General features: G+C 45.2%; 1 protein-coding gene across 1 annotated transcript; it reads right to left on the reverse strand.

Annotated features, from left to right (window-relative positions):
- Window positions 1-24,624: 24,624 nt before the first annotated feature.
- LOC134586302 (uncharacterized) lies at window positions 24,625-47,857 on the reverse strand. Its single transcript, XM_063441783.1, has 8 exons — window positions 47,611-47,857; window positions 45,044-45,317; window positions 44,620-44,757; window positions 42,317-42,574; window positions 41,771-41,862; window positions 30,590-30,771; window positions 29,793-29,962; window positions 24,625-24,815 (listed from the first exon to the last, which is right to left on the reverse strand). The coding sequence occupies exons 1-8, from the start codon at window positions 47,842-47,844 to the stop codon at window positions 24,625-24,627; spliced, it is 1,539 nt and encodes a 512-aa protein (XP_063297853.1). The 5' UTR covers window positions 47,845-47,857.
- Window positions 47,858-72,089: the final 24,232 nt, after the last annotated feature.

Raw genomic sequence — 72,089 nt, forward strand, 5'->3', positions numbered from 1 at the left:
CCCCATTTGCACAAGGTTGGATGCCGAGCTACTCATTTCCCATTCCTCCTCCTCACACAGAGCAGAATAGGGACTGTTCCCCCTACATAGGGTCACTTGGCAGATATGGATTGACACCTGTCCTCAAAGCCCCTGATACACACTGACACAGAGCAGAATAAGGACTGTTCCCCCTAAACAGAGTCACTTGGCAGGTATGGATTGACACCTGTCCTCAGAGACCATGATACACACTGACACAGAGCAGAATAGGGACTGTTCCCCCTACATAGGGTCACTTGGCAGGTATGGATTGACACCTGTCCTCAGAGACCACGATACACACTGACACAGAGCAGAATAGAGACGGTTACCCCTACATAGGGTCAATTGCCAGATATTGATTGACACCTGTCCTCAGGGACCCTGATACACACTGACACAGAGCAGAATAGGGACTGTCCCCCCTACATAGGGTCACTTGGCAGATATGGCGTGGTCGTGGGAGGAGGAGGATGACTTTCACCTCTTCCCCTGTTAGATTCCCTTTGTGCTGTGACATCACCCTTATACGCTGTGTAAAGCATACTTTTTAATTTATTTTGCAAATGCTGCATCCTTTCCGACTTGTAATTCGGTAACATTTCCGCCACTGTCTGCTTATACCGGGGGTCTGGTAGCGTGGACATCCAGCACAGGTCATTCTCCTTCAGCCTTTTTATACGAGGGTCCCTCAACAGGCACGACAGCATGAAAGACCCCATTTGCACAAGGTTGGATGCCGAGCTACTCATTTCCCGTTCCTCTTCCTCACACAGAGCAGAATAGGGACTGTTCCCCCTACATAGGGTCACTTGGCAGATATGGATTGCCACTTGTCCTCAAAGCCCCTGATACACACTGACACAGAGCAGAATAGGGACTGTTCCCCCTACATAGGGTCACTTGGCAGATATGGATTGACACCTGTCCTCAAAGCCCCTGATACACACTGACACAGAGCAGAATAGCAAGTCAACCGGCATTCAGAGCTAAAATACAGCAGCGTGTGGACCATTTTTAGCCCAAGGCAGCTCATCTCATCAGGCCTTTTTTAGTCGAATGTATCGCCCAGTGTCAGTCCCTTTGGGATCCATCCCTCATTCATCTTAATAAAGGTGAGGTAATCTGGACTTTTTTGACCTAGGCGACTTCTCTTCTCAGTGACAATACCTCCTGCTGCTGCACTGAAGGTCCTTTCTGACAGGACACTTGAAGCGGGGCAGGCCAGAAGTTCAATCGCAAATTGGGATAGCTCAGGCCACAGGTCAAGCCTGCACACCCAGTAGTCAAGGGGTTCATCGCTCCTCAGAGTGTCGATATCTGCAGTTAAGGCGAGGTAGTCTGCTACCTGTCAGTCGAGTCGTTCTCTGAGGGTGGATCCCGAAGGGCTGTGGCGATGCGTAGGACTTAAAAAGCTCCGCATGTCCTCCATCAACAACACGTCTTTAAAGCGTCCTGTCCTTGCTGGCGTGGTCGTGGATGGAGGAGGAGGATGACTTCCACCTCTTCCCCTGTTAGATTCCCGTTGTGCTGTGACATCACCCTTATACGCTTTGTAAAGCATACTTTTTAATTTATTTTGCAAATGCTGCATCCTTTCCGACTTGTTGTAATTCGGTAACATTTCCGCCACTTTCTGCTTATACCGGGGGTCTAGTAGGTGACAACGAGCACCCTGGGATGCCTGTTGTGGTTGGTCTTCCTCCTCCTCCTCAAAGCCACATTCCTCCTCTGACTCCTCTTCCTCACAATCCTCTTCCAGCGTTGCCGCAGGTCCAGCAAGCGATGCTGATAAGGCTGTTTCTGGTGGTGATGGTGACCACAACTCTTCCTCTTCCTCTTCACGCTCATCTATGGCCTGATCCAGCACTCTTCGCAGGGCACGCTCCAGGAAGAAAACAAATGGTATGATGTCGCTGATGGTGCCTTCCGTGCGACTGACTAGGTTTGTCACCTCCTCAAAAGGACGCATGAGCCTACAGGCATTGCGCATGAGCGTCCAGTAACGTGGCAAAAAAATTCCCAGCTCCCCAGAGGCTGTACTAGCACCCCGGTCATACAAATATTCATTAACGGCTTTTTCTTGTTGGAGCAGGCGGTCGAACATTAGGAGTGTTGAATTCCAACGTGTCGGGCTGTCGCAAATCAAGCGCCTCACTGGCATGTTGTTTCGCCACTGGATATCGGCAAAGTGCGCCATGGCCATGTAGGAATGCCTGAATTGGCCACACACCTTCCTGGCCTGCTTCAGGACATCCTGTAAGCCTGTGTACTTATGCACAAAGCGTTGTACGATCAGATTACACACATGTGCCATGCACGGCACATGTGTCAACTTGCCCACCTTCAATGCCGCTAACAAATTTTTTCCGTTGTCACAAACCACTTTGACGATATCCAGTTGCTGCGGAGTCAGCCACTTTTCCACCTGTGCGTTCAGGGTGGACAGGAGTGCTTGTCCGGTGTGACTCTCTGCTTTCAAGCAAGTCAAACCCAAGACGGCGTGACACTGCCATATCGGGGATGTGGAATAGTACCTGGGGAGCTGGGGGGGTGCCGTTGATGTGGAGCAAGACGCAGCAGCAGAAGAGGACTCAGCTGAGGAGGTTATGGAAGAGGATGGAGTAGGAGGAGTAGAGGAGGTGGCAGCAGGCCTGCCTGCAAGTCGTGGCGGTGTCACCAACTCCTCTGCAGAGCCAAGCATTCCATGCTTGGCAGCCGTAAGCAGGTTTACCCAATGCGCAGTGTAGGTGATATACATGCCCTGACTATGCTTTGCAGACCAGGTATCAGTGGTCAGATGGACCCTTGCCCCAACACTGTGTGCCAGACATGCCATTACTTATTTTGCACAATCGAGTACAGGTTGGGGATTGCCTTTTGTGAAAAGAAATTTCGGCCAGGTACCTTCCACTGCGGTGTCCCAATAGCTACAAAATTTTTGAACGCCTCAGACTCCACCAGCTTGTATGGTAAAAGCTGGTGGGCTAATAGTTCGGACAAGCCAGCTGTCAGACGCTGGGCAAGGGGGTGACTTTCTGACATTGGCTTCTTACGCTCAAACATGTCCTTGATAGACACATGACTGTGGGCAGATGAGCGGGAACTGCTCAAGGTGGGAGACGGAGTGGCGGATGGTTGAGAGGAGGCAAGGAGGAAAGCAGTGGCATAGGCGTGCGCAGCCTATTGCATTAGGGTGTGCACCCTAAAGCACAAACACACGCCGCATGTGTGCATGCATACATATATACATATACATATATATATACTGGTCTCATATACATATATATATACACACATACATACATACACACACATATATACATATATAAAAACATACATACATGCTGTGTGTGCGGTGTGTGAGTGTGCGGTGTGTGTGCTGTTAGTGCGGTGTGTGTAAGTGTGCGGTGTGTGAGTGTGCGGTGTGTGAGTGTGCTGTGAGTGTGTGGTGTGTGAGTGTGCTGGTGCTGTGAGTTTGCGGTGTGTGCTGGTGCTGTGAGTGTGCGGTGTGTGAGGGTGCTGTTAGTGTGCGGTGTGTGAGGGTGCTGTGAGTGTGCGGTGTGTGAGGGTGCTGTGAGTGTGCGGTGTGTGAGGGTGCTGTGAGTGTCCGGTGTGTGAGGGTGCGTGAGTGTCCGGTGTGTGAGGGTGCTGTGAGTGTCCGGTGTGTGAGGGTGCTGTGAGTGTCCGGTGTGTGAGGGTGCTGAGTGTCCGGTGGGTGAGGGTGCTGTGAGTGTCCGGTGGGTGAGGGTGCTGTGAGTGTCCGGTGGGTGAGGGTGCTGTGAGTGTCTGGTGGGTGAGGGTGCTGTGAGTGTCCGGTGGGTGAGGGTGCTGTGAGTGTCCGGTGTGTGAGGGTGCTGTTAGTGTCCGGTGTGTGAGGGTGCTGTGAGTGTCCGGTGTGTGAGGGTGCTGTGAGTGTCCGGTGTGTGAGGGTGCTGTGAGTGTCCGGTGTGTGAGGGTGCTGTTAGTGTCCGGTGTGTGAGGGTGCTGTTAGTGTCCGGTGTGTGAGGGTGCTGTTAGTGTCCGGTGTGTGAGGGTGCTGTTAGTGTCCGGTGTGTGAGGGTGCTGTATGTGTGGGTGCTGTTTGTGTGAGGGCGCTGTGTATGTGAGGGTGCCGTATGTGCGCGCTGTTTGTGTGTGTGCTGTATGTTTGGAGGGATTGTGAAGGTGGGGGCAGATTAGTAAATAACCCCCTCCCTTCTTACCTTATGTAGGGAGGGGGGATCCTAGCTGTCCAAGGGAGAGTGAACTCAAGCCTGCGGGGCTAGAGTTCACTCTCGCGAGATCTGAGCATTGCCACGGCAACCAGTGGCGTACGTACCGCGGTCGCAGGGGTCGCAGCTGCGACCGGGCCCGGCACTCCAGGGGGCCCGGCCGCCCTGCGGACCCCCGCGACCGGGTAGCAGCTGCCACGCTTTGCGGCCCCGGGCCGTGCGGCAAACCTCCGGGGCTGCATGTTAAGGGGTTCATCGGGTGGCCCATGATGTCAGGGCCACCCGATGGACATGGATTGTAAGGGGGCCCGGTCTGCGCTGTGCACTTCAAGAGCGCGACCGGGCCCCCTGTGATTACATCATCACGGCTGGGAGGAAGTGACCGCACGTCACTCCTCCCAGCATACTGAGAGCCCGCGCGGGAGGAAACCGAAAGGAGGAGGGAGTCAGAGTGGGAACTCTGACTCCCATCAGGCTGAGCCACCACTGGACCCCAGGGAAAGTCACATATGGTAGGAAACATTTTGTGTATTTGTGTCTCTGTATGTCTTTGTGTCTGTGTGTATGTGTGTCTGTGTCTCTGTATGTGTGTGTGTCTGTGTCTCTGTGTCTCTGTGTCTCTGTATGTGTGTATGTCTGTGTCTGTGTCTCTGTATGTGTGTATGTATGTGTGTGTCTCTGTCTCTGTATGTGTGTATGTGTCTGTCTCTGTATGTATGTGTGTCTGTCGCTGTGTGTGTGTATCCGTATGTATGTCTGTGTGTGTGTATCCATATGTATGTCTTTGTATGTGTGTGTCTGTCTGTGTCTCTGTGTGTATGTATGTCTGTGTCTGTGTGTGTGTGTGTGTGTGTGTGTGTGTGTGTGTGTGTGTATCTGTACGTATGTCTGTGTATGTATGTTTGTGTCTCTGTGTGTGTGTATGATTGTGTGTCTGTGTCTCTGTATGTGTGTGCGTGTCTCTGTATGTGTCTGTGTGTGTCTCTGTATGTATGTGTCTGCATGTGTGTATGTATGTATGTGTCTGTCGGGGGTGTGTGTATGTGTTTGTGTCTGTATGTATGTGTCGGGGGGGGCACAGTCAGGGGGGAGTGGGTCTGGGTAGGGGGGGCCCACGGATCAGTTTCGCACCGGGGCCCCATGGAGTGTGTGTACGCCACTGACGGCAACACTCAGATCTCGCAAGAGGAACCTGGTGGAGCTTCTGTCTAGAGCTCCCCGGGTCCTCTCCTGCCTCCCTCCATGCTGCTGTGGGCTGGTGAGGTAGATCTTTGATGTCCCCGCCTGCCCGTGGAGGCTAAGAGCAGAACCGGCACTCAGATAGCGCCAGCTCTGCATGAGCCGACAGGGGAGAACCGGAGATCAAGTCCTTGTGAATAAAGTGTGGGATCTCTCCCAAGATTCCCCCCCCCCCAAAAAATAATATCTAAAATATATATATAAGCATACACACACACACACACATACACTCACACACACTTACAGGTGCACACATACATTCAGACACACATACACAAATTACTGTTTTTAATAAAAAATTGTCCACCCAGCCTCCCTACCTGGAGTGCTGGCGTGGACTTGTCCCTGGGGTCCAGTGGGGTGGGTGCCTCTCTCCATATCAGCCGCAGCGAGGGAGCTGTGTGTTCTGTCTGCTCCCTCTCGCCGCACGGGCTGTCTACAGTAGCTGGGAGCCGGAATATGACGTCATATTTCGGCTCCCGGCATCAGCAAACGGCGCGTGGCGATAGGGAGCAGACAGAACACACAGCTCCCTCGCTGCGGCTGATATGGAGAGAAGCTGATATGGACAGGGGGAACACGGGGAGAGGAAGGGGGACATTTGGGGGCGCTGAGTGCCTGCAGGAATGGCGTTCCTGCTCAAAAAAAAAAAAAAAGTGCAGGAACACTGTTCCGGCAGGACTCAATCCATAGCGCGTGCCGTGTGGATTAGGTTGTGCCCAGGCACACCCGGCACACCCCGTGCGCATGCCTATGAGCAGTGGTTGATGTGGCTGAAGATGCTGGACCAGGAGGAGGATGGCGGCTTAGAGTTTGCGTGCTGCTTGTACTCATGTGTTGATCCCATAGGCGTTTGTGATGTGCGATCATGTGCCTACGCAAAGCAGTTGTACTTAGGTGGCTGTTGGACTTCCCACGACTCAGTTTCTTTTGGCACAGGTTGCAAATGGCATCGCTGTTGTCAGAGGCAGACACACAAAAAAAAATCCACACTGCTGAGCTCTGCAATGATGGCATTCTGTTGGTGGACACAGCATGCGTTGATTGGCGTGCTGTCGGGCTGACCCCGGATGCCGATGCATGCTGTCTGACTGTGCCACTAGCTCCTTGCGACGACCTCCCTCTGCTTCCAACTCGTCTCCTCCTCCTCCTCTCTGTCTCCCCATCTGAACTTTCGCCCTGTTCTTCTTCTTGCCGAGCGGGCACCCACGTGACATCCATGGACGCATCGTCATCATCAACCGCTTCACTTGTATCTGACAACTCAGCAAAGGAAGCAGCAGCGGTACAACATCATCATCATCACACCGTAAGTCCATGTGTGTAATGCTGCCTGCCTGAGACATATCCCTGTTATCTACATCCTCTGGCAATAATGGTTGCGCATCACTCATTTCTTTAAACGGATGTGTGAATAACTCCTCTGACATACCAAGTAAAGCGTCTGTGGTGCTAGTTTTGGTGGTGGCGGCAGGCGGGTGAGTGGTATCTTGAGAGGTGCCTGAAGCTAAGCTGGAGGAGGATGGTGCGTCAATGTTCTGAGCAGAAGCTGTAGAAGATTGGGTGTCCTGTGTTAGCCAGTTAACTATGTCCTCAGAACTTTTCAGGTTCAGGGTACGTGGCGTCTGAAAACTGGGCATTATTCTAGGGCCAAAGGGAATCACAGCACCACGACCACGATGGCCCCTGCGGGATGGCCTGCCTCTGCCTGTCATTTTTTTTTGGATTAGTGGTACTATGCGTGCAAGCTACTGTGAGACCAGATATGAGAGGCAATGTGCACTGGCAGAGGTTGGCAGAGTACACGCTGTAGGCCTGACACACCCGCTTGAAGACAAGTAACTGCTATTCAATCTATAACAGTGAAAAAGGTTTTTGGTTTTAAATGCACGCTATTGTGACACCAGATATGAGTGGCAATGTGCACTGGCAGAGGTCTGCAGAGTACACACTGTAGGCCTGACACCCGCTTTAAGGACACTGACTGCTATTAGCTTACAGTGAAAAACTTTTTTTCTTTGTAAAGGCACGCTATAGAGACACCAGATATGAGTGGCAATGTGCACTTGCAGAGGTTGGCAGAGTACACGCTGTAGGCCTGACACACCCGTTTGAAGACAAGTAACTGCTATTCAATCTATAACAGTGTAAAACGTTTTTTGGTTTTAAATGCACGCTATTGTGACACCAGATATGAGTGGCAATGTGCACTGGCAGAGGTCTGCAGAGTACACGCTGTAGGCCTGACACCCGCTTTAAGGAAACTAACTGCTATTAGCTTACAGTGAAAAACTTTTTTCTTTGTAAAGGCACGCTATAGAGACACCAGATATGAGTGGCAAAGTACACTGGCAGAGGTTGGCAGAGTACACGCTGAAGGCCTGACACCCAGACGCTTGCAGACAACTAACCGCTCTTCAATCTATTACAGTGAAAAAAAATGTTTTCTTTTTAAATGTCAAGCTTAAGCTATTGTGACACCAGATATGAGTGGTGGCACTGGGCAAATGGGCACAGTATCCACTGAGCCTGACACAGAAGCTGGCAGACAACTAACTGCTATTCAATCTGTTACAGTGAAAAACATTTTTTCTTTTTAAATGTCAAGCTTAAGCTATTGTGACACCAGATATGAGTGGTGGCACTGGGCAAATGGGCACAGTATCCACTGAGCCTGACACAGAAGCTGGCAGGCAACTAACTGCTCTTCAATCTATTAGACTGAAAAAAATGTTTTCTTTTTAAATGTCAAGCTTAAGCTATTGTGACACCAGATATGAGTGGTGGCACTGGGCAAATGGGCACAGTATCCACTGAGCCTGACACAGAAGCTGGCAGACAACTAACTGCTATTCAATCTATTACAGTGAAAAAATAATTTTCTTTTTAAATGTCAAGCTTAAGCTATTGTGACACCAGATATGAGTGGTGGCACTGGGCAAATGGGCACAGTATCCACTGAGCCTGACACAGAAGCTGGCAGACAACTAACTGCTATTCAATCTATTACAGTGAACAACATTTTTTTCTTTTTAAATGTCAAGCTTAAGCTATTGTGACACCAGATATGAGTGGTGGCACTGGGCAAATGTGCACAGTAGCCACTGAGCCTGACACAGAAGCTGGCAGACAACTAACTGCTATTCAATCTATTACAGTGAAAAAAAAAATTTCTTTTTAAATGTCAAGCTTAAGCTATTGTGACACCAGATATGAGTGGTGGCACTGGGCAAATGGGCACAGTATCCACTGAGCCTGACACAGAAGCTGGCAGACAACTAACTGCTATTCAATCTATTACAGTGAAAAATATTTTTTTATTTTTAAATGTCAAGCTTAAGCTATTGTGACACCAGATATGAGTGGTGGCACTGGGCAAATGGGCACAGTATCCACTGAGCCTGACACAGAAGTTGGCAGACAACTAACTGCTATTCAATCTAATACAGTGAAAAAAAAATTCTTTTTAAATGTCAAGCTTTAGCTATTGTGACACCAGATATGAGTGGTGGCACTGGGCAAATGGGCACAGTATCCACTGAGCCTGACACAGAAGCTGGCAGACAACTAACTGCTATTCAATCTATTACAGTGAAAAATATTTTTTTATTTTTAAATGTCAAGCTTAAGCTATTGTGACACCAGATATGAGTGGTGGCACTGGGCAAATGGGCACAGTATCCACTGAGCCTGACACAGAAGTTGGCAGACAACTAACTGCTATTCAATCTAATACAGTGAAAAAAAAATTCTTTTTAAATGTCAAGCTTTAGCTATTGTGACACCAGATATGAGTGGTGGCATTGGGCAAATGGGCACAGTATCCACTGAGCCTGACACAGAAGCTGGCAGGCAACTAACTGCTCTTCAATCTATTACAGTGAAAAAATGTTTTCTTTTTAAATGTCAAGCTTAAGCTATTGTGACACCAGATATGAGTGGTGGCACTGGGCAAATGGGCACAGTATCCACTGTGAGCCTGACACAGAAGCTGGCAGGCAGGCAGGCAGGCAACTGCAATTACATTACACAGAAAAAAAAAAAAAAGCAGACTTATGTTCTAGCCCTAAAAAGGGCTTTTTGGGGTGCTGTTCTTACAGCAGAGATCAGATGAGTCCTTCAGGACTGTAGTGGACACTGAATACCCTAGCCTAGCTATCAATTTCCCTATCTAATGAGCAGCAGCTACACTTTCCCTCCTCTCACTAAGAATGCAGCTTCAGAATGAATCTAAAATGGATGCTGGGAGGGAGGTGGGAGGGTCTGGAAGGGAGGGTCTGCTGCTAATTTGCTGGGATGTGTCTGCTGACCGTGAGGCACAGGGTCAAAGTTTGCTCAATGATGACGAATAGGGGGCAGATCGAACTGCGCATGTGTTCGCCCGCGGCGGTGAACGCGAACACGCTATGTTCGCCAGGAACTATTCGCCAGCGAACAGTTCGGTACATCACTACTCACTAGTAATTAAGTGTTCTTGCATAGCAAGACCACTTAATGTTATCTCACATATATATTATTATTATTATTATAGCCAAATTTACCACCCTAACTCCTCCCACAGTTTTTACACTACATAGACAAAAATATACCAAAACGTGCGGATTGTTCCCGATTGGTATGCTATTACTTTGTGGAACGTTTCGCCGAATGGTTCACGGAATATCGTCGTTCTCAAGGCAAAATTGGTCCCATAGGAATGAATGGCAAAATGTTCAAAGCTAGAGTGGGAGCTGGCAAAAGCTGAAAAATCAGGACATGATTTCTAAACTGCCACCACTCCTTCATTTTCAGGCCCACCTACACAAATCTTATATCAAAACGTTCAGCTATCCCTGCTGCCACTAAAAAGCTAAGCCATAGTCCTGATAGTTTTCACAATATGACCATTTGTTTGCAACTCACGCAGTCCTTTGACATTCATTGAAACTCCACTCTGCAAAGCTCACATTTGAAGGGCAATTTCTAAACTGCGACTGTGCCTTCATTGTTAATATCTCAGAGACATACTATACATCAAGGTCTGGGTCTTGTGATTCTCACAATATAAAGCTCTTCACTGTGGGATTTATAGTTTTTAAAATACGACCGTTTGAAGATGGCAACCGCAAAAATACTCTGACCTGTGCCAGGCTGCAGCAGCAAGTGATGTCATAGACAGGGCCTTTTGCACCTGCTAATGTTTTTATAACTGTATGTTTTAATGTAACTGTGAAGCACTTTGGGCAACAACGTTGCAATTAAATGTGCTATATAAAAAAAATAATAACAGTTACTCCGCCCACTCCAGTTGTAGACTACTGGTGGAGGCAAGAACACTTCACACAATTTCCCCAGAAATTGAAGCTTTTCTAGTTATTATTATTATTATTATATCCAAATTTGCCACCCTAACTCCTCCCACAGTTTTTACACTACATAGACAAAAATATACCAAAACGTGCAGATTGTTCCCGATCGGATTGCTATTACTTTGTGGAACGTTTCGCCGAATGGTTCTCGGAATATCGTCGTTCTTGTGGCGAAATTTGTCCCCTAGGAATGAATGGCAAAGCTAGAGTGGGAGCTGGCAAAAGCTGAAAAATCAGGACATGATTTCTAAACTGCCACCACTCCCTCATTTTCAGGCCCACCTACACAAATCTTATATCAAAACGTTCAGCTATCCCTGCTGCCACTAAAAATGTCCACAGCTAAGCCATAGTCCTGATAGTTTTCACAATGTGACCATTTGTTTGCAACTTACACCGTCCAGTGCTCTGGCCTCCTGCTAAACTAGAGCACCTCATTTATTATTTGTCCTTGCTTGTTGTTAGGTCCCCCCCCCCCCCCCTGTCTTTTTCAACAACGCTGAATAAATGATAAGAGATATTGTATTGTCACCATAAGGCTGAAGGTTCAAATTATTGATCACATCTGCCAGAAGGCAAAAGCAAGATAAATTATGACTCAGCATATTTTTGTAATCCTTCACTGCATTTATATCCAGTTTGATTCCTGTTGCTCTTATCAGATGACACAAGCATACTTAGGCATCATACTCATTGTCTGACCTTGAGATGAATGAATCCAATATTATAACACACAAGTGACAGAGAATCGAGGGTCTCAGACAATAAAATATTGTCAAGTAATAGAGATTTTCGGTGTAAAAGAAGACATTAAGAGGGGAGATAAAGCAAAGAGGAAGTTAAGAACCAAGTGAGAGATGGTTGTGGTATTGATAAGAAAAGGCTAAGAGGCAGTTTCGAAGTGTTACGAATTACAAGGACACATGAACAAGAACAATGCTTTGCAATTGAAAGAAAAATTTTGCACTAATTACATATATTCATAAAATGAAAAATACTAAGAAAAAGTCACCCTAATAATCTATGGGTACCATTTACAAAGTTATATTAGTGTTTCTAAAGGATATTTTAACACAGTATTTCCTGTCTATTTCTCTTTGTTTATGGAATAAAAGTTGGGAAAAAAAGGACATTGCCAAAATATATGTTAGATATGGGTGAGGGCAGTTATTTGCCCAGCTTATTGGTTAGGTCGGAGTGTTTGTAAATCCATCTGATGTGATTTTTTACAGGTTACATTTAACGCAAACAGTAAAAAAAATATTTTGAATAGTTAGAAAAAGTTATAGAGTTACTGCTGTTTCAGAAGGAATGTTAGTGTATCCGTTTGGTTCTTTTTGTATTTGCTTATTAAAATTTAAATCGTAGACAGCTAAAACTAATACAAGGAAAAATTACACATATGAAAATTAACATATAGATCAGTTGATGGAGAATATAAAATGAAAGACAATGATCTGATTACATAGTGCAGACTCAAACCATGTACATAATAGTTGAAAATAAATATAAAACTGAAAATACTTCTATTAACCTATTGATGTTTCAGCATCATCAAAAATATATTAAAATTAATAATCCAATTATTATAACCAATCCAGCATGCTTATCTTGGTTCTGCTGGGTGTCAGCTGCCCCCTATGCTGCTGGAAGGAACAGTTAAAGCAGCACTGTCATGCCGAACTTCCCTTTCTCCTATAGTTTCCTCTTCTCTTCTGGTCTCAGAATCTGTTCTTGTCTTCCTTTCTGATCTAGTTTTCTGTAAAAATATAAGACAGAAGGGACCCCATTTCCTGGGGTCAAAGAAATGTTCCCACAATACTCACCTCTCCATGTTGTTGCGATGTTTCATTCACTGTTCGAGCGTTCACAAAATGTTGAAAGTTTGTTCATTCGTGCAAGGATGAAATTCGTGCACTTTGTTTGATTCAGATTCCATTCGAATAAATTAAATTCCGATCCATGCCGCGGCTGCATCTTGCAGCCACTTAAATAGATAGCCCCCTAATTCACAAAGAATAGGTTGCTACATGCTAAAATGCTGAAAGATCAAAATTGGTCTTTCAACCAGGTAAGAATTACTTCATATTCATAAATAAAGGAGACCTCCTGCCCTTACTTGCTATGCTGTGACAAGGAGCATGTGTACTAAACAGTGAGCAGCCTGTGGCATAGTGTCCCCCCTGAACTCCCTTAATGCCCTACGCATGGGGCTATTCAACTAAACTGGGGCGCCAGGCTCCCACCCATTAGCGTCGTGTGGTGGCCCTACTGCCTCCCTGCCCCCAACCCCACCCACTGAGCTAAGCCTGCAGGGTTGCACTCATTGGCTGGGAGCATTACCCAATCAGAGCAGCCCTGCAGGACATGGCTTAGGTCATTGGCAGGACTTTCTGGCTGCAGGGAAGGCAGTGTCAAGGCCAGGCTGGACCCAGGTAAGTAGTCAAACCATTCTTAAAGGAACACTATAGTCACCAAAACAACTTTAGCTTAATGAAGCAGTTTTGGTGCATCTATCTACAGTGTCCCTGCTCAGTTCTCTGCCATTTAGGAGTCAAATCACTTTGTTTATGCAGCCCTAGGCACGCCTCCCTGTGTGTGACTTACAAAGCCTATGAAAGAGGTGAATTACGGTTGAACGGATGTAGCGCAAATTCCAGGTTGTTTATTTTTGTTTTGATCACAGCTTGTACAATTGTCTGTCCTCAAGTGGTTAAGCCAAGGTTGTTTGTGACCATGTCCCTTTAGGCTGTTGCTAGCAAAACTTGTGCACCCCTTCTGTTTTGAGATAAAATATCCTGCTGAAAGTTGAACAACTTCTGCCTAGATTGTCACTTTGAATGCAACTCCCAGAATACGTCCATGGGACCTGATAGAATACACCCAAAGTTATTAAAATAGCTTAGTGGTGTACTAGCAAAACCATTAACAGATTTATTTAACCAATCATTGATAACAGGAGTAGTCGCAGAAGATTGCACGTTAGCGAATGTTGTGCCCATTCACAAGAAAGGTAGTAGGAAGGAGTCGAGCAACTGTAGGCCAGTGAGCCTTACTTCAGGAGTGGGGAAGTAATGGAAACCATGTTAAAGGATCAGATTGTTGAACATCTAAAAACACATGGATTTCAGGGAGATCCAAAAAAAAAAAAAAAAAAAAAATAAGATTAGTTTGGCATGATTGGGTAACTAAATAGATCAGGGTGGTGCAGTAGACATTGCTTACCTAGATTTCAGTAAGGCTTTTGACGCTGTTCCCCATAGAAGGCTTATCAACTGCAATCTTGAAGTTTGAATTCCAATATTGTTGAATGGGTTAGGCAGTGGCTGAATGACAGTCAGAGGGCTGTAGTCAATTGAGTATTTTCAAAGCATGGTCTTGTCACCAGTGGGGTACCTCAGGGATCTGTACTTGGACCCATTCTCTTTAATATTTTTATTAGTGATATTGCACAAGGTCCTGATGGTTAGGTAGGTCTTTTTGCTGATGATATGTAACAGGGTTGATGTTCCAGGAGGGATAAGCCAAATGATTTAGGTAAACTAGAAAAATGGTCAGAGTTGTGACACCTGACATTTTTTTTTAAAAATTCTTTATTTGTAGAATTTTGGCATTCAGGGGGGGGGGATACAGAATGAGAAAAGGGGAGAGGGGTTAGAGGGTCCATACATTACGGCATCGTATATCGGAGTAGCATCCAAAGATTTCCATAGATTAAGTTTCAATGCTGATTTAGCGTTGTTCCGAGTTGTTGTGGCCGTGTAGGGCCCCCTCTGTCACTGTGTCAGGTAGGTCCTCGGGGGTGGGTTTCTCGTCGGTATTGGCGTGTTGTGTCGCGTCACTGTTTTTCCTGTAGTTACAGGGTTAATTTGAGTGGGTCTTTATAGTCGATTGGTGAGTGATGGTCCCGTCTTGAAGTAGATCCGTGTAGTCTAGGTAGACGGGTGAGGGCGAGGGTTGTCCTGGTAGTCTAGGTGGGTTGTTTGCCATCTTTTGCCAGACAGCGCAGGAATGTTGTTGTCCGTGTTTCATGTGGTGGGGGCTGTGAGGTGAAGTTTGTCTAGTGGGGTTTGTCCGTTAGGGGTAGGGTGGGTGGGGGTGTCCTCATCTGGTCTGTGGGGGGAGGGATATTCGTTCTGGTGGGGGTAAGCTGCAGGTGGTGGTTGTGTGTTCTTCTGCAGGGTCCCGCGTTCCCTCCAGGTGGGGGGGGGGAAGGGGCGAAGGGCAGGGTGGGCTGTGGTGTATTGCTTGGGTTGGGCCTAGGGGTGTGTGTTTAAGTTAGTTTAGAGTTGTAGTTTGTGTCCAATTGGTGGAGATTTGTAGTTTGTATTCTGGGATTGCCTTACCAAGGTAGGGATGTGTCATTCATGAGCCAGGGGTCCCATATTTTGTGGAACTGCTTGGAATTTTCATGGATTTGGGCTGTGAGTCTATCCATGTCTATATGGTCTTGGATTTTCCGGAGTATTGTCTGCTGTTTAGGTATTGTGGTGGTGGTCCACACTTCTCCTATTGCTCTGCATGTGGCCAGGGCCACTCTTGCTATTAATTTGTTCTCAGCTCTTGTGAATGTGTCCATTGGTTTGGACAGGAGCATGGTCCATGGGTCTAGGGGGCAGGGATTGGTCAGAACTCTAGTGAGGATTGCTCCTATGGAGTGCCAGAGGGGTCAGAGCTTTGGGCACGACCACCAACAGTGGAGGAAAGTGCCCGCTTCCCCGCATTGCTTCCAGCACCGGTTTGTGGGCAGTTTATGCATGCATGCAAGTCTCTGGGGGGTGAGGTACCAGCGGAAAAGCATTTTATAGGCTTGTTCTTTATATGTCACGCATATCATTAGGGATGCTGTGGCTTCCCAGATATCTGCCCAGTCGCCTGTGTCTGTCGGTGCACCTAAGTCGGTCTCCCATGCTTTGATATATGGGAGGGAAATGTGAGTTGTGTGGGTCGCTATTGTGAGGAATATGTTGGATATTTGGCTTTTCCTGGTTGGGGCTGTGGTGCAGTCTCGTTCGAACTTGGTGGGCTGTGATTTGCCTGCTTGTTGGATGCATGGCATTGCTGCTAGGCTGCGGAGTTGTATATAGCGGAAGTAGTCAAATGTCGTGAGTGTGGTGGCTTCGGGTATGTCCTCATAGGTGATGGTCTGGCTGTTTGTGAATAGGTGGCTTAGTCTGACTATTCCTCTCCTCTCGAATTGGGCAAAGTGTTGGGCTGTGATTCCCAGGGGGAAGAGTTTGTTTCGGAGAATCAGGGTCATTGGGTAGAGTTCAGAGGAAAGGTCATATTTTAGGTGTAATTTGTCCCAGAGATCGAGGGAGTGCGATATGGTGGGTGCAGTTGGAGGGGGCAGGGGTCGATGTTGTCTGGGGGTCCACATGTATTGAGAAGGGTGGTCCTGCCCGAAGATCGAGTGTTCAATGTCCACCCAGCGTTTTTCCATGGGCGGGAGGTGCCACATTTGGATTTGGGATAAGTGGGCTGCGTAGAGGTAGTGCAAGAAGTTGGGTAGTCCGAGGCCGCCTGATCGCTTGGGGACGTATAGTGTGTCTTGTCGGACTCTGGGCCTGCGGTGATTCCATATGAAGTTATTGACCGCGTTTTGTAAGGTTTTTATGTCTGACGTTCGGACTGCTATGGGTAGTGTTTGGAATATGTATAGTAGTCGTGGCAGGAGGTTCATTTTGATTGAGGCCACCCGGCCTAGCCACGAGATCCCTAGTGGGGCCCATGTCTGGAGGTCTGCGTGTGCCCGTTCTAGTATGGGGGTGTAGTTTGTTTGGTATATAGTGGAGATGTCGGCGGTGAGTTTTATGCCTAAGTAGTCGATGGCTGTTGTGCGAATGCACAAGGGGAATTGATCTTTTATGCTTGCGAGTTCGCGGGGGATATGTATCGGCATTAGATCCGATTTTGGGATGTTTAATTTATATCCTGATATGCGGGAATATGAGTGGATCAGTGCCATTAGGTGGGTGATGGATGTGTTGGGGTTTGTCAGAGTTAGGAGGATATCGTCCGCATAGGCGGATACTTTATAGGTCTGGTCCCTGATAGTAATGCCCATTATGTCCGGGTTGGCTCGTATCGCTTCTAGTAGGGGTTCTAGTGACAGGGCGAATAGTATTGGTGAAAGTGGGCATCCCTGTCTCGTTCCATTGGAGATAGTGAATGTGGGAGGGATGATGCTGGGTAGAAGGAGGAATCCCTGCGAGTGTGCGTAGGCCGCTTCTAGGAATGAGATGAGCTGTGTGGGAAAGCCAAAGTGGGTCAGGGTCTGGTAAAGGAAGGGCCAGAGCAGGCGGTCAAATGCCTTTTCGGCGTCCAGGGAGAGTACTGTCGTAGGGATGTGTCTGTGGGTAGCGTACCATATGAGGTCTATGGCCCTTCTAGTGTTGTCTGCTGCTTGTCATGGTGGATGAAGCCCACTTGGTCGGGGTGGATTAGGGTCTTGAGGAGGGGATTTATGCGGTTGGTCATGACTTTTGTGAGGATTTTGAGGTCTACGTTTAAAAGGGATATGGGTCTGAAGGGACCTGGTTCATATAGTGCCTTGCCTGGTTTTGGGAGGAGGCATATATTTGCTGCTACCATGTCTGTCGGCAGCTTCTCACCACGTAACATGGCATTGAATACCGGGCAGAGGTGTTTAAGTAGGAGGTGGCTGAAGGTTTTGTAGTAAATTGCCCTGAATCCATCGGGTCCTGGGCTTTTGTTGGGCTGAAATGAGCGGAGAGCTATGGTCATCTCCTCCACTGTCACCTCCTCTATTAGTGTCTGGCTTGTCTCTTCGGTTAGTGTTGGAAGTTTGAGTGTGTTTAGGAATGTCTGTGTGAGGGCTGGGGTGTCCTGCATGGGGTCTCGTTGTGGTGTCGCGTGATTGTAGAGCTGTTGGTAGTAGGTTTGGAATATGTTGCCTATCTGGTCAGGTCGGATACACTTATTTCCGTCTGGGTCGCGTATGCTTGTTATTTTATTGGCTTCAATGCGGCGTTTTAGGCGCCTTGCTAACATGGTGTCGGCTTTATTGCTCTTTTCATAATATTTTTGTTTGAGCCATTAGAGGGCTTTTGCGGTGTCCTCCATGGTTAGGCGTTTCAGTAGGGCTCGTGCTTCGGTCAGTTGGTCTAAGGTGTCGGGATCCCTGGCCCCCTTGTGGATGGCTTCTAAGCGGTGTATTTCTGCTATAGCGTCCGTGATCTGCTGCGTTCTGTGTCTTTTCCTGGCGGTGGCCAGGCTTATGAGTTTGCCCCGTATGACCGCTTTGTGCGCTGTCCACAGGGTTACAGGGGATGTTTCCCCTGGGTTCGAGTTTAGTTCAAAGTAGTCTGATAGGTCTTTGGAGATGGTGTCCGTGAGGAGGATGTCATGTAATAGTAAGGGATTTCATTTCCACGTCCATGGTCGTGTGATGTTTGTGATGCACAGTGTTAAGTTGATGTCGGCATGGTCCGACCATGAGATCGTACCTATGCTCGTGGATTTTGTCTGGGATAGGACATTAGGGGTGATCAGGAAGTGGTCGATTCGCGAATAGGAGTTGTAGGGGTTGGAGTAAAAGGTGAAGTCTTTGGTGGAGGGGTGTTGGGCACGCCATATGTCTATTACGTTTCGAGAGGAGAGGAACTGCTAGAACAGTGTGTCATTTCTGGCGGGTCGGGTTGGGTCTTGCGCGTGGTGTGATCTATCTAGGTGTGGGGAGTGTACCGCGTTGTAGTCCCCGCCTATGATGAGGCGAGTGTTGGATAGTGTGGCTATGTGTGCAGAGAATTTATTCCAGAAGTTTGGGTCTGGTTGGGCTGGCGCGTATATGGAGCAGAAGGAGTAGTGGTTGGTACCTATTCTCCCCGTGATTGTGAGGAATCGGCCTGATGGGTCAGGGTTTGCGGATATCTCTGTTAGAGGGCATGTGGATCGCAGGATGATGGCTACTTCTTTAGTTTTTGGTAGTGGGGAGTTGGCTAGGAAGCTAGTCTTGTATAGCCGGTTTGTGAGGGGGAAGTTTTTATGTGTGGTGAAGTGGGTCTCCTGAACCAGGAGGATTTCTGTTTGTTGTCTCTGGGCCCATCTAAGCAGCGCGTGTCGTTTTTTGGGTGAGTTAAGGCCCTTTGCATTGATGGAGGTGCATTTGAGGTGGAGTGGCATGTTGATTGCTAGTCTGCGTGGGACTTCTTTGGGTGTGGTGGGTTGGGCAGGTGTTGGTAGGGAGGGGGAGGAGGTGTGGAGGGGCGCGGGGCCCTGCTACCCGGACCAGCTGGGTCTGTGTGTGTGTGTTGCTGCTGGACTTACAGTTTAGGCCAGCAGGCGGTGGGGGGTATCGTCCAACGTCTCCGTAGGAAGCGCAGTTGGGGTTGTCCTCGGCGGTAGAGTGGTGGGGTTAATAGGTGTGTCGTCCAGAGTGGGAGTCTGTCTTTTGTCCATCTGGGTTTTCCCTTTCCTCCCCCTTTATGGGAACAAAAAGTTTTAAACATTAAGAATAACATGCATTTGAGTGGTAGGTTTAGAACACAATGTAGACATAAACATAACTTTTGTACAACAGGTTTAACATTCCATAGCCCGTCGCCTGCCCCCCCGCCTGGATCCCACCCCCCCCCCCCAGGTTTCCTTGTGCGTCTGCTGTTGTCGCCTGACTAGGTGTTGGTGCTATGGGCCCCGGGAGGGGGGGCATCCTGTCCATGGTTCTTGGGCTGTTAGTGAGGGGTGTGAGCTGCGTGAAGTCTGCCTCGTCTCCCCCCTGTAGCAACTGTTGAGTTCGGTCCTTGGTGGGTTACGCTATGGTATGTTAGTTGGTGAGATGTGCGTGGGCCTTTTATTCCCTGAGGGGTTGTCTGGTTGATGGTGTATTATGGGCCTAGGGGTCGGTCAGGCAGGGAGGTCGGTGAGCTGATATCTGCGCTCGGGGGGTTCTCGGGTCGTGGCCCTTGTGATGCCCCCAGGATCGAGTTGGGTTATTCTATGTCCCTGCGTCTTTGTCTCTGGGTCACTTCTGGGTGGGGAGGTCCCTTCACAAGGAGCAGCCCTTCCCAGTGCTAGAGTGTGGTCGGGGTTTGTCGTCGCTCAGGTTTCAGCTAGGGTGGGTGATTTTCTGGTGTGTGGTTGCTTGGTGGTGCCGGTGCCCCCCCCCCCCCTCCTGAAGCTCTATCCAGGGAGGCAGTCTTCCCCTTCGGGGCCGCGGGGTGTACAGGTAGTCGTTGAGCCTGAGACGACCTGGGGCGGTGCCTTTCCCTCCGTGGTCGGGAGGTTGATGAGGCTCTGTCTCAGGTGTATGGTTGCCTGGTGTGTTGGTGGCCTTCCCCTCCCCTTCTGCCTCCCGCATATAGTTATGAGCTTTCCCCGTAAGCAGTAGTTTGGTGGTTTAAAGTCCCGGCTTTATGGTGCTGTTGTGAAAGTGTATGGGGTCTTGATTGTTGTGCAACCCCGAGTTCCAGTCCCCATATTCGTTGCCCCACGGTTGCTGGAGGCCTTATTGGTGGGTGGTAGCATGTGGTTGGTCACTCTGTTTGGTAGGGGTGTGGGTGGTGGGGTGTTGGTGAGGAGGCTTCAGGTGTCGGCGGTGTGTGAGGTGGTTGTGAATGGTGCGGGTCGCTAGTGGGGGGTATGTGTGTTGTGGTAGTTTGTGTGCTTATCTTGTGCTGGTGTCTTCGGGGTCCTTGCTCGGGATGTTGCGATGTCTTGCGGCTTTGGTGCTTTCGTATGGAGCTTGTTCAGGTGCGTGAGGGGCAGTTGCAAGCTGAGGGGTCCCAGGGTGGTCGGCTGGGCGGCTGGGCGGCTGGGCGGCTGGGTAGAGGTCATGCGGCGGTGCTCGGATTTATTGTTGGAGCTGCTCTCGTCAAGAGGGTCTGCGTCTCCTCTGTGGTGATTGCCGGTGCCCTCTCGCGGTGGGTTGTTGTTCTCTCTGATCTCGCTGTCGGTCTGAATCTGGTTCGATGCGTAGGTTCTGTCATATTTGCGGACCATTAGTTTGAAGGGGTGTCCCCATGCGTATCTGATATTGTGTCTCGTTAAGGCTTGAATCCGGGGTCTGAGGGCCTTCCGTTTGAGTAGCGTACTGGGGGCCAGGACTTGGAATAGTTGTACCTGGTGGCCGTCTATGTGGACAGGGGTGTCCCGTGCAGCTCTCATCAATGCCTCTTTCACGTGAAAATAGTGGAGGCGCACTATTAGTCTCTGGGCTGGGTGTTTGTGGGAGGCTGGGCTCTGAGGGCCCGGTGCGCCCTGTCGATAATGAGTTCTGCCGGGGGGGCCTCGGGTAGCATGCTGCTAAATGTTTCTCTGAGGGTGGTGTTTAGCATGTCAGGTGTGGTTGTTTCAGGGAGCCCCCTGATCCTGACGTTTCTGCGTGACCTGTTCAGGTCTTCATGTGCGCTCTCAAGGGCTTGTACCTGTTCATGGAGATCCTGTATGGCTCTGTCATGCCTGCTGGTCGTCCTGGAGACATCCTCCATTTTGTCTTCCACAGCCAGGGCGCGCCTTGTTAAATCTTCTAGGCCTTCCTTGATGGGGGCTAGGTGCTCGGCCAGTTCATCAGCCATGTTAGATTTGATGTCCCTCAGGAGCCCCTTCAGGTCCCCCCCCCCGGTGATAGGGGCAAGTTTTCTTAAGATCGGCACTACCATCGTGTCCGGTCTAGTTTTTCATCCCATGGTGAGGTTGGCGTGTGGTTTGGGGAGGTAGGGAGGTAGGTCCCAGTCGGTTTCGGGTGGTGCGTGCTATATGTTGCTCGTTAAGGGCGCTGTGGTATGGAGCTCTTTCAGTGTGCGGCCATCCGTACTGGAAGTCAGGCGCCGCCCCCCGTGGCACCTGACATTTAATGTTGATAAGTACAAAATAATGCATCTTGGATGTAAAAACCCAAGGGCAGAGTACAGGATAGAGGCCTAACCTCAACATCTGAGGAAAGGGATTTAGGGGTGATTATTTCTGATGACTAAAAGGTAGGAAGACAATGTAATCGAGCAGCAGGAAATGCTAGCAGAATGCTTGTATAGGGAGAGGTATTGGCAGTAGAAAGAGGGAAGTGCTCATGCCATTGTACAGAACACTGGTGAGACCTCACTTGAAGTATTGTATGCAGTACTGGAGACCGTATCTTCAGAAGGATATTGATACCTTAGAGAGAGTTCAAAAAAGGGCTACTAAACTGGTTCATGGATTGCAGGATAAAACTTACCAGGAAAGGTTAAAGGATATCAACATGTATAGCTTCGAGGAAACACGAGACAGGGGGGATATGATAGAAACATAAAGGGAATGACAGTAAAGGAGGAGACTATATTTAATTTAAGACTGTCCTCGTGTTGTGGTTTCTCTTCTTTTAGAGAGGCAAAGGTTTAAAAATCAGGAAGTATTACTTTACTGAGAGGGTAGTGGATGCATGGAATAGCCTTCCAGCTGAAGTGGGAGGCTATTCCATGTGTGGGATAGGTAAAAGGCTATCCTAACTGTAAGATAAGGCCAGGGACTAATGACTTTTTTGAAAATTTGGTAGACTAGATGGGCCAAATGGTTCTAATCTGCCGTCACATTGGTTTTTGTTTCCAATACAACATTAGATATGCAGATCTTTGGATCACTAATTTCCATTTTTATAATGATTTGTTGTAAATCAAATTGAGACATTTCTATACAGTAGTACACAGGGTGACTGGCAAGGAGCTACTGCCACCAGTCTACATATGGTGTGTAACCTCCTACCATACTTCTGATTAATCGCATGTGTGTTAGGATGTCTTTAGCCTAACTACAGCAGCTGGCAAAAAAGGGGCATTGTTTGCAAAGCACTGTCGTTTTGGTGGTTGAGTTGGCAGTTCATGAGGTCTATACTCTGCAAACCTGGACTGGCCCATTAGAACACTTCCTAGGAACAGACAGTCAGTGCCTGGATAAGTTGTCCCCAAATACTGCCCACAGCTATCTGAAAACAGTCTGCATCCCCAAGACTGACATACTGTTAGTGTTCAAATAAATTATGTGAATTGGGCAGCTGCAATATTAACTATCACATGATTAAGATGCCACCTACTCAGCAATATGTTTTGTATTAACCCACACAAAACCCTCCCACAGAAACAACCCATTTGTTCCGAGTACCCCACCCAAACCCTCCCCCACCAGGCCAGATATTCCATGAAAGTACTTAATCAGTAACATTTTAGTAAATCAGGAGTTTCCTTAAAGGACCACTCTAGTGCCAGGAAAGCACTCGTTTTCCTGGCACTAGAGTGCCCTGAGGGTGCCCCCACCCTCAGGGACCCCCTCCCGCCCAGCTCTGGAAAGGGAAAAGTGTTTAAAACTTACCTTTTTCCAGCGCTGGGCGGGGAGCTCTCCTCCTCCTCCTCTCCATTCCTCCCCGTCGGCTGAATGCGCACGCGCGGCAAGAGCTGCGCGCATTCAGCCGGTCACATAGGAAAGCATTCATGATGCTTTCCTATGGCCGCTTGCGTGCTCACTGATTTTCACAGTGAGAATCACGCAAGCGCCTCTAGCGGCTGTCAGTGAGACAGCCACTAGAGGAAATAGGGGAAGGCTTAACTAATTGATAAACATAGTTTCTCTGAAACTGCTATGTTTATAAAAAAAATTAGTTAACCCTAGCTGGACCTGGCACCCAGACCACTTCATTAAGCTGAAGTGGTCTGGGTGCCTAGAGTGGTCCTTTAAGGGTCTGGCACACCGCAAGGACGGTCAAGGAATGTTTGATGACATTTGTAACTTTGGTTAGTTTTACTGGGTTGCCCACAACCTTCATCGTTGGCTGATTAACATCCAGGCATGAACAGATCTGTCAGAAGCTGCAAACACACATGTCCTGCAGACAAGGGTGGAAAGATGCACATGAGCATCCATTAAGCAGTATTATAGAAAGTAGTGAAAGGGTCTATATAGTGAACTTCATAAATGCCATGCCATATTCATGTAAACCAAGATAAAGGAAGCCACATGCTAGATCGTGAGCAAAAGAAGCCAGTTGTAGCTCAACTACAAATTACTAGACAGGAGTAATGGCTGTTTTGCAAAGGTTTTTGTAATATGCACATCATTAGAAGAATGTCAGCATAAGGACTTTATGAAAGATTTAGCCATATCCTGGTCTGTCAAGCTCTCATGCCAGACGTTGCAAATCCTAGACAATTTGAAGAACACACAGTAATTCTCAAAAGGCCGTTTACATTTTGCAGGTAAATGCATTATCTATCTATAGAACATTAGTGTGGTCCCTATACAGTATGTGACCTGCAACTTGTAAGTAGGATTTTTTTTTTTTTTTTTTAAGCACAAAGTGAGATGAGAAGTTGAGAAAAAGAAAACAATGAACAAGGTCAGGTGTCAAAAGATAGGCATTTATTGCCCTATGATATTTACAGTTTCCTATGCCTGGAACATCCAGTATTTTAAGAGCCTAGTAACCTGTTGAATGACCAAGTTGCCAAACTGTCAGCTGCATCATTCATCAAGGAAAATGTACAGCACAATTTAGAGTTCCGAATATCAATATGCTTTAAAAAAAAAATTTAAAAAAAAAGTAACGAAAAACATTCTAACCATTCCTGTACAAAATGTTCATATCCATCTTTAGCTAAAAGATTACAACTATGATCTTCAGTTTAAAATAAAGTTACTACTTAAAATTTTGCTAATTTCTACAGTTTAAGATGATCAGACAGCATATATTTCCTATTAGGAATCTAATCTATTTACAAACATGCACCAATACACCATTTGGACTGACTACTCATTAAAATCAACATTCTAACATGAGCAAAGTATTTCTTAAAAAGTTAAAAAAATTTAAGACCAAATTAAAAAGGTTGATAAAAGCCTAAAAGTGGTACAATATGACCATTTTCCAACATTTGGGATTTAAAACTGGCATATGCAAATTCAAGGATGAATCCTTTCGTAGCCTCCATGTACAACTGATGGCCAGAATGTAGATACAGCCAGATCAGACGACTCAAGTAGGCAACATATGTATCCCCATGTAGTTCAGCTGAAAAGACAAAAAAAAAAAAAAAAAAACCATAAACAGCCATACACAGAAACATCGAATGTGACGGCACATAAGAACCATTCGGCCCATCTAGTCTGCCCAATTTTCTAAATACTTTCATTAGTCCCTGGCCTTATCTTATAGTTAGGATAGCCTTATGCCTATCCCACGCATGCTTAAACTCCTTTACTGTGTTAACCTCTACCACTTCAGCTGGAAGGCTATTCCATGCATCCACTACCCTCTCAGTAAAGTAATACTTCCTGATATTTTTAAACCAGTGTTCCTCTAATTTAAGACTGTCCTCTTGTTGTGGTAGTTTCTTCTTTTAAATATAGTCTCCTTTACGGTGTTGATTTCCTTTATGTATGTAAATGTTTCTATCATATCCCCCCTGTCTTGTCTTTCCTCCAAGCTATACATCCTTTAGATCCTTAAACCTTTCCTGGTAAGTTTTATCCTGCAATCCATGAACCAGTTTAGTAGCCCTTCTTTGAACTCTCTCTAAGGTATCAATATCCTTCTGAAGATACGGTCTCCAGTACTGCATACAATACTTCAAGTGAGGTCTCACCAGTGTTCTGTACAATGGCATGAGCACTTCCCTCTTACTGCCAATACCTCTCCCTATACAAGCATTCTGCTAGCATTTCCTGCTGCTCGATTACATTGTCTGCCTTCCTTTTAGTCATCAGAAATAATCACCCCTAAATCCCTTTCCTCAGATGTTGAGGTTAGGCCTCTATCCTGTACTCTGCCCTTGGGTTTTTACATCCAAGATGCATTACCTTGCATTAAATGTTAGTTGCCACAACTCTGACCATTTTTCTAGTTTACCTAAATCATTTGCCATTTGGCTTATCCCTCCTGGAACATCAACCCTGACATATATTAGTATCAGCAAAGAGACATACCTTACCATCAAGACCTACTGCAATATCACTAATAAAAATATTAAAGAGAATGGGTCCAAGTACAGATTTCTGAGGTACCCCACTGGTGACAAGACCATGCTTTGAAAATACTCAATTGACTACAGCCCTCTGACTGTCATTCAGCCACTGAATTCCAATATTGTTGAATGGGTTAGGCAAACTTAAAGATTGCAGTTTATTGATAAGCCTTCTATGTGCAACAGTGTCAAAAGCCTTACTGAAATCTAGGTAAGCAATGTCTACTGCACCACCCTGATCAATAATTTTAGTTACCCAATAAGATTATTTTGGCATGATCTCCCTGAAGTAAACCCATGTTGTCTCTGATCTTGAAATCCATGTGTTTTTAGATGTTCAACAATCCTATCCTTTAACATGGTTTCCATTACTTTCCCCACTATTGAAGTAAGGCTTACTGGCCTATAGTTGCCCGACTCCTCCCTATTGCCTCTCTTGTGAATGGGCACAACATTCGCCAACTTCTAATCTTCTGGGACTACTCCTGTTATCAATGATTGGTTAAATAAATCTGTTAATGGTTTTGCTAGTACACCACTAAGCTATTTTAATAGCTTTGGGTGTATTCCATCAGGTCTCATTGACTTATTTGTCTTTACTTTTGACAGTTGAAATAGAACCTCTTCCTCTGTAAACTCACGTGTAATAAATGACTCATTTATCCTTTTTCTTAACTGAGGTCCCTTTCCTTCATTTTCATCTGTAAATACCGAACAAAAATATTCATTGAGGCAGTCAGCTAGACCTTTATCCTCTTCTACATACCTTCCTTCATTTCTCATCTAACTAAACCTTGTTTTACTTTTCTTCTCATTTATAAAAAAAAAAAAAGTTGTCCCCTTTTTTACTGACTGCCATTTTCTCTGTGATTTTGAAGCTTTTATAACTTGCTTAGCCTCTGTCTAATCTTATAGATCATTCTGTCTTCCTCACTTTTTTTATAATTGCTAACTTTGTTTTTTTACTATTTTGGCTACATCTGCAGAGTACCACAGTGGTTTCTTTAATTTTTTGCTTTTACGGACAAGCCTAATGCAGTTTTCTGTTGCCTTCAGTAGTGCAACTTTAATAATCCCATTTCTCTTGGACTCCATTTAAATTGCTCCAATCTGATAGTGACTCCTTTACACATTCTAATTTTAGAAAAGTGTTTTTCTAAAGTCTAAAACTTGTTTGTGGTGTGACTCAGTCACTGTTCTTATATTAAACCACACTGACTGATGATTACTGGATCCTAAACTATCACCTACAGTAATGTCTGATACCAAATCTCCATTTGTTAACACTAAATCTAGTATGGCCTCTTTATGAGTTGGCTCCTCAACGACTTGTTTTAGAGACAATCCCAGTAGGGAGTTTAGAATATGTGTGTTCCTGGCACAAGCAGCTATTTTTGTTTTCCAATTCCCATCAGGAAGATTAAAGTCACCCATGATGATAACTTCCCCCTTCAATGTCATTTTAGCTATTTCCTCAACTAGTAGATTATCTAACTCTTCAATTTGTCCTGGGGGCCTATAAATAACACCTACACGAGTTACTGTGTGATTACTAAATTCTAACGTAACCCAAACGGACTCTATGTTCACCTCACTAACTTATTAGGCTAGATTTTATGCTATCCTTCACATACAGTGCCACCCCACCCCCTTTCTTGCCTTCCCTGTCTTTTCTATATTGAGTACCCTGGTATTGCTATGTCCCAGTCATTTTTCTCATTATACCATGTCTCAGTAACAGTGACTAAATCTACACTATCAGTTGCCATTATTGCCACAAGTTCATGGATCTTATTCCCTAAACTGCGAGCATTTGTAGACATGACTCTAAGCTTATCATGTTTTAACACACTTGCTACAGGCACCTTCTGTCCTTGTTTTGGGGGACAATTAGATTGATGTTGTATCACCCCTTTTGCCCCCCCCCTCCTAGTTTAAATACATCCTAGCAAAACCTCTGAACTGCTCACTGAGAACATTTGTTCCCTTTTGAGAAAGATGCAGTACAGTTTATTTCCATGCCAAACAGAGCTACCATGACAAATAAAGTCAAATCCTTGCTCCCGACACCATTCACCAAGCCACAAGTTAAAGTCCCTAATACGCATCCGCCTGTCATTCTGAGTGTTATGCACAGGCAGAACTTCAGAGAATGACAGTGTGGAAGCAACCTGCCGTATATCATTGGCAAAAACACTAAAAACTTCCTTAACTTCTGAAACCTCATTGCAAGCCAAGTCATTTGTCCCTAGATGGACAAGTACATCCAATTCGCCTTCCTGCTTTGCTTGATTAACAATATTACAGATACGTCTGTCTCTGAGAGCAGTAGCTCCGGGAAGACACCTCACAAGACCACCATTGTCCATCTCCACACCTCTTACGATGGAATCCCCCAACAACTTTCTATTAGGCCTCGCCATAACCTCAGTGCCCCTCTGCACAACACCACTAGCCTCAGTGCCCCTCTGCACAACACCACTAGCCTCAGTGCCCCTCTCCACAACACCACTAGCCTCAGTGCCCCTCTCCACAACACCACTAGCCTCAGTGCCCCTCTCCACAACACCACTAGCCTCAGTGCCCCTCTCCACAACACCACTAGCCTCAGTGCCCCTCTCCACAACACCACTAGCCTCAGTGCCCCTCTCCACAACACCACTAGCCTCAGTGCCCCTCTCCACAACACCACTAGCCTCAGTGCCCCTCTCCACAACACCACTAGCCTCAGTGCCCCTCTCCACAACACCACTAGCCTCAGTGCCCCTCTCCACAACACCACTAGCCTCAGTGCCCCTCTCCACAACACCACTAGCCTCAGTGCCCCTCTCCACAACACCATTACACTCTGAAAGTGCAGAAAATGAATTATGTAGAGCAACAGACTGTGCAATATGCCTTTTATCCACAACTCTAAGTCTACCAGATCCTACAGTAATCCATGTGCCATTCCTAGTATGTCTCTGCGGCAAGCAAGTTTATAGCCTGCCACACAAGTAGAGTTTAGGGGTCATCTTCAACCACCTCATACCCAGAACGCTCGACTAAAAAGCTGTATGTAGGGTTCATTTACAATGCAGTATGATCTGAAGATTTAGCTTTTAAGTGTGTTATTTCCACTGGAAGCTTTGGCTGCAGTTTAAGCAGATACCAGTCCATTATCTAGGTAGAATCTATATTGGGTGTCAGTAGTGCAGACTAATCCATTTAATTTGGTCAACAGCAGGGAAATGCACGATTTTGGTTATGGTAGCCACTACTTTAGAATGCAGACATTCACTTTCCAGGATTATTAGTGCCTAGTAATTTGTCAAGTTGAGTGTATAAACCCATAACGCTGTCCTACAACAGGGCCTCTCCATCTTGGCTGAAATTCCTTATTCCAGAACAATTAATCACAAGGATCAGAGGAACAGGTAGGGGCATAGAAAGTATTAAAGAATCAGTTTTACCTGCCAACTATGTATCCAAACTGTACAGAACCCAACATTTTAGAGTACCTTTATGGCTAGCATTTTCTCTGCTCTAGATATTTTAAAATAGTTCTACATTTACTCTTAGGTTTGTGATCAAAATACACATTTTAAACCAAAAAAGGGTGTAAAAGCTAAAATTCCATGGACTTGCACTGCCAAGGCCAAGTTCTCCCAGCAGCCCAATGAAGGGGAAAGGTTTGGGAAGATTGACTAAGGGGAGGGCATGGATAGCTTTGAGGAGGCCTTGCTGCCATTGGTAGTCTCAGACATACAGCATGCATGGAGTTTACATTAGCCAGCTTGGTAAGGACATTGCTGTATGTGGAGTTACACCTAGAGCAGCAACGTGTTTGCTATGTGCAGTGGTTTACTATGAAAGGCTGCACATACAGAACCCAAGCACAATGTCCATTTAAAACCCCTAGTGCTTGAAGTAGCCATTTAAAGAAGGTTCCTTTATGCCCACTATGCTGTCTATATATGGCGCTCAGATGTACAGATTGAAAGTTTAAGTCAAGCAGTAACAAATGCATGGAGGTGCCAAGTTACCTTCGTGGATAATGGTCTCATATTCCAGTAGCTGGTAGATACAGTCAGGAAGAAGTTGCCTCACCCACATGTTGCCTTCTTGTAAGAGCCAGTCATTAATCAGCCTTTTCCTAAACAGAAATCCTTTGATTTGGTACAGATGCAGAGGATCTCCAGATGTCAAGTACATCCTGGAAAAATATTCAAAGATTTAGACTCTCACAAGCTTGTTAACTGTACCAGAATGTTTATCACAGTCACTGAATAGACATATCAAGAGTGTCTGATGGTCAAAGTTCTAAGAGTATAGAGTCCCTGGAAGCAGGTTTTGCTTATGGGCAAGTTCATTTAATCCCCCCCCCCCCTTTAGAGGATTAACTCCTAAACCATCTCATAGTACTGCAGCAAGTTCTAGAACAGAAAAGCCATGTCATTGGCCCAATAAACCCATTTGATGCATGGTAATTTCGTAATAAGCTTGATCAGAGAAAAATTAGATCAAACATTTTTATGAATTCGCACTACATAGGACTATCTTGCTCAGCCCAGCAGTTGTCTATTTGCTAGAAATTGAATGTCTAAAGATATTCTCACAGTAAAATTACTCACACATTTGACTATTTTCACAAAGTGCAAACATGAGCAGTGTGTAATGCAACTGGCTGACAATTTATCATGCGAGACATGGTTTCCCCAGTGGCACCAAAGTTCTACTCTGCTAGCTGTGGAAGAAGTTTCCTAGGTTTTTTTGTTTGTTTATTTTTTAAATATGAACTTTTAAATGTATTCCTTGGTTTTACATTCTATAGACCCCCTACCTGTAGCATGGCAGTGCACCTATTATCTTCCAGTTGACATAGTTGCCAGCAGTCTCCTCTAGTCTGCATATTCTCGAGGACAAGATTTTAGCCAGTGTCCAGAATTGTTCATGCGTTACTAGAGTAACATGCAGCTCCAACTTTAGAAGCTTGTAGACTTCATCTAATGTTTCTGTGTAGACCTGATGGAGAAAACAAAAAACACAAATAAAGTATATGGTAGAAAAAAAATAATTAAAAAGCCTTGCAATGCAGAGATGTACTTTAGCAGTGTGTAACAATTTTTTAGATTACCAGCATGTGTTCATGACTGGGCTTGACTGAAGATAAGAAATGCAAGCTGTCCAACAAATCTATATATGAGGTCCTTCACATGGGACCCTGAAGTGTAAATGGATACTAAAAAATGCAATAGAAGCAGGTTTTCACTATTTAAGACCCATACCATACAAGTGCCATATTGGCAAGCTTAGGGTAAAGTATGCACGCAGTTACCAATATGGAATATATTGAATTGCATAGATTTGAAAAACAAGTATAGTCGAGCATAGTCAAGATAAGGAAAAGCAAGGTAGTCTAAACAAGGCAGTGAACAGAGGGGCCTTGTAGGCCCTCACTATCCAGAAGTAAGTTTAAGATAATGTGTTTTCCTTCCTTGGATGCTGAGAGCAGAGTCACATGAATTAGATGCCCTCTACAGGACAGCATGAGAAACAAGGCCAAGTGGTGCTGCAGAAATTTTTTTACTCACTAATTTTTCCCCTTAATATAGTGGAATACACAGATTGGTTGTATGCTAGGACAAGTAGCCTGCAATATAAAAATTATTAGCCTTGCTCCTCCCACTCTCCCCTTCAGTTCCCCACAGTCCACTACTAACCAGTTGATACCAAGAGAAATATGGACTCCACAAGTGCAAAATTAAGTTTGCAAAAACAGGGAGGGATATTGTACTGCCACCATATTAAGGAAAAAAAGAATTTATGGTGAGTAAGATTCTGTTTTTCCTAGCATATGGTGGCAGTACACAGATGGGATATAGCAGAATCCGAAAAAAAAAAAAAAAAATTATATATATATATACACACACACACACACACACACACTGGCTTGGAGCACCTTACGCCCCAAAACAGCTTCTGAGGATGAGAAAGGGTCCTTCCTGTAGTGCTTTATAAATGTGTGAAAAAAACAGGTGGCAGCTCTGCAAATGTTATCTGGAGATGCATTGGCACGTTCAGCTCATGAAGTGGCCATAGCTCTAGTGGAGTGAGCTTTAACAGAAATAGGAGATTAAGACCACTATGAAAATATGACCACCTGATGATTTCTGTAAGCCACCTAGCAATGGTTGTTCGACCACCTTGCCCTTAGATTTTCCTTGGAATACAATGAATAGGTCATCTGAAATCCTGAAGGGAGCAGATCTGCGAAGATAAATTTGTAAGGATCGTTTAACTGTGTTCAGAAGTTAATTCCAAAAAAAAAAAAAAAACCTTAAAGGGACATTTTCTAAAGGCTCAAATGGAGATAGAGAGCCTGCAGAACTAGTGACAAATCCCAGAAGAGACAAAACTTGCGAGGTCTGAGCAGCAGGATTGCTTTAGAGAAGTGTCTAATCAATAACTCAGAAGCGAATTCTTTAAGGAAACCACTCAAGGCAGATAAATGCACCTTATTATTGAGAACAGATAATAACCCATCATTAAGAAAATTGATAGTGTCCCCTGAAGGTGAATTGGAGGCAGTTGTGGTCATGACACCAATGAAGGAACCTTTTCCAAATTCTCAAGTTAATTTCCTAGTAGAGCTCAACCAAAAAATAAAAAATAAAATAAACCAAACCTGCTATCTTGAATGCCATGACTGAAGTATTAGCCTTGTGGCAGCCATGCTGTCAACCTGAACATACGCAAGGTGTAGAGGGACACAGTTGCCTGTTCAACAAGGGAAGGTCGATAGGTAGTTCCCGAAATGCTACCGCCATCATCTGCAACTCCAAGAACCAGCTTCTTTTGGGCCAGTAAGGAATTGCCAGCACTCGAGCCTCTTCTGATCTGATTTTCTGGATGATCCTTGGAATCAAGGCTACTGGAAAAAATAAATTATGCCAGATTGAAATTTTAGTGGATAGTCATCCCGTCTTGAAAGTGGGGATGATCTTGGCTGTGAAGTGAGAGACCTCCTGACCTTGCGATTTATCCTCCTGGCCATCAAATCTACATCAAAAGTTCAGAATCTTCTGGTGATCTGATAATAAGTCTGGATGAAGGTGGCCATTTTGACCTGCTCAACTAGTCTGCTACGAAGTAGTCTTTCCCTTTGTGTGTAGCAGCCATGTGCCCAAAAAAAATAAATTGAGCAAAGATGAAGGAAGGCTTTTTATTCTCTTTCCATCTTCCTTGTCTGTTCAAATAAGCAACTGTTGTCTGATTGAATTCTTACAGCTTTGCAGGATATCCAAGTTTTGAAATTAAATATTGAAGTATTGAAGACTTTAGTTCTCTGAAGTTTGAAGCCCTTTGAATTGAACAGTTTGGTTCTTTTTGTAAAATAACCCTTCTCTTTAATTTCCTCTTTCTGGAGTAATGAGAGTCCTTGAGTTTATGATGAATCCCAGAAATTGAGCTTCTGTTGCAGGATGAAGGAGACTTTGATCACCCAACCGTGATGTTCCAAGAAATCTATAGTAGTCTGGATGTGAATATTCAGGAGCTCTTTTGACTGATTTTAGAAGCCAATCTTCCAGAAATTGAATGATAGCAATACCCTTTTCCCTTAAAGCTGCAGTAATGGGAGAAAAGATCTTTGTGAAAATTCTTGGAGCTGAAGTTAGACCAAAAGGCAGTGCTTTGAATTGAAAATTGAGAAGTTTTATTCCTATGACTAATCTTAAGAATTGTCTTGATGCTTGGGCCATAGGTTCATGAAGATAGGCATCTGAGATCCAGGGTAGCCATGAAGCCCCCTTTCTGTATAATATGGGTAGCGGATAGAATGGATTCCATGTGGAATTTTGGTAAGAGATGATCTTGTTCAAATTCTTTAGATCCAGGATCGGCCTCAGGGATTGATCTTTCTTTGGAACTAGAAAGATGAAAATACACCTTGGAAATCTTGGTTCATTGGGTCTCTAACCCCTGAATCTGAAATCGGTCTTGATATCCATAATTCTTGTGCATGCAAGACTGGAACCTCTTGTAACCAGACTTCCGAGAGAACTTTCTATCCTGTGGAAGGGCCTTATTGTTTCAGACATTTGTCTGATAATCTCTTCCAGAGGAGATCCAAACAGCTTTGATTTTTCTAGAGGTAATTCACAGGGCAGACTTAGAGGCCGTATCAGCAGACCAAGATCGAAGCCATAAATCTCTTCTGGCTACAGAGGAAAGGCGCATAATGTGCACCAATTTCAGAATTCCTTCTGACATCCATAAAAGTTCACTGGATAGCTTCAAGGTATACATGATCTGGGCCAAATCTTTGTCAGCTTCTTCCAATCTTCCAGATATTGTATCCAAAATCTTTGAGCTTTAACAGAAGCCCTGGCTAAGGCTGCATTACCTCTTCTACAAGAGGTCTCAGCCCGCTTGTCCACCTTCAGGCCCGAAACTTCACCAATTTGAATGATTGTCTTTTCCATTCTCTGTACAAATTGATCAGTTTCTCTTGAACAGGAAAACTTGTGACGAAGTGCCCTTCGCCACTTGGACCGGGAGAGGACTACTTGCCAGCCTCCTGCCATGTGACTATGGCCCTGTGGTGTATGGCCCTTAAAAAAAAGTCTGGGCACAGTGACTTGTGAACAGTGCCCCTTTAACACCGTGTCCCCAGACCCTTAAAATACTTTATTCATGGCTTCTCCCCACTTGGGGCTTACTGAACCAAGTATTACACAGGCGGACCACACAGAAGTGGAAGTGTGCGGCTAATTTACCTCCCAGACGGAGGGGTTGCAGTAGGTTAATTGCCGACCGCTGGGTGGCCTCCGTTCGTACAGATGAACACGTGGCGGCGGCCATCTTTATTCAGTCGAACGCAGTCAGCGGTGTGTGCAGCCAAGTCCATGGAACTGAAATCAGCTACACATTTGCCGCTGACCCTTACCTACTCCACTTCGATGCCTCGGCTGAAAACAAAGTCCCGTTCAGCTATTTGAACGCACAGCTATACTCTGCTATTTGCACGAATGGTGCCCAGTTCATGCATTCGAATGGTACTTCATTATTTTTCTGCATAATATTGACTGACCGCACAGCCCAAAATCTATGGAACAGTTTTGGGCAGAAAAGTATGCTTGTGGTCGGTCACAAAGGACTTCCGACTAACTAACCCCTGGAGGGAACTGCCTGATTTTTTTTAATGGAGATTGGATGTATAGTTTTCAAGTTCTAGTAAATGTGTAAAGAGTATAAATTTTTCCTTAAGTTAACCTAAATTAAGTTAACCTATTGTGTACAGTAATTATATCACAGCCAGAGTGGAGGATTTTGCTGGAATGAATGGGAGTGTTTAACTGTATTGTACGTGTTTGATTGGCTGTTCCACAAGACCATGTGGGTGGTACTGTGTGTAAAAACTTGCATAAAAGGAAGCCTTGTGTGCATTAAACAGACCTGCTCAGGGGCGGACTGACCACTCACAGGGCCCTCGGGCAGTGGGTGATCAAGGGCCCCCTACTACTCTTCTCCCCTTTCTTTCTGCTGCTTTCACACATGTATAGACTGCCCAGCACACAGCCCGGACTGCCACACTCGTGGAGCCCCCAAAAATGGCCAGATTTACTTTTAAGTGGTTAATCCAACCAGAAACTGTTCTAATAAACACTGTTTATAGATTGAATAACCCTTGCTGGCGTGCCTCCCCAGCAATTAAGATAAAGCAAATTTAATTACACACTTTCACTGATTTTGCTAAGGACATCACAAGCAGCGTAGCCACATGTATTTGGAGTCTACTTGTGGGGTTGCGTGTGTGGGGATGCTGCTAGTGATGTGGTGTGCCTGTATGTCAAAGTGTTGTGTTGGATGAATGGTTTTTTGTTTCACCTATTGTACAGCGCTGCAGAATATGCTGGCGCTATGCAAGTGATTGTAATAATTGTGTGTGTGGAAGCTGTGTGCAGTATTGCAATGATGGGTATGCCGTTTGTGCTGATTGTGTGAAGGGAGGCTGCTTGTGGGATTGTGTCTATACAGTGAGGCTCCTTGTGGGTTTTTGCGTGTGTTAATGGGGCTATTTGCAGTGCAGTATGTGAGTGGACAGGGCTGGTTGTGTTGCAGTGTGTGGGATAGAATCTGTAGTAGGCATCTGGTTGTTACTGGGGCTGTAGTGTGTGCGTGGGGAGATAGATGCTGAAGTAGGTGCAGGGAGGCACAGGGGTTGTGGTGGGCACCGGGACTGAGGTGAGTGCGGGGATGGACAGAGTATGAGGTGGGACAGAGGTTGTGGTGAGCGCAGGAGGCGACATAAGGGCTGTGGTGGGTACTGAAAGTGATCAGGGCTATAGTAGGTGGTGGATGCGAGTAGACAAGGGGCCGTGGTGGGCACAGGAAGGCATAGGAGCATAGGTGGCAGTGGCATATGGGCTTAGGTAGATCCTGGGGTGAGTGTAGGGAGATCCTGGGGTGAGTGTAGGGAGGAATGGTGGCTGAGGTGAGTTCATGGGAATTGAGGTAGGTGCAGGGGGAGCTGTAGTGAGTACAGTGGGGCTGAGGTGGGTGCAAGGGGAGATGTGATGTGTGGAGGAGGAGCTGAGTAGGGTAAAGATATGTAACAGGGTTGATGTTCCAGGAGGGATAAGCCAAATGGCCAATGATTTAGGTAAACTAGAAAAATGGTCAGACTTGTGGCAACTGACCTTTAATGTGGATAAGTGCAAGATAATGCATCTTGGATGTAAAAACCCAAGGGGGCAGAGTACAGGATAGAGGCCTAACCTCAACATCTGAGGAAAGGGATTTAGGGGTGATTATTTCTGATGACTAAAAAGGTAGGAAGACAATGTAAGAGCAGCAGGAAATGCTAGAAGAATGCTTGGTTGTATAGGGAGAGGTATTGGCAGTAGAAAGAGGGAAGTGCTCATGCCATTGTACAGAACACTGGTGAGACCTCACTTGCAGTATTGTATGCAGTACTGGAGACCGTATCTTCAGAAGGATATTGATACCTTAGAGAGAGTTCAAAAAAGGGCTACTAAACTGGTTCATGGATTGCAGGATAAAACTTACCAGGAAAGGTTAAAGGATATCAACATTTATAGCTTGGAGGAAACACGAGACAGGGGGGATATGATAGAAACAAAGGGAATCAACACAGTAAAGGAGGAGACTATATTTAAAAGAAGAAAAACTACCACAACAAGAGGACAGTCTTTAATTAGAGGGGCAAAGGTGTAAAAATATCAGGAAGTATTACTTTACTGAGAGGGTAGTGGATGTATGGAATAGCCTTCCAGCTGAAGTGGTAGAGGTTAAAACAGTAAAGGAGTTTAAGCATGCGTGGGATAGGCATAAGGCTATCCTAACTATAAGCTAAGGCCAGGGACTAATGAAAGTATTTCGAAAATTGGGCAGACTAGATCTCATGAAGCAAATCACAACTTTGAGGGAGATTGACAATCTTGAGAGTTTAGTGGGGGCAGATAGTGGAGAGGGAGGAGATAAGACAGATGGGGAACAGGCATGTAGCTGGGTGACAGTGGGGCAAAAGGAAGAGGAAAGGGCTAGCTAGTCCTGATTTGGTGCAACCTAGCAGATTTGCCCATTTGAGGGAAGATGTTGGGAGCATCAGCATTAGAGGAAGCTGTTACTTCTAACAGCCGAGCTAACAGCACCCCTAGTACGGGTGGGGATCAAAATGTAAGGAAGGCTAGACAGGTTGTGGTGGTAGGGAACTCTCATTAGGAGAGCAGATAGGCAATCTGCCTCTCTGATCGGCTCAACCGGACAGTTTGCTGTCTCCCGGGTGCTCGGGTCCGGCATGTTGCTGACAGAGTGGATGGATTATTGGGAGGGGCTGGGGATGACCCAGCGGTCATGACCCATGTTGGTACCAATGACAAAGTAAGAGAAAGATGGAAGATCCTAAAGAATGATTTCAGGGAATTAGGTGGGAAACTTAAGAAAAGGACCTCCAAGGTGGTATTCTCTGAGATATTACCTGTGCCATGTGCTACAGTGGAAAGGCAGTGGGAGATTAGAGAGGTCAATGCGTGGGTGAAGTCTTGGTGCAGGAAGTATGGTTTGGGGTTTTTAGAGCACTGGGCCGACTTGCTATTTGGTACAACCTTTATAGTAGTGATGGATTGCACCTAAATGGGATGGGTCTGCAGTGCTGGGGGATAGGATGGCTAGAAGAGATTTTTAATTTGTAGTAGCGGGGGAGGGTCATAGCAATCTACAAAATGGAGATAGGACAGAAAAGAGATGGGCTTTAGCACAGTATAAGGGGGTGGAGACAGGGGGAAGGGCAAGCTCAGAACAGAGAAGCTATGTAATGTTGATAATTAACAAAATATACAAGTGACGCATGATATTAAATGTATGCTTACTAATGCAAGGAGCCTAAATAACAAAATGGAAGAATTAGAGACAATAGCATACACTAAACAATATGACATAATAGGCATAACTGAAACATGGTGGGATGAGACACATGACTGGGCAGTTCACTTAAATGGGTACATGTTATTTAGGAAGGATAGAAAAAACAAGGGTGGTGGGGTATGTTTGTATGTCAACCATGATTTAAAGCCAAATCTTAAGCAAATGGAATGTGATGAGGAAAATGTGGAAGCTTTATGGGTATATTTCTGCTTGGGGAAAAGGGAAACCAACTATTGGTTGGAATATGTTATAAACCACCTAATGTTAATATTGACGAGGAACAACAGCTGTGAGCAAATTGAGAAAGCTGCAAATCTGGGTAACACTTTAATTATTGGAGATTTTAATTACCCGGACATAAATTGGGACAGAGGGACTAGTAGCTCAGCAAAGGGAATTAGGTTTTTAAACTTGTTAAATGACACCTTCATGTCACAACTTGTAAAAGCACCAACTAGAATGGATGCTTATCTAGACCTGGTTTTAACAGACAAGGTTGATCTTTTGACCAACATTCAAGTAGGTGAGCATAATATAGTGTCCTTTGAAATAAACTCAAAAAATAAAAGCACATGGGGTATACTAAAACATAATTTTAAAAAGGCCAATTTCAATAAGTTAAGTGAAGCTTTACAATATATTGACTGGCATAAACTCATTAGTGAAAAGAACACTGAGGATAAATTGAACATCTTCCAACAAATATTAGAAAGGTACATTTCTCAGTATGTACCATTGGGAAATAAATATAAAACAAACAAATTAAAACCAATGTGGCTTGGTAGAGAAGTAAAAACAAGAGATTAAAATAATGCGTGCAAAAAGGCAATTAGACTTGCTAAACTTCAAAATGAAAAAATGATAGCTAAAGAGAGCAAAACCAACCACAAAGCATTTTTTAAGTACATAAATTGTAAAAAAAAAAAAAATTAAAAGTGTAGGTACATTAAAAACTGAAACAGGGGTGTTCGTTAATGAAGACCAGGAAAAGGCAGGAATTTTAAATAACTATTTCTCCTCCGTATATATTAAGGAAGAACCCATGGCAATAGATGTGCAAATGAGTGCTTCTAAAAAATTGCAGAATAATTGTAATTGGTTAACTCAAGATAAGGTACTGCAACAACTAAAGAAAGTTGATATAAACAAAGCTCCAGGGCCTGATGGTATCCATCCACGTGTACTTAAGGAACGAAGTGTAGAAATAAGTGAACCTCTGTTTTTAATCTTTCAAGATTCTTTTCTTTCAGGAAGTGTTCTGGAGGATTGGAGGAAGACAGATGTGGTTTCTATATTCAAAAAGGTTCAAAATCCTTGCCTGGAAATTATAGACCTGTGAGCTTAACCTCTGTGGCTGGTAAAATATTTGAAAGGTTATTAAGGGATAATATTCAAGAATTCCTTGAGAAGAACATGGTTATCAGCAAAAATCAGCACGGTTTTATGAAGCACAGGTCATGTCAAACTAACTTGATTGCGTTCTACGAAGAAGTAAGCAGAAGTATAGATCAGGGAGTTGCAGTGTATATGATATATTTGGATTTTGCCAAGGCATTTGATACAGTTCCACACAGAAGATTAGTGTTCAAACTCAAGGAAATCGGTCTAGATGAAAATGCTTGTTCTTGGGTAGAACATTGGCTTAAAAATAGAGTACAAAGAGTTGTAATTAATGGTAAATTTTCAAGCTGGACAGAGGTGGCAAGTGGTGTCCCTCAGGTGTCTGTTCTGGGACCCCTTCTATTTAACATGTTTATAAATGATCTTGAAGACAGCATTGAAAGGCATGTTTCACTGTTTGTATTATTTTACAAAGTTTTGTCATCTGCAATGTGAGCAAGATATTACTTTGCTGCAGAGGGATTTAGATAGACTGGAGGACTGAGCACTCAAATGGCAAATGAAATTTAATGTTGAAAAATGCAAAGTTATGCACTTTGGCGTAAAGAATACACAAGCAACGTATACCCTTAATGGAAGCGAATTAGGGATAACACGAAAATGACTTGGGAATGGTTATAGACAAAATGCAACAATGTGCAATGTCAATCAGCAGTGGCCAAGGCCAGTAAGGTATTGTCATGCATGAAAAAGGGCATTCATTCTCGGGACGAGAATATCATTTTGCCTCTTTATAAATCCCTGGTAAGACCACATCTTGAATATGCTGTGCAATTTTGGGCACCTGTTCTAAAGAAGGATATTATGGCACTAGAAAAAGTGCAGAGGTGGGCTACAAAATTAATAAAAGGAATGGAACATATCAGCTATGAAGAACGGTTAACAAATGTAAACCTATTTAGTTTAGAAAAACCATCACCTGAGAGGGGATATGATAACATTAAACAAATATATTCGGGGCCAATACAAACCATTGTTTGGAAATCTAGTCACAAACCAGTCTTTACATTGGACATGAGGCCATGTGTTTAGACTGGAAGAAAGAAGATTTTTTCTAAGGCTAAGGGAAGGTTTTTTTTTACTGCAAGAACAATCAAGATGTGGAATTCTCCCTGAAGAAGTGGTTTTATCAGAATCCATACAGATGTTCAAACAGCAACTAGATGCATATTTGCAAAAACAGAATATTCAAGGATATAATCTTTCAATGTAGGGTAATAGCTGCTTGATCCAAGGATAAATCTGACTGCCATTCTGGGGTCAAGAAGGAATCTTTCTTAGCTGGTTGCAAAGTTGTGCTTCAAACTGGGTTTTGCCTTCTTTTGGATCAACAGCAAAAAACCAAATGTGAGGAAGGCTGAACTTTATGGACGCAAGTCTCTTTTCAGCTTTGTTACTATGTAGCTATGTAACTAGATGGGCCGAATGGTTCTTATCTGCTGTCACATTCTAAGTTTCTATGTTAAAGAGGGGGCTGCGGTGGGTATGGGGGGCTGTAGACCCAACCTGAACAGCTGACAGGAGGGTCTAGAACAGCTTAAATAGCGCTAGCAGTTCAAATTCTAAACCAATCAGTAGCTCCCCATTCATAAAAGGTAAAAAACATTTGTATGAACCGGGAACTAGCGATTGGCTTAGAGCGTCAACTGACCACTCTAGCCAATCTGCAGCACCCATGCCCAACATGAATCTGCACTTCCGGACACTCCGTTTCAGAAGCCAAATACCACTGAGCGACCTGGAGGAAGCCTTTGGGGTTAAACCCTTTGAGAGGTTTAACCCCTTAAAACAGAGCGCCCAGGATCCTCCTGGCATCATAGCCTTTTCATTTAGATGAGGTTATGGAGACCAGAATGTTCCTTTCATTTGCTTAAAGGAACACTATATAGTGTCAGGAATACAAACATGTATTCCTGACACCATAGTTGTGAAAACGCTATTCACCCTGGCTTTATGTGATAATGACTATGCCCTTTCCCTTTCATGACACTGAAAAAGGGACCAAGCATGGATGTCATAACAAATATGCGCGCGCGCCCCCCGGAAAAATTCCTGCGGACACCCATGCTTGGGCCTCCTAAAAAAAAAAAAAATATATAATATCTACAGTCTCATTTATAGTGAAACACTGTATATAGTCATAGCAGTGCAACTATCAAAATGGTCCAAATACCTTCTTTTGTTTAAAGCGACCCCATCTGCGGCCCAGAATCCAGGCTAGAAGAGATCTGCTCATTGAGAAGTAGTTTTCAACATTCCGGATACCTAAACCAGAAATATAAAAAAATAAGAAAACTTAAAATTTTGACAAAAGTAAATTTCTCTCAACTTTTAGGAAATTCTGCAGATTCTATTTTAAGGTAATGCCACTTACATGGTCACACAGCTAGCAAATGGATATCAAGCCAATTTAAACATGCATGACAAAAAAAAAAAAAAAGACTGAACTGTCACCCAACCTTACAGGATTTTAGTTACACAGTATCACAGCTTCACCCCTGGTGCAATTGCAGCATGTGAAATATTTGCATCTGCACTATTGATTGGAACACTGCTTTGCATTTGTCTGAGCCTCCAGAAAACCTGCTGGCTTACCTACCCTTGCATGAGACAACTGGTTCTGAACCATAAGTCAATGGATTAATAGAGATCAATGAACCAACTTGCCCAGGCAGAATTTCCACTGGAGTGATATAAGAGAAAATTGAGTGTTTCTTACCCACATGCTCTTCCCCATTGGCTAGAATTCCATTCAAGTAGTCCACAGTGATTGGATGAAGAGAGGCAATGTATTGTATATTGCAGTTTGCAGCACCCCAGTTGGACACCTCTCTTTTGTCATAACTCTTCCACCATAGGTAAAGTTTCTGCAGTTGCTTGGCAACAGGTCTTGAAAGGCCAAACAGCCAATAGGAAAATAGCCACTGGTACCGACAAGCCATGTATTGTTTGAAGAGCCCCTCCAACTCTTCATGACCTTAAAAAAAAAATATGTTGAATTAACATACACACGAGAGATAGAGAGAAAATATATTATATTACAGTAGCATAGTGCTTATTTTCAGATCATCAACTGAAAATAAGCGAGGGCTGTTTTTATATTTTTTTATTTAATGCCCCTTCATATGTGAATTGTCTCTGGTTAAAGTAAAAACTAATCTCTGAGGGTGTTTAATAATGGAGATGGATTCAGCCAAGACTCTATATAGACTTAAACTAGGGGCTCAACACTTTAGGCCTGTGCTACTTGACATGTACATAAAGGCACTTACTGTTAGGACTTCCTGAGTGCAACATGCCCAAGGTATACTTCTATAAAGGACTGTACCGAGTTAGGAATGTAGTAAAGTCAGACTTATTGGAGATGACAATCATTTGGCTCGCATAAGTGCCTTTATCAAGCTTTATATGAGCTGAATATGTAATCTGTCTTGGACTACATTCATGACTTGGTATAATATACAATATATAATTTTTAATAGACTCATTTAACTAGACTGCACAAGCAATCTGATATATCTTGTCCAATCCATTAGGTCCTGATGGAGTGGACAATCAGGAACTTGACATTACCTCGAGAGTGAGTGATCTGCTATATCGAAAGGTGGGCTTGCAGCACTGGATACAGAGAGTCAGTCTCTGCATTCATTGTTCAGAAGCTTGCAATGTCACAGCTTCCTGTGCCCCTGCATTGTGAGCTCTCTGGCTATAGTTGTAGCATAGCTTGCTAACAAAATTAATTTGCAATAAATTTAATTTGCCATTATGCCAATCATTTATACACAATTGTGGGGTATGGCTGCATAGCCTGGCAGTAGTGTATAAATAAGTACTGGTGTGAAGGGGTTCTCAAAAACAAAAGTGAACATTTAAAATTTAAGTGACAGGGTAAGTGTGGCATAGTTGGGGTGGTGTGAGCATCAGTTTTAGGGTTAAGGGTGAATGTTGCATGGTTGGAGGAAGGAGTGTGACAGGATTAAGGTGGTTCATGTGAGAGGGTGAGTGTGGCAGAGTGAGGGCAGGTGACATTAACAGGATTAGGAGTGGTTAATGAGAGTGTGGATGCATGAAAGGGCAACAGTGTGTGTGGGAAGGGGCTGGCAGAGGGAGGGGGATACTGGGAGTGAGGACAGGGAATGCTGGGAGTGGGAGGAGTGATATTGAGAGGTAGGGCGGTGATAGTGTGAGTGGGGAATACTGGGAGAGATGGGGACATGGTGTAAGGGAGGGGGTTACAGTGAAGGAGGGAGGGGTAATACTGAGGGGGGTTACTGGGAAGGATGGGATATTTTTGGAGAGTGTTATATTGATGTGGGTTACTTGGAAGAAGGGGGTATACTGGGAGTGAGGGGGAATGGTGGTGTGGGAGGGAGGACTAAATACATTCATTCCCTGGCGGTCCAGTGTCCTTCATTCCCTGGCGGTGATGTCTGGTCTGCAGCTCTGCGCAGTGTGCGAGACCCGGTCAGAGCATTTCCCTGATAACCCGCAGCAATGCTCCTATTGGCCAGATCTTGCGAAACACTGTCTGCAGCTCTGCACACTGTGTGGAGCTGCAGACGCTCTCAGGCCAGGCAGCCTGGAGGGGCCTCGTACCCGGCGGCATATAAGGCAAGCTGCCGGCCCCCTCCTGGTGTCAGGTACTCTGTCAGTTTGCCATAAGGCGGTTTAGGCAGCAGTGTGATCTTTGAATTATAGCACTCCAAAGTGGGGGGGGGGGGGGGGGAAGCTTTGAAAGACCATGACCTTATATTCATTATGACATGCCTTTGGTCTGTCTTTTAAATGGTCTTCTGATGGCCACTAGAGATTCTTCATGGGTCAGTGCTGCACAGTGTGCAGCACTGAAAGTCTTTACACTCTGCATTGAGATTCTGTACTCTTCCTGTAGAGATGCATTGATTCAATGAGATTCTGAATGGCGCAGCATGTTTATTGGGATGTTTTAGCTTACAACGGTAATTCCGACAGTTACAGCAAATAAAGTGAGGGTACGAGACCCACCACACTGACTGAACTTACATTCACCACTCACGTGCTGAAGTACTAATTCTTGCATATTTATTAACGAGCCATGATAACCCAGGGCCAGTTTGTTGAGCTCCTTCCATTCATATTTGTAAACCAATTTTTCTGTCTCTTCCAGGGATTCATCTGTAACTGGATAATACACCAACAGAAGTTAAGTTTTAAAACACTGTCCAGAGAGCATTTTTATAATATTTTATTCTAGACACGATAGAAGTCAAACTGTCTATTTAAATCTAAATATACTCTTCAGCTTGGTTCAGAACAGCCTCAGAAGGCATCTGGAGGTCTGACTGGGCAAACATCTTTAATAGATTGACAGAGAACCAGGGCTTGTGTCTGCCCCTTTAATAAAATTAATGAGTCTTCTGATTACATGTAAAACAAGAAGAAACATTGACTTTTCAATGCAACTAACCTTTATGCTTTTCATCCAGAAGATCTTTACCAATTCCCCAAATGTCTTCTATTTCGTGATCAGTAAGTTGGATGGGAGGAAGAGGAATAACTTCCTCTAAAGTGAGCCAACGCAGCCAATATTCTTTAGGAGTTGTACCAGAAAATAATAAATCCTGCAGATACTTATTGTAGGGCAGGCTTCGATATACCTTCCTCCATATAAACAGAAGCTTAAAAGCCTTCTTTGGCGAGTCGCATGCGTCACTACTTCTGAAGCCTGAGCCAAAGACAACCTGTCAAACAAAAAAAAAAAAAAAAAAAAAATTCACCAAGAATAACAGAACAAAAGGTGTTTATGAAAGCTGACCATCAGACTTAAAGCTTTAAGAAGTCTTGATTTCTCCTGTTTTTCCATGCCTCAGTACAGCCATCAGTCTCATTGGGAGAGCCACATTGAGATTAGATTATCAGATAATTAGCTCCGAACAAAATGAGAAGATGACTCAACTAGGACACAAATGATCCCTCTACAAATCAAGTAATGCAGAGCTCAAATGCCACTAGACAGGCCTAAAATGTACTCACCAGTGCCAGCCTGAAGGAGTGAATATCTACTCACCAATTGTTCGTGAGAAATTTAAAACTGAACCTTGAAGTAATGTTGAGCCAGCTCTTAGAAGGATGAATGAATATAATAAAAAAATAAAATAAAAAAAACACACAACCACCACACTTTTTTTAAAGTTGTTTTGCAGGTGGCAAATGTAAAATGTGTCCAAATGAATGTTTATATTAAAAATAAATATAAAAAATAAAAAGAGAAACACAAGGTCAGCTACAATACATTTACCAAACAATGTGAAAGTTACTTTTCAAGGTTTGGCTTTAAAATGCTAGCATAAGTTTAGAATCTAGGCCATTTATTAGCTCGGGTAATCTTTTGCCATACAAGGCTCACAACCAAAACACAAGACACTAGGCTACTTGCTACACCTAAATGTATAGACTAATGTCAAGTCAAGGTACTGCAACAAATATTAGCCCTTCACACAAGATACCTTTTACCCTAACCACTTCTATTTTAAACCTGCACACATACAGTCACTATACCCAGATTACATGAAGAAATTTAAAGCAGAAATATGGTCATATAAGAAATGTCAAATATAACCTTATGCACGCAATGACCAGTTAATCACACGGCTTCTCTTTACTTTTTATAGGGGGAGCACCTTAGAATTATGAGGGCTATCTGCACATGATTGAAGTTGTATGTGTATCCTGTACACATTGTGTAATTTGCATGCATTGGTGCTGCATATCTGATATGAATTGTGTGAAGGAATGACATTCCCATCATTATGCATACTCAACCTCTAGCTGCTTAAGCAGGCATTGAAAGCCAATATGCAAGTATAGTTAATCTTAATAAAATCTCTTGCAAAAAAATAAATAAATCTTTGTTTTCCTGCAAAATGAGTGAATAACATTTTGCAAAGGGCACTTTACATTGAGAGTAAATGGGATTATTAATAAATGAACAAGTGAGTGTGACTGTGGGTGTTCTAGCTAGGCACAGTGTATAAAGAAATTCACTTGACACATTTAATTGCCAAACATCACAACAACATCACCAAGTCTTGGAGTCCAAGACACTACAAAAAAACACTACTAAAGTAAATTGTGAAATGTACATGAGAAGTGAGGTAATCCCCAGGTAATCCCAGACACTCACTGTTAAGGATTAGACTAGTGAAAGATGTAGATACAGAGTGCAAATTGAGAGCAATATGTTTCAGAAGTTTCACTAAAAGACACACCTCTTCACTTAGCCAGAGCCACAGACAAGCTAACGGTTAGTAGCTATATAGAGACATTGTTATGGATTTCTTAATGCAACGGTCCCGCACAGTTAATGTTTCAGGACATTTTGAACTAAGTTTTAAGAATTCCTAGAACATTTTAAACCAGTTAGCTAGATATTCTATACACGGGAAAGTGAACCACCAATCAGAACAAACTAACTACCATTAAAGCTTCAATATAAAGATCTGCACTGAGAACTTTAGTTTGTAAATATATAGGTTTTTCCTGGTGGGGATTCCATCATTGCTGAAATCCCTCCAGTTAGAAGAGCTGTAGATATGTCACAAAGAAGCCAAGTCTATAGTCAGACCTGTGCGCAGATTGGATGCTTGTATCTTTCAGCCAATAGAATACGGTTGTCCAAAACAAAAAAATGTTACTGCCCAAAAAACACTAAGTTTTTTTTTTTTTTTACAACTCAGATCCAGCTTGCTATTGATCTTATTCCACTCTCCTCTCCCCTTACTACCATTACTAGTAGATAGTGGTAGGTTCCCACCCAAACAAACCATATAGTCAATCATGCAAGCAGACAGCATTACCTGAAACTCTAATCACACCCACAGTCAGAAATAAGTAATTCGTTTTTATGTAGGGGTTAGTGGGTATGAGCTGGGAGGTAGAGCTAGATCATGCCATGGCCGTAATCGTGGCAGGTTTATGGGTTAAGAGTCAGCTATAGAGGATCCCAGTGGACCCCAGGTAATCCCAGACACTCACTGTGCAATGCTTGGCCCATAGACTGTCAGTGCTGCAGATCCTGTGCATGGTGTAGCAGGTGGCTCCGGTTCTGAGCAGGGAAAATGGATCCAGGTAACCCACTATTAGCAGCAGGACCTCATCGCTGAAGTCCAGGATCTCCCGGGATCTCTCACATACTCTCCAGTAGCCCTGGGCCCGCGGAGCCGGTGCTTCCATTGATCTCATAATGCCACAGTCCGCGCACACCTCCATCCTCACCAACCGCCTCGTCTCCTTCTCTACCTGAGCTCTCCTCTCATCGGCTAATAAAGGATTGGGCCATACCAACACCAGCCGGCAGGGGGAGGGACTTGGTGGTTAAATTCCATGAGAGCTCTCTGATTGGTCGGTATTCTACATGGGGATGATATTGATAGTTCAGTGCAGGTCAGTGAGGGGAATCTGGTAAAGTACACATGACTATTACCCTTTCTTCAGTTACAAGTAGTCAGTCATTGTATTATTAGGGGTGAGTTCATGTGAGAACCTGCCCAATCATTATCACTGGATTGAAGATATGAGGTTTGACACTGAAACCCTGAATTGGGTAGCATTTAACAATAGCAAACTGGAAACATTTATCATTTCTATTTTACAACTCAGCTATTATGCCTAAGATTTGTGCTCAGAAGATGCAGTCTGAGCACAGTCCAGTAGCACTCAAACAAGGTTATTCCCTCACAGTTAATATTCACATTAAAGGAACCCTACAGTGTTAGTAATACAAAGCTGTATTCCTAACACTCCTTCGTCACCCCTTTCCACCAGCAATGTAAAGGGTTAAAAAACTCTTTGTGACAAACCTGATTGCAGTGCTGATGTCTCTCAGCGCTAGTTTGGGCTCTGGCGATGACGTGGGGAACGCAGATTGCATGTGAGTCGAGCTCCGTGTGTGCATTAGGCCTTCCCCATAGAAAAAAAATATTGACTTAATGCTTTCCTATGTGGTTATCCAACACGCTGGATGTCCTCATGCAAAGCGGGAGGATGTCCAAATTTGTTTCACAGAGTCAAGCTCTGTGAAAGAGCAGGAAGAGCCTGTAGCTGCAACTACGGGCAGTCTTAACACTGCTATGTAAACATTGTTAAGAGAACAGGGACACTGCACCCAGATCACTTCAATGAGATGAAGTGGTCTGGGTGCCTATAATGTTCCTTTAACTCGGTCTTACAGGGTTATTCACTAAAGTGAGAATTGCCAGGATTTCAGAGTGAATTTAATGTGAATTTAAAACTTAAAGGGAAACTCCAGTGCCAGAAAAACGATCCGTTTTTCTGGCACTGGAGGGTCCCTCTCCCTCCCACCCACCAATCCCCGGTTACTGAAGGGGTGAAAACCCCTTCAGTCACTTACCTGGGACAGCGGCGATGTCCCTCGCCGCTGTCTCCGCCTCCGCGATGCTCCTTCCAGTGATTGCGTCGGCTGGTGGGCGAGACTGATCTCGCCCACCGGCCGAGGAGACGTAATGCGCATGCGCGGAAATGCCGCGCATGCGCATTACATCTCCCCATAGGAAAGCATTGAAAAATAATTTCAATGCTTTCCTATGGGGTTTTGAACGACGCTGGAGGTCCTCACACAGCGTGAGGACGTCCAGCGATACTCTAGCACAGGTTTCCTGTGCTAGAACCCAGGAAGTGACCTCTAGTGGCTATCTAGTAGACAGCCACTAGAGGTGGAGTTAACCCTGCAATGTAATTATTGCAGTTTATGAAAAACTGCAATAATTACACTTGCAGGGTTAAGGGTAGTGGGAGTTGGCACCCAGACCACTCCAATGAGCAGAAGTGGTCTGGGTGCCTGGAGTGTCCCTTTAACCCCTTAAGGACCAAACTTCTGGAATAAAAGGGAATCATGACATGTCACACATGTCATGTGTCCTTAAGGGGTTAAGTCCAAAATAGCCAAATTGGAAACATTTCCCAAATCAGTAATTCTTCCAGTTTGGCTACTTTGGCCTTAAATTTGAATTTTACTTTGGATTACCAACAGTTTTCAATTTAGTGAATAATCCTGAACGTTATTTACTAAAAACTGAATTGTCAGGAAGTCGACATGAATTGAAAGTGAATTCAAATTTAAATACAAAGTAATCTAACTGGAGACGTTTTCAAAGTCAGCCATGCTTCCAGTTTGCCTATTTTGGTGTAAAATTTGAAATTCTGTTTGAATTTACTTTATGTTACCGTCAATTTTCACTTTAGTAACTGGCCCTGATTGTGGCGAAACCAACTTCGCCACTGTGGGCTGGAGAAGCCTGGCTGCTAGCCTCCTGCCCTGCGACTATGGCCCCTGGACATATTGCACTTTAAAGACTATATTTGGGCATGTATAATTTATATTGCTGCTACTGGCCCTTTAAAATCAGCGGTGGACATTTTGGGACTAATGTCCCTTTAAGACTTTGTAACATATCACAGTAATACTGTCTTAAATATTATGTAGGTATTTGTGTTCAGTTAAACTGGGGATATGTAGAAATGTGTGTTTTATGTGTTAAATGTATCAGTATGTAATTTTATGTCTTTTACTGTCTTTTTGCAACCATGTGGTTAATGGAGTCTGACTCTAGTCCTAGATAATTGGATTACTTCTCCAATTATCTCCAGGGCAGAAGGGAGGAAGCCGGGATGCATTGTGGGGGATGTTTTACTTCTGTTTGGGCCAGATTGTGCCATGCTGCAAGCAAGGGCCCAAAAGATACTTTTAGTAACTTTTAAACCCCTGGTCGGATTCATGCCATTTTTTAATATGTTGTTCCCCTGAATGGATTGATTGTGGATATGTATTTTTATGTGAATGTGATGTATGGTTTTAAAGTTATGAAAGTTGTGTAAAAGTATATTTTACTCTGTATGCATAATGGGATTATGTGTCACACTAAGGGGAGGGGATGTGTGGGAGGTAACATCTATGTCATTGGTTCTTTTATGCCTCCCCCTGGGTGTGGCCTGTATGTGTGAGTTGGAAATAAAAGCCAGACTGGGTGTCCCAGTCTAGAGTTCCTGCTTAACCCTCAAAATGAAGTGTCGTCTCGTTCTTGGGGGGGATTGGATTGTAAGCTGACTGCCAAGAGTGTAAGCCGATTGTATGCTTTTCTTGTTCAGCTGTTCCAGTTCGGAGTGTTATTTCGTATCCAACTCGTGAGGTCTGATGTTCTGCAGTAGCTGTGCCTGTCTCTAGAAAAGGGGATTATCGCCTAAACGGATTTTTCCCCTTTTATGCTGAAACGGTCCGTTACAATTGGTGGCAAGCGGCGGGATCGTTCCTACAACCAGAGGGACAGCTACAGACAACACCATTCCTGGATTACAAAGTGAGGGCAACGCCAGTACCCGTACAGCGCCCCTATCTACAAGGAACCAACTGCAGCAGAGCAAGCATGGCACCCAGCTACACTCAAGAGGCGTATGACAGAGAGGTCACCGCGGTGCTGGCTATATGCGGACCCAACCTCTCAGAGGAGCTAATACAGTGTGTGAAGAAAGCAGTGCGAGAGTACTTGCCGCGGGAATCAGAGTGGGCCAGGGGGTTTGCAGACCTCCCTCCCCAGCGGCAATGTGTGGCCCAGGGAGCTGATGGTGTCGTCCATCCTCCCCAGCAGCCGTGTGTGTCCAAGGGAGCCGAAGGTGCAGTCCTTCCTCCCCAGCGGCAGGCTGAGTTACAGGGGGCAGAGGTTGTTGTTCCTGCCCCCCAGCAGCAAAGTGAGATGCCAAGAAGGCAGTGTGAAGTGAAGGGAGAGGAGAGCAGCGTCCTCCCTCCCCAGCGGCAATGGGTGCCCCAGGGAGCTGATGGTGTCGTCCATCCTCCCCAGCAGCCGTGTGTGTCCAAGGGAGCCGAAGGTGCAGTCCTTCCTCCCCAGCGGCAGGCTGAGTTACAGGGGGCAGAGGTTGTTGTTCCTGCCCCCCAGCAGCAAAGTGATATGCCAAGAAGGCAGTGGGAAGTGAAGGGAGAGGAGAGCAGCGTCCTCCCTCCCCAGCGGCAATGTGTGCCCCAGGGAGCTGATGGTGTCGTCCATCCTCCCCAGCAGCCGTGTGTGTCCAAGGGAGCCGAAGGTGCAGTCCTTCCTCCCCAGCGGCAGGCTGAGTTACAGGGGGCAGAGGTTGTTGTTCCTGCCCCCCAGCAGCAAAGTGATATGCCAAGAAGGCAGTGTGAAGTGAAGGGAGAGGAGAGCAGCGTCCTCCCTCCCCAGCGGCAGTGTGTGCCCCAGGGAGCTGATGGTGTCGTCCATCCTCCCCAGCAGCCGTGTGTGTCCCAGGGAGCCGAAGGTGCCGTCCTTCCTCCCCAGCGGCAGGCTGAGTTACAGGGGGCAGAGGTTGTTGTTCCTGCCCCCCAGCAGCAAAGTGAGATGCCAAGAAGGCAGTGTGAAGCGAAGGGAGAGGAGAGCAGCGTCCTCCCTCCCCAGCGGCAGTGTGTGCCCCAGGGAGCTGATGGTGTCGTCCATCCTCCCCAGCGGCAGTGTCTATCCCAGGGAGCTGATGGTGTCGTCCATCCTCCCCAGCGGCAGTGTGTCCTGCAGGGAGCAGAGACAGTCAGTCTCGCACCCCAGCAGCCGGACAAGAGAATGAAAGGGGAGACAGCTGGTCCCCCTTTCCACCAGCAGAGAGAGTGGCAGGGAGAGGAGCCTGCTAACCCCCCTCCCCAGCGGCAGTTTACCGTCCAGAGAGAGGAGCTTGTTACACCCTCTCTCCAGCGGCAGCCTAACCCACCAAGGGGAGATGTTAAGCCCCACATCTGGGCAGATGGGACCGTAGTCTCTGCACTTACAGCCCCAGGGGTAGGGACGGTCGGTCCTGTCCCCCAGCCACAGAGCGATATACCTAAAGGGGAGACAGTCGGTCTCCAGCAGCCAGGCTCCCACCAGACTACTCCCGTGGTAGTGCTGGCAACAGGACCGAGTACCGCTGGTCTCTGCCCCCTCAGCAACCCACCAAGACAGCATATCAGTCTCTCCCACAGCCGTGGGGAGACACCTGAACTTGGACAAAATTCTCCCTCACCCAGGTGTAGTAACTGTTTATTATGGGTGGGCTGCTCTACTACTTCTGTTCTGTGGGTGGGTTGCTGGACTAACCAGGGCACTGACCGGCAGGAGGTCAGATACCCTGTTAGTCTAATTGGTAAAGGGGAGAATTGTGGCGAAACCAACTTCGCCACTGTGGGCTGGAGAAGCCTGGCTGCTAGCCTCCTGCCCTGCGACTATGGCCCCTGGACATATTGCACTTTAAAGACTATATTTGGGCATGTATAATTTATATTGCTGCTACTGGCCCTTTAAAATCAGCGGTGGACATTTTGGGACTAATGTCCCTTTAAGACTTTGTAACATATCACAGTAATACTGTCTTAAATATTATGTAGGTATTTGTGTTCAGTTAAACTGGGGATATGTAGAAATGTGTGTTTTATGTGTTAAATGTATCAGTATGTAATTTTATGTCTTTTACTGTCTTTTTGCAACCATGTGGTTAATGGAGTCTGACTCTAGTCCTAGATAATTGGATTACTTCTCCAATTATCTCCAGGGCAGAAGGGAGGAAGCCGGGATGCATTGTGGGGGATGTTTTACTTCTGTTTGGGCCAGATTGTGCCATGCTGCAAGCAAGGGCCCAAAAGATACTTTTAGTAACTTTTAAACCCCTGGTCGGATTCATGCCATTTTTTAATATGTTGTTCCCCTGAATGGATTGATTGTGGATATGTATTTTTATGTGAATGTGATGTATGGTTTTAAAGTTATGAAAGTTGTGTAAAAGTATATTTTACTCTGTATGCATAATGGGATTATGTGTCACACTAAGGGGAGGGGATGTGTGGGAGGTAACATCTATGTCATTGGTTCTTTTATGCCTCCCCCTGGGTGTGGCCTGTATGTGTGAGTTGGAAATAAAAGCCAGACTGGGTGTCCCAGTCTAGAGTTCCTGCTTAACCCTCAAAATGAAGTGTCGTCTCGTTCTTGGGGGGGATTGGATTGTAAGCTGACTGCCAAGAGTGTAAGCCGATTGTATGCTTTTCTTGTTCAGCTGTTCCAGTTCGGAGTGTTATTTCGTATCCAACTCGTGAGGTCTGATGTTCTGCAGTAGCTGTGCCTGTCTCTAGAAAAGGGGATTATCGCCTAAACGGATTTTTCCCCTTTTATGCTGAAACGGTCCGTTACACTGATATTGTAAACATATAGAAATGCCAATTTCCCAACGATAAGACTATGTAATATAGTCTAACAAATTATTTAGCTGTGAGGGAGCAGTCCACAAACCTCACTACAATAGTGGACTGGGGGCAAAAGCTGGTAGTCTGACAATTAAAAAGCAAAACATTTTTTAACCCCCTCAGGGTTTTTCACTAAGGTGAGAATTTAAAGGAAATGCAAAGTGAATTCCAAATTCAAGATAAAAACAGCTGAACTGGAAAATGGCTGTAAGCTAACTGTGCTTTGATTTCAGCTACTCTGGCCTGAGATTTTATATTCAATTTGGATTTTCATTTTGATATATAACACTGAAAAAGTCATTCAAAAACCTCAGTGAGGCTTTTTACTAAATTTGATTCCTGGAATATGTCATAGTTGGAGATTATTTTCCTATTTAACTAGTTTACCTTACATTGAAAATCCCTGTGCTAATTTCCCACAATTCCCGGTTTAGTCATTAATCCAACATGATGATTGCTGATGCAGAACAAATCCTTCACTGCAATAGATGTTGCAGGTACATTTTGCTACATTTTATTCTAGTTTGGCTTCCTACTGTTTAGGACACACATATAAAATGCACTATTAACATTGGGGATATAGCTCAGTGGTAGAGCATTTGACTGCAGATCAAGAGGTCCCTGGATCAAATCTGGCTGCCCCCTTTAAAACAAACAAAAAAAATCTGACATCAAGTCCTCAATTTAATAATTTTCATGGATTGCAGGATAAAATTTACCAGGAAAGGTTAAAGGATCTTAACATGTATAGCTTGGAGGAAAGACGAGACTGGGGGAATATGAATTTAAATACATAAAGGGAATCAAGAAAAATGTCTACTAAATAAAGAGTTCCAATTTCAGTGTTTTTGTGGGTATTTTCAAATGTCCGCAGGGATTAATTACTGCAACAGTAGCCAATATAAGAAATCTGTGTCTTTATACGTATCCAACCTTAAATAAAGAAGATACTGATATAGCGTAATATTGTTACAATTTTATTTCCCATATGAAAATCCCCCATAAGAAGAACTCTTACAATAAAATGTTGTGAAACTTATTTCTAAGGTTCACAGTAAAAGCGTGATTAAAACAGAGTGTCAGCTAGAGAGTTGATTGTTACCGCTCCGTGGATGTAGATTTTTAAATCAGTCTTGTGCACTCAGATCGGTCTTCACAGGAACGTCAGCTCACAGGTACTGCTTGCCAGGGGACGGCTGGCAGCCTTAGGCCTGGGGGCCAAACCAGTCAAGTGGCCCATTGCACCACCAAATCAGTTCACCATCCATGCCCACCTTTTCCTGGTTTTATAACGGATATTTATGTTATGCTAATCAGTAGCTCTTTGCCATACCTGCTCCTTCACGGCTCTGACTTTCAATGTTGTCAGAGCGCAGGCTGAGAATCTCTGAGCCTGTGCTCTGACTCACTAACTGAGCGCCAGAACCACGAGGGAGAGGATATGATCGGACTGCACCAGCGAATCGTTAAAATTAAATATGCTGGTGTACCCAACTTGTGAGCTGTGTTGGCCGCCGGGCACCTCTGTTGTCATGGCACCCTGCGTGACCGCACAGCTTGCACACCCCAACGGCTGGCCCTGCTGACACACACTGACGTTACTACTTAGACATCCCTCAATATTAATACAGACATCAGAGTAAACACCAATAAACTGTGGAAACAGAGCTGATCCCCCCCAAATTTATAAAGATTTGCTTAGAGGATTTATTGTAAGATTAAGTCATGCCTCCTCCTCTCTCTCTCCCATGTGCTGCTCTGTAGGCTGGGAGGAAGTGAAGAGTAATCACATTCTCCCAGCACAGCGCCACCTGTGGCTGCATTGGGAACAGCTGTTTAATGTAATGCTTGCAGGACGGCCAGCTGCCACAGAACCTCTTTGTTCCCGTCTCTGCAAAGGGCTCCAGGCACTGCTTGTTGTGAGTGTGAGCCACTGTAAATTAGGGGCAGAGGGCAGTTGCACTGCGGTAAAGACGGGTCTGGGCAGGAGGAGAGTGTAGTGCAATCAGTGCACTCCCCTCTTGTGGGTCTCCAGTAGACTGGTGCACCTGCCCAGGATCCGAGCCGGTGCAAGGATTTTTGCCGCCCTAGACAAAATAAAAATTTGCAACCCCCCCCTCCCATGTAACATCACAATGCCCCACCCATATGATCTGCCATATGAACTAACGCCAGTGCTGCACACAGTGTGTGTTTACATTAAAAAGCCTGCAGGGACCAGCTATAGACACCAGAACCACTTCATTAAGCTATAGTGTCCCTTTAATGTGAGTTAAATTATAGATTAGTGTCACTAATATTATACTAGATTGCCTACTTACAACCAGATGAGGATGATGATGGGCTGCAGTTTGGCTCCACTGGTCTGGTGTAGAACATGATCTCTGGAGGCTGTTTGCAACTGTGGTCACAAAATTCAATGTTCTGGGAGAATTGGAAGCAGCTTCCTTACACAGCTCAATGTCTGGGCCCCAGGGCCTGACGGTGAGTATGCCCATAAGGCCCACTCAGAAGTCCACTTATATGTTCCACCCACCCATGAGTTCGCTCACAGGGAGTGGAGTGTGTAGGGGATGTGTTATCTGTTATTGTAGAGGATCTAATATGTGTGCTTATGGTATGTAATGTATAGGGATACCAGTTTGTGCAGGTGATGCAGTGTGTTTGTGTGTAGTGGAAGCAGTGTGTATTTGTGTATTATGGATGTATTATGTGTTTCTGGTTGTGAGTAAGGGATGCACTGTGTGAATCTGTGTTTGTATGCATAAGGGATGCAAGGTGTGTGTCTGTATGTGTGTGCATTGAGTGTAAGAGATGCATTGTGTTTCTGTGTGTATGTAAGAAAAGCAGTGTGTGTGTTTGCATGTGTGTGTAAGGGTTTGCATTGTATGTTTCTGTGTATGTGTGCAAAGGATGCATTGTCTTTGTGTGTAAGGGTTGCAGTGTGTGTGTGTGTGTAATGGATGCATTGTGTGTTTCTGTGTATGTATAGGGATGAATTGTGTGTTTCTGTGTATGTATTGGGATGCATTGTGTGTGTGCGTGTAGTGTGAAAGAGCTCCCTGTCTTGCCCCCTGTCCTATAGAGCTGCCCCTTCTGTCCCTTAGAGCTCTCCCCTGCCCCTTAGTGGTCTCTCCCCCACCCTCCTGTGCTCTTCTCATACCCCCCTCCACCCTCCCTGTGTTCTTCTCACTCCTCCCTCTATGTGTTCTCCTCACCCCCCTGTGTTCTTCTTACCCCCCTCCTCCCTGTGTTCGTCTTACTCCCCCCTTGTTCTTCTTATTACTCCCCCCTCTTCTTACCCCCTTCTTCTTATCGCTCTCCCCCTTCTTCTTACTCCCGCATTCTTCTTACCCCCCTCTTCTTCTTACTCCCCCCTTCTTCTTAACCCTCCTACTTTTTCTTAATCCACCTTCTTCTTCTTACCCCCTCTTCTTCTTCTTACCCCCTTCTTCTTACTCCCCCCTTCTTCTTACTCCCCCCTTCTTCCTCTTACTTCCCCCTCTTCTTCTTACTTCCCCCTCTTCTTCTTACTTCCCCCTCTCCTTCTTCTTACCCCCCTCTTCTTACAGGAGTTTCTGTTTCCTGTAACTGGCCGGACTGACAGGAAGTGCACACTGAGTGTGCACCTTCCTATCACTCCGGCCAGGCACCGCGGACCGGAGAGCAGCTCGGCCACGCTACAGGGGAGGGGAGGGGAGAAGCAACTGCAGCCGTCTGAGCGTTCTTTACAGAGCGCTCAGGCGGCTGCAACATTAGGACCGGCCCGCCGCGGGCCAGTCTTAAAAGAATTTAGGGCGGCCTGGGGGGCAATTGCATCCCTGCCCCCCAGCCCAGCCCGCCCCTGCTGCTTGCTTCCTTGAGGAAGGAAGACCGATCTGAGTGCACAAGACTGATTTAAAAATCTACATCCACGGAGCGGTAACAATCAACTCTCTAGCTGACACTCTGTTTTAATCACGCTTTTACTGTGAACCTTAGAAATAAGTTTCACAACATTTTATTGTAAGAGTTCTTCTAATGGGGGATTTTCGTATGGGAAATAAAATTGTAACAATATTACGCTATATCAGTATCTTCTTTATTTAAGGTTGGATATGTATAAAGACACAGATTTCTTATATTGGCTACTGTTGCAGTAATTAATCCCTGCGGACATTTGAAAATACCCACAAAAACACTGAAATTGGAACTCTTTATTTAGTAGACATTTTTCTTGTTGACTCCTATGTTACAAATAGGGGTATATCAACTAAGCGCTGATACACATTTTATTTTATTTTGTGTCTTGTATGATGTTTTAAAACTTGGGAAGGTTTTTATTGTATCCAGCAGCTCCTTTTATTAATTTTTCTTGTGGATAATTGAATTGCAGCATTGGCTTAGAAATTCCACTGTACTATTGACATTTACTTGCACTCTCTATAACTTGTGTTTTTTATAAAGGGAATCAACACAGTAAAGGAGACTATATTTAAAATTAGAGGGACAAGGGTTTAAAAATAATATCAGGAAGTATTACTTTACTGAGAGGGTAGTGGGTGCATGGAATAGCCTTCCAGCTGAAGTGGTAGAGGTTAACACAGTAAAGGAGTTTAAGCATGTGTGGGATAGGCATAAGGCTATCCTAACTATAAGATAAGGCCAGGGACTAATGAAAGTATTTAGAAAATTGGGCAGACTAGATGGGCTGAATGGTTCTTATCTGCCGTCACATTCTATGTTTCTATGTTACTAAGGTGAAAATTGCTGAATTTCAAAATTTAGGTAAAAATAGCTTAATTATCAAGTAGTTTTCTTTTCAGTTTGGCTACTTTGGTCTTTAATATGGAGTTCCCAGCAATTCTCTTTAGTGAATAACTCTCTTATAGACAGAACAATTCTAATTTCACACAGGATATATGATGGCATGACTGATTCTCTATTTTAATACAAATATTCAGATGACATGAGACAAAAATGAAGTTCACAATTTTAACCAAATGCCCAACACCTATAAGTTAATTGCGTTCTCTTGGGGATGGGTGTTGATGCTATAACTGGATTGTTTGAATGACCAACAGATAGTTTGTCCTGAACAATAGTTTGTCAATCTCAAACATCTTCAGTAAACTATAATTGCTGAATAAAACTGATTACTGAGAGAGACTAATGACAAGGCACATAAAACTAACCAGGTCATTTTTTCATAGGGCAATCCTCAACATTGTGCGTGTAATGGGATTACCAAGGGAATAATTGGCCATAGAGGTAAACAAGTTATTCCTATGTTACAGGATTATGCAACACATGGTGCAAGAGCTAGATTAATATATATATATTTTTTTGCACCCCTCCCTGTCACAGGTGCCTCATCCCAGGGCCCTATTTAGCCTTGTACTGCAAAGAGCCCTAGATGGAATTTCACCCCCAAGTAAGTGATTTAATCTCATTAGAGTAGACATTAGGCTGTTAGAGTAGGACCTGCCTAAGATGGGGTACATTGACGTTGTGGCAGGCTTATGCAATGTATGATCATATAATGTAACTAAACCCCCATTATTTTTGCCTAGATTAGGTGTTTTTCAAATATAACCTAATAAAATCTGTCAACTTTGAAGTTGCTCTTTAGTGGATAGGTGAGTACACTGGATCTTGTGTGTTGTGTGTGTATACAGGGACAGATTAAGAACCCATTGGGCCTGGTGCTGACAATTATGATGGGCCTAATTACAGAATCATATCGACCGAAAACAAAAAAATAGTCATACCTCCCAAGTGTCATGTATTGATGGAGATGGTGCTGGAGGGAAACTCAAAGGATGCAGCTATAAGAAAACACATACCCTATGCTAATCTCTCTCTAAGTTATGCTTTCATCTTTCAAGTTAATTAATTAACAGCAGTGCCCAGTGAAGCAGGACATCAATGGGCGGGGTAAAAGGGTGTGCCACTATTGCAAATAACGTCAGGCTGCCTGCCAATCATGCAGGCTGGCAAACTAAGGGCATACTATGCAGACAGCACCCTGAGCTTGACATAAATACTTCAAATGATGCGCCTACTCCACACTTTCTAAGGACTGTCCTCTAGCACTCACATGTCAACTTGTCTCCTTACCTTCTTACTAGCAGGCAGAAGCTTCTGGTATATAGTCTGGGGCAGAGAAAAGGTGTATGTAGTGAGTGTAGACGAAAGGGGACATGCCACAGTGTTAGAGAGGCCAAAGTCAGCATTAGCTTAACTAACTACCTCATTGTCAGCCAGTCCACACAGGTTTTGTTCCCATACATCCCTCTTAAGCTTCCATACTTAAGCAAAAGTATGTGAAGAGTAGTTAGGGTTGCCACCTTCCTTGGAATAAAAAAAAACTGGCCTTAATTACTTGCATAATTAATTATGTATGAGTGACATCACATGATGTAAATCACATAGAGTGACATGAGAGAAAATTCAGTAAAATCACCAAAAAACTACTTACAGTTTGATTCTGCTGTATAGATGGATTGCTCCCATTGTCTCAGTGTCCCTGTGTAACTGTCAGGGTACCTGAAGCCTCTACCTCTAAGAGAGGTAGAGACTTAGAAGTTTATCCGTCCGGACGGCATGTCTCCTCGGTTCCTCGCGGTTCACCCGGTCTTGCAAACGCCGGCCGCGAGGGAGCCACTTCCTTTTATAGCAGGAGGCTCAGAGGCCGACGTCATGACGCCAACCCGGAACACCCTGTCACTCAAATCAGTGGAGACGAATCAGGACTCGCCGGAGGCGTGTCTTCTCTCCCTAACCAGCATACTTAACAGTGGCTATCTCATTCACTCATTGCCCTGTCGTGGTTCTAGTCCGCCTAGTCACACAGTGCTTTGTTATTCTCTTGTCTTTTGGTTCCGACCCGGCTTTGATATTTACTCTCCTGTCTTTCTGTTATCCTTGACCCGGCTTGTCTCTCGCTTACCTGTCTTCTCGTTCCCTCGACCTCGGCTTGTCTCTGACCATTCTATCGTAGTTATACGTTAAGTCCGGCCATTCTAAGGACCGGTATACGTATCTGCTACTCTTTGTACTCTGCGTGTTGGATCCCTGACCCGATCCTGACATTACGACAGGGCCATGGATCCTGCAGGTACAAATTGTCAGCTTGGTTCTCCTGATCCTAGGTTTGACGCCATGGATCATAGGATGGATCAGATGGCTCTAGCACTACAGGCGCTGCTGTCTCGTCCTATTAATCCACCTGAAGAGATGCGTAATATGTCTGCTTCTTCTGTGGGTTCAGGGCTAGAGGTAGCTACTGTAGGTGCTTCTTCCCGAGTTACCCCACCTGTACGTTATGCTGGTTCCCCTGAAAGGTGTCGTGGCTTTTTGAACCAGATTAGTATTCATTTCGAACTACAGCCTCGTTCATACCCTACTGATAGGGCAAAAGTGGGATTTATTATTACCTTACTCATTGAGAAAGCTCTGAGATGGGCTAATCCGTTGTGGGAGAATGATAATCCATTAGTCTATAACTATAATGCCTTTGTAGCTGCTTTTAAAAGAACTTTTGATCCCCCTGGCAGGAGGGTCAATGCAGCCAGATTACTGTTGCGCCTTAGACAAGACAACCAAACACTTGTGGATTACGCACTAGAGTTCAGGTCTTTGGCGGCAGAGGTAAAATGGAATGAACAGGCCTATATAGACGTATTCTTAAATGGATTATCTGATGTAATACTTGATGAGGTAGCGACAAGAGAGCTTCCCGAGAATCTGGAGGACTTAATTTCCTTTATCTCTCGTATTGACGAACGTCTAAGGGAGAGACAAAATACTCGAGATAGAACCGGTAAATCTTCCTTTACACTAGCACCATCATTTCAAATTTCTGAAACCAAAAATCCACAGGTTTCAGAACCTATGCAGTTAGGCCTTACTCGTCTATCAGAGGAGGAGAGACAGTACAGGAGAAGGGAGGGACTGTGTATGTATTGTGGGGCCAGAGGTCATGTACGTTTGAGCTGTCCCAGTCGTCCGGGAAACGCTCGCACCTAAGTTTCTCTAGAGGACAGACCTTGGGTGTTTCGATTTTGTCCTCTACTCATAACTACAAAGAACATAGACTCCTATTACCGGTCTCTTTAACTTGGGAGAAGGGAACTTTAGAGACTATGGCATTGATAGACTCCGGCGCTGCTGAGAGTTTTATCGACCAAGAGTTTCTCACCAAACACACTATCCCATCCCAGTTAAGGAAGACACCCTTGGCTGTTGAAGCCATTGATGGTAGACCTTTAGTTGAGCCTGTGATTTTCCGGGAGACCATACCTCTTTACTTAACTACTGGTATTCTACACAAGGAGGAAATATCCCTACTACTCATTTCATCTCCTTCTGTTCCCATAGTCCTGGGATACTCCTGGCTTAAGAGACATAACCCCGTTATAGATTGGAGATCAGGGGAGATAGTTTCGTGGGGTCAGGATTGTCAAGAGAATTGTTTAAAGAAAGTGTCACCTCTTTGTAGTGTCAACTCACTTAATAACGCTACCGACTCTACCAAGGTACAGATACCGTTCCTGTATCAAGATTTAAAGGCAGTATTTGACAAAGGAAAGGCTGATACCTTACCACCACATAGGCCTTTTGATTGCAAAATTAATTTACTTTCTGGTACCATGCCCCCCAGGGGTCATGTATATCCTTTGTCTACGAATGAAAACTTAGTTCTAGAGGAGTATATTCGTGAGAACCTAGACAAGGGGTTCATTAGAAGATCCTCCTCTCCTGCTGGGGCTGGATTTTTTTTTGTTAAAAAGAAGGATGGTTCTTTAAGACCCTGCATTGACTACCGAGGTCTTAACAAGATAACCATCAGAAATGTATATCCGATTCCCTTGATCACCGAGCTGTTTGATCGATTAAAAAGTTCTAAAATTTTCACCAAGTTAGACCTTAGAGGTGCTTATAATTTGGTGAGAATTCACGACGGTGACGAGTGGAAAACGGCATTCAATACTCGATATGGGCACTATGAGTATACTGTAATGCCTTTTGGTCTCTGCAATGCCCCGGCGGTATTTCAGGACCTTATTAATGAGGTTCTTAGGGAGTTTCAAGATGACTGTGTGATTGTATACCTTGATGATATACTTATACATTCCAGGGATATTGAGACTCACCACGGACAAGTCAGAAGGGTTTTACACAAACTCCTTCAGCATGGCTTATACTGCAAACTAGAGAAATGCAGCTTTGACCAATCACAAACTACCTTTCTTGGTTATGTGATTTCTGGGGAAGGGTTTGAAATGGACCCGGAGAAGCTCCAATCCATATTAGATTGGCCTTTACCTAAGGGTCTCAAGGCTATCCAGAGATTTATTGGTTTCTCCAATTACTACAGACGTTTCATTAAGGGATACTCCTCTATCATTGCTCCCATCACCAATATGACCAAACAAGGGGCTGACACTAAGAATTGGTCTACTGAAGCACTTCTGGCTTTTAAGACACTCAAGGAGCTGTTTGCTTCCGCACCAATTTTAGTTCACCCTGATACTACACTACCTTTCCTACTCGAAGTTGACGCTTCTGAGACAGGTATAGGTGCTGTTCTGTCCCAAAGGTTGGGTGTAGATAAACCATTACATCCTTGTGGATACTTTTCCAAAAAGTTGTCAGGTACTGAAAGCAGATATGACATTGGTGACAGGGAACTACTAGCGGTTATAATGGCCTTGAAGGAGTGGAGACATTTATTGGAGGGTACTTTGCATCCTGTTACTATTTTGACAGATCATAAAAACTTATCCTATATTGGAGAGGCTAAACGACTATCATCTAGACAGGCTCGTTGGTCCATATTTCTCACTCACTTCAACTACGTACTCACATATAGGCCAGGTTCTAAGAATTCTAAAGCCGACGCCTTATCTCGCCAGTATGAACCTGCTGCCGTATCTGAGCCGGTTTTGTCCTCTATAGTACCCAAGTGTAACATTATTGCTAACACTACTCTCAAAGTCCATTCTCCGCTACTCAGGGGTGTATCCTGGTTTTGTGCTGCCCTAGGCAGGACAAAACTCAGGCGCCCCCCTCACCCCCACCCCCCCCCGCCACCCCCACCCAACCCTTCCCCCGCCTTCTAAATACACACACACTGACAGATACGCATCCATTAGCTAACTGTTAGCTAATGGATGCGTATCTGTCAGTGTGTGTGTGTGAGTGTATGAGTGTGTCTGTTAGTGAGTGTGAGTGTGTCTGTTAGTGAGTGTGTCTGTTAGCTGCTAACAGACACACTCACACACTCACACACACTGACATACACACACTAACAGACACACTCTCACAGACAAACAGACACACTCTCACAGACAAACAGACACACACTAACAGACACACTCACACACACTAACAGACACACACTAACAGACACACTCACACACACTAACAGACACACTCACACACACTAACAGACACACACACACACACACACACACACTAACAGACACACACACACACACACACTAACAGACACACTCACACACTAACAGACACACACAGTCAGACACACACACACACACACACACACTAACAGACACACTCACACACTAACAGACACACACAGTCAGACACACACACACACACACACTAACAGACACACTCACACACTAACAGACACACACAGTCAGACACACACACACACTAACAGACACACTCACTCACATTAACTCATTTTTTTTTTTTTTTTATTTACCCCCCCAGCCTCCTTACCTTTGGGAATGCTGGGGGGGTTCTCCCTCTCCCTGGGGTCTAGTGGGGCTGCCGGTCGGGCTGCTGGGCTGGTTGCTGGCGAGGGAGCACTTCCTCTGAGCTGTCTGCTCAGCTCCCTCGCGCGCCGCAGAGTGAGGCTGGGAGCCGGAATATGACGTCATATTCCGGCTCCGCCTCCCAGCCTCACTCTGCGGCGCGCGAGGGAGCTGAGCAGACAGCTCAGAGGAAGTGCTCCCTCGCCAGCCGCCTGCCCGCCCGCCCGCCCGCCCAGCAGCCAGCCCAGCAGCCACCAGCCCAGGGTGTCTGTTAGCCGCAAGGCTAACAAGGCATTTGCCCTGGGCGTTTGGGGGCGGCTTTTTTTGCCGCCCCCTGGAAAATGCCGCCCAAGGCAAATGCCTTGTTTGCCTCGCGGCAAATACACCCCTGCCGCTACTTGATCAGATAAGGAGCTTGCAGCATCTGGCACCTAGACTGACTCCGGCTTCCAGACTTTTCGTTCCTCCTGAACTCCAATTGGAGCTCTTACAGTGTCTTCACGAGAGTAAGGTGGCCGGTCATCCGGGTGTTCGCAAGACGTATTCTTTGATCTCCAAAGATTTCTGGTGGCCTTCGCTACGGAAGGATATTAAGGATTTTATCGGAGTTTGTGTGGTCTGTACTAAAACTAAATTACCGCATTCGCTTCCTTGTGGTCTCCTGCAGCCTCTGGAAATTCCTGGCAAACCTTGGTCCTGTGTGGCAATGGACTTTATTGTGGATCTGCCTGTTTCTAAAAAGCACACTGTTATCCTCACCGTAGTCGATAGGTTTACCAAGATGGCACATTTCGTACCGTTGCCTAAACTCCCGACTTCTCCTGAATTGGCGGAAATCTTTGCTAAAGAAATTTTTCGCTTGCATGGGATTCCCTCGGAGATCACTTCTGATAGAGGTTCCCAATTTGTTTCACGCTTCTGGAGATCATTCTGTTCTCAATTAGGCATCAAATTGAATTTTTCCTCCGCCTATCATCCTCAGTCTAACGGAGCTGCCGAGCGTACCAACCAGAAGATTGAGCAATACCTACGTTGTTTTGTTTCCGAACACCAGGATGATTGGGTCGGTTTGATTCCTTGGGCGGAGTTTGCGCACAACAATCTCGTTTGTGACTCTACGCATTCAAGCCCCTTCTTCATGAACTATGGCTTTCACCCATCTATTCTTCCCTCGGTTTCTCCTTCCCAAGGAGTGCCGTCGGTTGATGTCCATGTGGCCAATTTGAGGAAGTTGTGGGATCAGACTCGACAGATTCTTCTACACAATTCTATGCTGGTTAAGAAACATGCTGACAAACGTAGAAGGGCGGCTCCGAATTTTGTTCCAGGCGATAGAGTTTGGTTGAGTACTAGGAATATTCGCCTTAAAGTTCCTTCCATGAAATTCGCTCCTCGTTATATTGGCCCCTACAGGATCTTGACTCGAATTAATCCAGTGGCGTATCGTCTAGCTCTCCCAGCCGCTTTACGCATCCCAAACTCCTTTCACGTGTCATTGCTGAAACCTCTAATCTGTAACAGATTCTCCTCCACAATCGCCCCTCCGCGCCCTGTTCAGGTGGAGGGTCAGGAGGAGTATGAGGTTAACTCCATTATTGATTCTCGTGTCTCCCGGGGGAGAGTACAATATTTGGTTAACTGGAGGGGTTATGGTCCTGAGGAGAGGAGTTGGGTACCACAAGAGGATGTTCATGCTCCTCACCTTCGCAGGGCATTTCACTCTCGCTTTCCATCTCGCCCCGGCTCCTTCCGCCCGGTGGGCGTATCTGAGAGGGGGGGTACTGTCAGGGTACCTGAAGCCTCTACCTCTAAGAGAGGTAGAGACTTAGAAGTTTATCCGTCCGGACGGCATGTCTCCTCGGTTCCTCGCGGTTCACCCGGTCTTGCAAACGCCGGCCGCGAGGGAGCCACTTCCTTTTATAGCAGGAGGCTCAGAGGCCGACGTCATGACGCCAACCCAGAACACCCTGTCACTCAAATCAGTGGAGACGAATCAGGACTCGCCGGAGGCGTGTCTTCTCTCCCTAACCAGCATACTTAACAGTGGCTATCTCATTCACTCATTGCCCTGTCGTGGTTCTAGTCCGCCTAGTCACACAGTGCTTTGTTATTCTCTTGTCTTTTGGTTCCGACCCGGCTTTGATATTTACTCTCCTGTCTTTCTGTTATCCTTGACCCGGCTTGTCTCTCGCTTACCTGTCTTCTCGTTCCCTCGACCTCGGCTTGTCTCTGACCATTCTATCGTAGTTATACGTTAAGTCCGGCCATTCTAAGGACCGGTATACGTATCTGCTACTCTTTGTACTCTGCGTGTTGGATCCCTGACCCGATCCTGACAGTAACACAGTGTCTCAGTGTCCCCATGTCACCCAGTCCCCTGGTCTCTCACTGTCCCCATTTCTCCCAGTGTCCACTAGTGTCTGTGTCCTCAGGTCTCCCAGTGTTCCTATGTATCAAAGTGTATCAGTGTCCCCTTGTGTCTCCATGTCGCCCAGTGTCCCCTTGTGTCTCAGTGTCCCCATGTCTCCCAGTGTCCCCTAGTGTCTTAGTGTCCCCATGTCTCCCAGTGTTCACTAATGTCTGTGTCCCCAGGTCTCCCAGTGTTCCTATGTATCAGTGTCCCTATGTATCAGTGTCCCATCATGTCTCCATGTCTCCCAGTGTCCCCTAGTGTCTGTGTCCCCATGTCTCCCAGTGTCCCCATGTTACTAGGATACTAGGGGACACTGAGAGACATGGGGACACTGGGAGACATGGGGACACTGAGACACAAGGGGACCCTTGGCAACATGGGGGCCCTGGAAGACATGGGGACACTGAGACATTTGGGACAGAGAGACACTAGGGGACACTGGGAGACTTGGGGACACTGAAACACTTGGGGACACTGGGAGATATAGGGCACTTGTGGATACAGACATGGGGACACTGGGAGACATGGGGACACTGTGTCCCTAGTGTCTGTGTCCCCATGTCTCCCAGTGTCTCCAAGGCTCCCCAAGTCTCCCAGTGTCCCCTAGTGTGTCAGTGTCCACAGGTCTCACAGTGTCCCCATGTCTTACAGTGTCCCCAAGTATCAGTGTTCCTATGTCTCACAGTGTACACACGTGTCTCAGTGTCCCCAAGTGTCTCAGTGTCCCCAAGTGTCTTAGTGTCCCCAAGTCTTGCAGTGTCTCAGTGTCCCCAAGTGTCTCAGTGACCACATGTCTCCCAGTGTCCCCTAGTGTCTCAGTGTCTCCCAGTGTCCCCTAATGTCTCTGTGTCCCTATGTCTCCCAACAGCCTTTGCCCCCATCCCTCATTTACCTAAACTGTGGGCTGAGAGCTGCTGTCTAGACTCTGTCCTGTGTAGCTGCTCCCCTGCAGATAGAGAGTAGAGAGAGGCATGTAACTTCCTTTTTTTTTTTTTTAATCAATGGGCCTAATCCATGGGCATGCTTCATCAGCCCCTATGTTAATCCGGCCCTGTGTGTATATATAATGTGGTGGAATCTCGGTAAAAATAAATGTAGTAGGCCGAGATTGCCATGTGGTATGTGCACGTGCATAAGTTGATGTATCGGTCGGTTGGTTGCACGTGGCAACGATACAATCAGTAGTGTACGGAGCATGTGCAGGAATACAGGATATGCGAGTATTCCCCTCCTCCATTGTGCCGGGCAAGCCATGTGGTCAAACAGGAATTTAATCTCTATTCTGTTGATAGGGTAAGAGTACGTGTAGGTTGAACTGATTATAGGAGGAGCTATATGTCTATATAAGGTGCCTACACTGTACGATCAGGGCTCAGATTTTAGCTGTTTTTGGTGACATTAGTCCCTCTGAGTCCCGGTCGGTGAATCGAATAAAGATCTCTTCCTTCCTGAAGAAACCTGTGTCCATCTCTCTGTGCTTGGCTCCCGTCAGTTTCTCCGGTATCATTTGGTGCATTGGCCGGGAATCTCGTCGTTCAACGGTAGCTGAGAGCAGAGGCGTGAGATGGTCTATCTTTGCCCACGCTCCCTACGGCTGCACCCCTGAACTTTTGCGTGGACCTCCCTTCGTCTCGGCGCCACTGGTCTGTTGTCCAGGAGATCATCGGCCTCTACGTAGTAAGTGCTGGGGTGCCCCCGCCGATGAGTGTGAACTCAGGTTCAGGAACGAGGAGGTAAGACGACTACTGTTTTAGACGGTGGACCCACTAGGGGTATTGGATACCGATTGTGCGGTAGGCCCATAAGGGGTTTGTATTGTGTATGGAATGGCCCCCTCAGTAGAGGGAAGGAGCGAAGGCGCACCGCTCGTAATTAAACGCCCTGTAGTCAGCCCGTTTAATCTTGGTTTGGAGTCAGGCTGGGTCCTGTGTAAATAGCCCAAGCCGGACACCGGTGTCTTGTCTAGACTAGCGTATCTAGGGTGTATATTTAGTTCGCTAGGTAGGAGGGACCGGAGACTAAGCGGAGTCTGTTGTATATTCTGTCCGCTAGATCTCAACCTATCTTGGCTAAGTGGGAAGGCGTGTAAATTTGGAACCCACTAGACTATTGATGGAGTAGATAGACTAAGAGGGTTCTGTGTAAATTCCGCCCTCTAGTTCGCTATATGTGGTGCTTGGGCAGCGACGGCTAACCAAAACGGATGTAAATTGTTTTAGGTAGTCCCTCGAGGTACTGGCCAATAGATTAGTTGGGAAACTGTAAATGTGCTAAAAATTATTTTAGTAGAGTGTATATCTTGCTAGATAGCGTGAGCTCTGCCGTCTAGCGAGAGTGTGAATAGTGTGTAACTGTATCATAGCGCACGGTACCATAACCATGTATTATAATTACTGATACTGTAAATAACCACTAATAACTGTCGTTTATGTTGTATGTTTAACATCATAACCACTACTAACTGAACTGTGACTTTAAAATTGTACTTTAACCAATGCTAACCATACTATAACTACTGTTTGTAAAGACGATGTTACTAGGGTGTGTTATAGACGGGTAATTTAAATATTGAGAATTATAACGTGGGTGATTGTATAGTTTCGCCAAAAGGTACAGTAATAGTTATTTAGTGACTGGTGTAACAGCTGTGTGTGTACGGGAATTCCCTGTATATTTTGTTGTGTGCGTTTGGCCTAGTAACCGTACCACGTGGTGCTGTTGCCAAGGGGAACGAGTGTGACTGTTGGAAGTGTGTTTGTTTTGCTTCTGTTGGAGACGACGCTCCGTTGCTAAGTATGGGTGCGTCGGATTCAAAGATCATTGATCCCTTAGAATGTATGTTAAAGAACTTTAAAAAGGGATACAATGTACATGATTTTGGAGTAAAGATGTTCCCAACACGCCTGACTACTTTATGTAGTAGGGAATGGCCTGCCTTGGTGGCTGCATGGTAAACTGGTGCAGGGCGTACACGTGGCTGTATCAGGTAGGCCTGAAATTTACGGCCAGTTTCCGTATATCGATTGTTGGAAGCGGGCCGTAAATGACTTGCCAAAATGGATCAGGGTATGCCACGAGGAGCAATCTCGCCTCATGTTGGCCAGAACTCGTTTGTCCACCAAGGCCGTAATTACGCCCATTCTGCACACGCCCCCTGAGTCAGAGATCCCCTTGCCGCCCCCTTACCCCTCCTCTACAGGAAGAGGAAGGTGCTGCTAGTAATATTACTCCCCTTGCTCCGTTGTCTCCACCTACCCCCTCCTCTAGCTCAGAGTCTAGCCCACTTGCTTTAAACCCTCCCCTTTCGGTACCTACCCCTATTAACCCCACCTATCCAGATTTGGCGTCATTTCTGGTTCCTGGTCAGGCTCCTCCCAGCCCGGCCCGGAATATTCTACTTACTGATCTTCCCTTCAGTAAAGAAAAAGCGTCCCCTTCCCCTCGTCTTACTACCCCTCGACTGGAACCCATAACTGACCTTCCTCAACGAAGCCCCATACTAACCCAACAACTGACCGGTACCCTCCAACCCCGACATTATCAAATGCCTCTCCGACTGACACCGGGCCCGACACATATTAACGGTGAGGGCCAGTTACAACATGCTGATCCCGTATTTGTCTATGTTCCCTTTACCACTACTGATTTATTCATCTGGAAGACCCATAACTCCTCCTACACAGATAAACCTCAAGCCATGACAGATTTGATTACCTCTATAATCCAGACACATAATCCCACTTGGGCTGATTGCCAGCAATTACTTATGGCATTGTTCAATAACAAGGAAAGAACTCGGATAAATCAGGCGGCAATTAAAGAGCTTGAAGAAGTGGCCCGTACTCAAAATCAGGCCAACACGGCAGCATGGGCCGCAGCCCATTTTCCAAACGCAGATTCGAATTGGAATATTAATGGCGCAGATATGGCCCATTTAAGAGCTTACAGGGACGCCATTATTGCTGGCATGAAAGCCGGAGGGAAAAAGGCGATCAATATGTCAAAGACGGCTAAGGTATTGCAGAAATGTGATGAGTTGCCCAGTGCCTTTTATGATCGATTATTGGAGGCATACCGGTTATATACCCCCTTTAATCCAGAGGCTCCTGAGAATTCCCGGATGGTTAACTCTGCCTTTGTCAGCCAGGCCTATGGAGATATAAAGAGAAAATTACAAAAGTTAGAAGGGTTTGTAGGGATGTCTATAACTCAACTAATGGAGATAGCGAATAAGGTTTATATGAATAGGGAGACAGAGACGAAAAAGGAAGAAGAACAAAAGATGAGAAGGAAAGCAGATATGTTAGCAGTAGCTATCGCGGGTGTAGATAGAAGGGAAAAGGAAGTGTATAGGGGAACTGAGAAAAGCGAGAATAAGTGGAATAGGGAGCCTTTACGTAGGAACCAATGCGCATACTGTAGGGAAGAAGGGCATTGGAGAAGTGAGTGTCCACAGAGGGAACAATATGAGAGAGATAGAACAAGGGCAGGATATAGTAATAATTATAGAGGCAGAGCGAGAGGAAGAGGAGGCCCTGGAGGAAATGGTGGGAATAATAGAGGAAGCGTTCATGGGGATAGGTATTACCCAGCAGCGCAGAGACCCCGAGAAAGAGAAGATAGAGACTTTGTGGGTTTGGCTGACACTGTCATGGAGGACTATTGATACCGACCGGGCTCCATCCCCCTTGACCGAGCGGAGCCTATGGTCGATGTAGCAATAGGGGGAAAAAGGAGTTCTTTCATGATCGACACTGGTGCTGAACATTCTGTGGTGACTAACCTAGTCGCTCCTCCTTCAGGAAGAACTATCACTGTAATAGGAGCAACCGGGAGGAGTGCTGCTAAACCGGTTCTTAAAAGTCGACTCTGTACACTGGGAGGCCACGTAGTAAAACATCAGTTTCTTTATATGCCTGAATGTCCAGTCCAACTTCTAGGACGAGATTTGTTGTCGAAGTTACAAGCACAGATAACATTTCTGCCTAACGGAACGACATCCTTCAAGTTTAATGGACCCTCAGGTATAATGACATTATCAATACCGAAGGAAGAAGAGTGGCGA

This window comes from Pelobates fuscus, chromosome 2 (genome assembly GCF_036172605.1).
Source record: "Pelobates fuscus isolate aPelFus1 chromosome 2, aPelFus1.pri, whole genome shotgun sequence".
Classification (NCBI taxonomy): domain Eukaryota; kingdom Metazoa; phylum Chordata; class Amphibia; order Anura; family Pelobatidae; genus Pelobates; species Pelobates fuscus.

Excerpts from the sequence above, each read along its gene's own strand:
- LOC134586302 (XM_063441783.1), bottom strand. The coding sequence starts at position 47,844 with ATGGAGGTGTGCGCGGACTGTGGCATTATGAGATCAATGGAAGCACCG. Across the intron at positions 45,318-47,610 it reads TATGGGCCAAGCATTGCACA|GTTGTCTTTGGCTCAGGCTT; the intron begins GTGAGTGTCTGG and ends TTTGTTTGACAG. Across the intron at positions 29,963-30,589 it reads GGTGCACTGCCATGCTACAG|GATGTACTTGACATCTGGAG; the intron begins GTAGGGGGTCTA and ends ATATTTTTCCAG.